Here is a 72,089-nt window from a genome sequence, read left to right as displayed (position 1 = left end):
ATTGCACCATTTGCAAAGTCTTCTAATACTGCTAAAGCAGCCATTGTTTTTAATGGTATGCATTGCACCACTTTGCGCATGCTTTTATATCTACTTGTGTAATTGCAGACACATGGGTTTGTTAATTATTTATCAGTATTAATTGTTCATGTATCTGAGGACTAATTGTTTTCACATTTATTTATCATAACAGTTTCCCAACATCACCTTAGGTGTCGCCAAAGAATCAACAGCTGTAGAAAAGTGCGTACGCCAGCCCTGAAGTTGTGCGTACGCACCCTTTGTGCATGAGGCCCCTGGTCGCTACCAGTCTCTAGCACCCCTAGTGGCAGTAATAACTGGTCTGTGCCAGAGACCATGGTTCCAGGACAGACCAGTTTCGGCTACAACCCCTGCTGCAAAATGTTGTGGCTCACCGAACAAGATATTTAGACGGTTTTTTTCCTTCTTTATTTTTATTCAGTTGCTGTTAAAAAAAAACATTTATGTCATTGATCTGAACAGCAAGTGTTTTGAGAGTTCATAAATTTCTCGTCTGGGAAAGACGGAGTTAGACAGCGTCTGGCTATCCATCAATGACTCGTTTAATGTTCAGACGTTCGAGTATTCCAAATACAAAAATTTTGATGTTTTCTTTTCATGAAAACATGTACAATTATTTATATTAATGTAATTAATGTTCACCTTCAAAAATAATTTAGAAAGAATTATATCCTATCAGTTTAAACATTGTTACATATCTAAACCTGAAATAATGTACCTGTTGTACTCTATTCTAACAATCTTTGGATTGAATGTTTTTACACTAACACTGCATTTTATTTTCCATTCGGTTGCAGTTAAATACAACATATAATTTATGTAAACAGCTAAAACTTTCATAGTTCATCAAATTTACGACAGACCGGGATGGTGAGCGTCTTACCTTCACGAAAGCGGCGAATAAAAATAGGAGGTGTTCAAAGGGCATTCGGAAAGTTCCTAGAAGTGATGACTATGTGGCGCAAATGTTTGTAAAATCTTTAAACTTAAGATGTTTCACTAGCTTTAAGTATCATGCACAATTATTTTTTATAAATACATCATTTTGATATTTCATTCAATTAAATCATGTGACCGATGTGTATTACCATGTCCCCATGCACTCTTTTGATGAAGAATTACTGGTTCATTTGAACCTTTTATGAGAAGTGTGTTACTTTGTGAGTGAAAAAAAATAGCTGAACCCAATACTGAATAAACATTTAATGATGAATAACAAACATTTATAAACATCAAATCTTGAATTTTTTTTATTTAAATTTGCAAGATGTGCACACACACACACACACACACACACACACACACACACACAAAAAAGAACTTCATTAACACGAAACAACATTTAATCAAGAGGGACCTCCACAACTTTAATTGTAACAACGTCCTTCCCAACCATTCCAAGGTTTGCAAAAAGCCTCCCTTTTGCAAGCATTTATCTTGACCTGGAAGTCGTACCCCAGGATGAGTTTGAGGATTCCCTCCTCTCGCCCTCCAGAACCCCGAGTAACTCTATGGCCAAGGCAGACTTTTCACTGGCACTCAGCATCTGTGAGGTAGAGAGCAAATTAGTCTTATCAACATGATAATATGTCATGTCATATCAACAAAATGGGAGACACAAGCCCTGTTTACATCTGTAATTTATCGTGCTTATACATGTTAGTGGTCTTTAGCTTGGTAAACATTTAGTTTTTGACTTGTTTTTCTGGGGTTGCACAGTGGTTTGGTGGTTAGAACTGTCACCTCACAGCAAGAGGGTTACATGTTCAATTTCTTTCTGTATGTTTGTATGTATTTGTGGGTTCTCTCCGGGTACTCTGGCTTCCTTCCATCATTCAAAAACATCCATGTCAGGTTAATTGGCGACTCTGAAATTGTCCCTAGGAATTAGTGTGTGTGTGTGTGTGTCTCGTTTGTCTGTGTGGCTGGGATGGACTTGCAACCTGTCCAGGGTGTAACCTACCTCTCACCCAATGATGACTGGGATGGGCGCCAATCCCCCTCATGAGCATGAGTTGGATTAAGCGGGTGTAGAAAATGGATGGATGGATAATTTTGCTGGGTTACATTTTTTTTTTTTAAAATCACAATTAAGTCAGTTTTGGGTGAATTATGAAGCTTTTTGGTGGCTGTAGTGCATTCAAAGATTGCATTTGCATCAAAGAATAAGTAATGTGTATTTGGTATTGACAGAAGTGTTAACAAAACACCTTTGACGCTTCATTAATGTATTTATTTGAAAATATATACAATTTACTGTGGTGCCTTTATTGTTATAATTGATTTATGTTGTTATTATCTGAAAATTTACCTCCAACATTGAATACGTTGTGCTCTGGAACTGGTCCTTATAGGCTGAGCTGCCCATTTTCAAATGTGTCACTTTGACACTGGCTCCAACTTCCACCTATCTACGGGCGATATCTACCTGTGTAGCACCCTGTAAATAAATTGATATGGTTATAGTCCTTATAGAGTACTTTTCTGTAATTATAATAGAAGTGGCTTAAGTAAACATAGGGGGGTTAGTGACTTTAGCACATGCCATAATTCCGTGCCAACTGTTTCAAAATATTTAACTTGTGTGCTTTAAAAAGCTGATCTGACAACATCAGTTGACTTGTCAAAACAACTCATGCGGTGTATTGATATGTTTATCAAGTTCAGCGCTTTGCTTCCACTGTAATTGGTATTGAAAGAATTGCTGAAACAATTGTTTAGAAGTCAGACAACATGTTTCTCCAACCCAATCCTCCTCTTCACAATGTCTCATCTTACCTCCTGAAGCTGCATATTTCTCATGGGGACCTGCTCTGTCCCCATTGTTATTTTTTTTAATTGCAGACAGCTAAAAAACAAAAGGGATGAAAGTGTCAATAAGACCAATCATACTTACAGTCTTCAGTCAATTAGATCATTTTATCCAGGCCTGATGAATAATTATAGAAGTGTTCTAAAAAGTTGAAAGTTACGATAAAATTACAGATTGACTGTTTAATCTTATCAAATACTCTTCTTCCTTAAATTTCAAGAGGATTAGCAAAGTTGGCTGACAGCAGGTGCTGATAATTGGTAATGTTGATTTATCTCTGTGTATTTTGATAGGATGTTTCATCTTTACATAGAACAAACTTACTTCAATGACCTGCCCCACTGAGGCCCTGTGCCTCCCTGATCTGTCTAAGTGCTGTCGTCTTGGACCGATTGGGGAGCTTCGAAAAAAATGGGTTTCCCTGGTCACCGAGATGCTACGTGGAGGGGAAACGCCTTTCAAGCTATACCCTTGCATCAAGTAGCCCTTACTGTCTTCAACTTTGGAGCTGAAGTCCTCCAAAAGGGTCAATTTATGGCCACAGTCTTGTTTAGCTTGGTAAAGCGGTGGGTTTCTGAGACTTCAGTGAAGTCCCAAGCAACAACCCTTGCTTGTACTTTACTGCACACTATGTGCACATGGATGGTGGGGGGCTTATAATATGGCCCTATGGCCTTTTTTTTTTTTTTTTTTTTAATATAGGACCTCTTTTAGTGCCATTCTGCAAAGACAAGAAGAACACGGACACGTATGAGTCAAATATTTACAGGTTCTGTTTAAAAAGAAATTACAAATACAAAAGTTCCCTTGGAATTTCCTTGTACCAAGCTTTACCATTATGTTAGTCATATGTTTCAATTGTGTTCATCAGGACAATGAACCATCACTCACTTACCTGTATACATTTTTTATTAGTGGTGGGCATAGATTAATTTTTTTAATCTAGATTAATCTCACTGAAATCTTGAAATTAATCTAGATTAAAATGGCTTATTCAGAATATGCGTGCTACCCAAGTAATGACTAAAAATCAGTCTTTGAGATAGGGTTTCTTAATACAGGGGGTGCATTAAACCAGGGGCTCATTTCCTGTTCCCAAAACCCATCACTGATTGCTTGAGAAAGCTGTTCTACTTTGATATTTGGTGAAGAAAAAAAAACATGCTCAATAAAATGTACTTGTGTTAAACGGGTTATTCAGTTAAACATGGAAATTAGTACGGTAAGCCTACAAGGTTTACATCAGTAGCTTTTTGTTAATCAGTCCAAGCGCTACTTCTCCTTCTTCCACCAGTCACTTAGGCAGACCAGCTTATTCACATGCTCCTGAACTTGCCCAAGGGAGGTTTGCTGGACTTTCAGCTCGTCTGCGTTGGCCGGACTGTGTTTGAAATGTCCCACCATTTTACGACACTTGGCAAGTGCAGCATCAAACCCCCTTCTCGCAGTGACATTACAATCGCTCTCTGCACAACATGTGCAACACACGGCAGATGCTCGAAGGGCAGTATCCTCCCTGCGGCCACCATATTAGGAGCGCTGTCTGTTCCAACAGAGCAGATTTTGTCAACTATCCCCGACCTCCATAAACTGCCTAGCACAGGCTTCTGCAAAGTGGCGTTCTTCTGTTTTCATCACACCTAACGGCAGACAAAGTACATCGGCCTACACCCAAGCTAAAATATCAAGGTAAAAGTCATCACAGTTTGCTTACCTATTTTGACCCAGTTCCCAACCCAATTTTGAGAATAGATTAACAGCGATATTTTTTTATATCGCCCGATAAGACTCTCAAATTATCGCAGCACGTTAACGCCGATAACGGCCCACCACTATTTTTTATATTTACAAAATTTCTACAATAGCATACAGATCTATTTGTAAGGAGTTCTGCATTTCCCATGAGCACATGAAAACCTCCTTAAGATTGCATGGTTGTAGTTTACAAGTTCCCGCCCCCATTTCCCATCATACATTGCTTGACTGAGCAGTTCATTTCATGTCCACTCATTTTCATAGTGCCTGAAGTTAGCTGGACAAAAATGATACCAAACTGGTTTTGTACTGAATAGGCAACTTATTTAAAATCACTTTCTTTAATTATCCAAGGCAAAAGTTTAGCCCTGACTCAGTACCATTTAAAATACATGTGTTTACATATATAAATACAGCGCCGTCATACACCTCTACTAATTTACTTTATGCAATTAGATTCAGCAAGAGCATTTACAAATATTATGGGCGGCCATTTTCTTCAAAGCGGTGAAGTGTCCAAAAACATTTGATCAGTTTCCCTCCCTGACCATGACGCCCTCTGGTGTCAAAACTCGTTCGTAGCTTGTGAAATGTCATTCTTTCTTACCCTATAGTTTATAAAACACATTGTCCAAATAAAGAAATGTTTGCCTTAATGGACAATTATTTTCAGTATAATTGGGAATCTGCTTAAGCTAGCCTGGGAAAATGTCTTTGTCTTGTGTCAAGACAGATAATAAAAAAATAACATATATCACAAAATAAAAATAAACATCACTGCCACCCCAGACAAAGTACAGCATCTCTGAAGAAATAAACTGTTGTGTGAGTAACCAATAGACCCGTTTACTGTTTGTAAAGAATGATGACGTAGAACGTTTGCGCACGCATCCTGGGGGCAGAATAATGGCGGGGATCATGGGCTTGTCAACCTATGCTATGGGATTGTCGGCAAAAGATCGTGAATATTATCTCAACAAGTTGACTTTGACTAATTGTGTCCGACTTCCAGATCCGTGTGCTATTAATGAGTGGGTTGACGACGTTAGCAATATATATACGTATTTAATTGAGAAACCAAGCGTGTACACCAGAGAGAAATTACGAGCATATAAGTGCTTATCAATACGTCGTCTGTGGTCATGTTCAGGACGTCAAATACCATGACATAGACTCAGAGTTTTGTGTGTTGAAAGCACAAGTTCTCCCTAGTCAAAGGCAAGGACACAAGACAGCGATGTATGCGGCTTGGGTTATAATCAACCAACGAGAAAACTACGTCCTCACAGCGAATTGCACCTGTATGGCGGGGTAAGTAGCCTATTATGCTAGCTGTTGTGGGTTTAAGATAATATAGTGCAGAGCTCTATGATATACGTAGTTATGCAAAGATTAATTATGCTTCTGTGTGATGGTCCAGGGGGCAACTTTTTGGCAATGTTGTGTGTATCATCACCTTTGTCCTTTCAAGTTTAACTGAGGCTATTACTCCTTCGTAAAAATCGTATTCCTAGCGTCTAACTTTCTCACAATCAGGGTTTGAAACTAAAATTTTCATGAACTACACAGAGTGGTAACAGGGTTCAAAATGTCTGCAGCCAATATAATTCAGTTAGGCTACATTCAAAACCTTAGCTTAGGTCGGATGCTCACACGTCTAGTAAGTCAGATGTTTACATACTTAATAGCTAGTGCCGAAATATGGCTGAGAGCAAATGTTACTTTCAAGCCCCGGTCATAACATTATGGATCAGCCAGTATGTTTATTATGTTTTTGTTCAATTTCAGGCTTGGGTCATGCTGCAGCCATGCAGCTGCAATATTATTCAAAGTTGAGCTCTATGTTAGGATGGGAAGGACAGAGAAAGCTGTGGTAACTTCAGGAGAGTGCATGTGGAAAGACATCAGCAGGAAAGAAGTCAAACCAGCTCCATTGAGCTCCATCAACTTCCACAAACCAAAGAGGCTAGGCAGGCAGCTTCCAGCAGCTTCAACATCTACTAGGAAGAATAGTATCACACACAGAGGCATATAATAGTTGACAGAGCCTAGAAACTTTTTTAAAGAAGTCTTTCCTAGTATCGGGCAGTCGGTTCTGGACATTATTAACAGCAGTCTGTCTTCTGGTGTTGTCCCCCAAAGTTTTAAACATGCTGTGGTGCAACCCCTGCTTAAGAAACCCAGCCTTGATCCTGGTGTGCTTGACAATTTTAGACCCATCTCCAAGCTTCCTTTTATTTAAAAAATTTTGGAAAAAGTTGTTTATACTCAACTGAAATCATTCCTGGATGAGCATGATGTCCAGGAGGTTTTCCAGTCTGGTTTTAAAACACTGCATAGCACAGAGTCAGCTTTATTAAGAGTTTTTAATGATATCCTCCTGGCTAATGACTCTGGAGACTATGTGACTCTTATCCTCCTGGACTTAACTGCGGCCTTCGATACGGTGGACCACAACATTCTGGTGCTTCGGTTGCAGCACCTAGTGGGCATCTCTGGTATCGCCCTGGACTGGTTCAAGTCCTACCTGGCAGACAGAACCATGTGCGTGAGCCTTGGTGCTTCAGAGTCCCGCTCTGCTCCGCTGTCATATGGGGTTCCGCAGGGTTCAATTTTAGGGCCCCTGCTTTTTTCCCTGTACTTGCTCCCCCTGGGTTCCATCCTGAGAAAGCATGGTATCTCTTTCCATTGCTATGCTGATGACAGCCAGATCTATGTGCCCCTAAAGAAGAAAAATGCTTTCTCTCTGAAACCACTTCTGTTATGTCTTGAAGAGATTAAAGGCCTACAGAAAGGTGATTTTTTGCACAAAACTGAAATGGCACATCGATTCCTTATATAGCATGGAATTGTTTTATGATTTTAAAATAATTTTAGGCCCCTGGATAGTCCTGATTAGACCCAATAAACTATCACCACATTTGATTCGAATTTTGGCAAACCGACGATAGGTGCGTGACGTCACGAGTGCACTAAACAATAAACATGTCTGATACCAGTAGTTCCAGTAGCGAAGCCAGCAGTTTGCCAGACCTGGACAGCTTCTTCACGGCAAATTTCGATGTGTGCCGCGGGACGTCGCTTGGAAATATAAAACGTTGGGTTCAGTGCAGTTTTTATTGCGAGTAGATATACGAAGTGCGTGTGTTGCCCTCAGCAGCTCACACCACCGGGGACAGAGGAAGCAGAGAGACCTGCGGTCTTGTGTCTGTGTCTCCCTGGCGGAGAGCGGACACACGTTGCCCTGAAATCAGCGATCGTCGGGGCTCTTGATGATCGCTCTCCCGGCTGATTTTAGGACAACCATCCCGCGGTGTGTCCGCTCTCCGCCAGGTGGATTCCCCCTGAGTGTCCACACCGCAGGGAGCTGAACACGGCGGGATGGCTCCGGCTGATTTCACCAGAGAGGAGGCAGGCAGACAGGGAGACACAGACACAAGTTCCGACCGCAGTTCTCTCTGCTTCCTCTGTCCCCGCAACAGTTGCAACTTTTCAGGTGAGAAAGTAGTCGTTTAGATCCCCAACGTGTTGAAAACCTGACAAAATACCGGCTGTTTACCATTTTGTTCCGACGAATTCGGCGCTGCTAAAGCTAGCCGCATTGAGCAACGCACTTCCGGTTATTTTGATAAAATAAAATACCCGTTGCCTTTTATCATAGGGAAAACAGGAACTGAACCTACCCTCGTTGTAGCTAGCTTGAAACTGCCGTTTTGACAGGAAATGACGGTATGCCGGGTTGCCGCCGTCCTGCAGTGCTTCTGTCTTCTGACAAAGTCGCTAAATTGGCAACACGGCAGCCAGGAAAAACAGTGCACTTGTGACGTCACACGGATTTTCTAGGAGGTTTCCTAGCGGCAAATTCAAAATCGCAAATTTCATGCGTTTATGAAATGTTTTGGTGTAGAGTCCAATGATCATTATTGTTCCTCTGTGTATGTATTATCATTATGTATTGGGTGTAGTGTCAGCTTTCTGTAGGCCTTTAAAGTCTGGATGTCCTTAAACTTTTTAAAATTTAACGAGAAGAAGACAGAAGTGATGGTGTTTGGTCCCAGTGGCTCCTGTGAATCCCCTCCTGTTGACTTGGGCCCCTTGGTGCAATACAGGAAGCCAACAGTCACAAACTTGGGTTTTAAGATGGACAGTGATTTTAAATTGGACCGGCAAATTTGTGCAGTCGTGAAGTCCAGCTTTTTTTATCTTAGGCAGCTGGCAAAGGTGAAGCCCTTCCTCGCACGCACGCACTTTGAGACAGTAATCCACGCCTTCATCACATCTCGGCTGGATTACTGCAATGCACTTTATGTTGGAGTCAGCCAGTCCTCCCTCACACGTCTCCAGTTGGTCCAAAATGCTGCTGCTCGCCTCCTGACTGGAACACCTAAGAGGGAGCACATCACTCCCATTTTAGCCTCCCTCCACTGGCTGCCTGTGCATTTTAGAGTCCATTTTAAGATTCTTTTATTTGTTTTTAAATCTTTAAATGGACTTGCCCCGCCTTACCTCTCTGAGCTGCTCCATGCTTATGCTCCTGCCCGGTGCCTCAGGTCAGCTGATCAGCTGCTCCTGGAGGTACCGAGGGCCAAACGGAAGCTCAGAGGAGACAGAGCCTTTTCTGTTGCCGGTCCGAAACTTTGGAACGACCTCCCGTTTCACATTAGACAGGCCCCTTCACTGCCCATTTTTAAAACCCGTCTTAAGACCCATTTTTATTCCCTGGCTTTTAACCCAGCATGAGACTCTGTTTCTAGTGTTGTTTTATTGTTTTTATTATTTTAATATTGTTGTTGTTTATTGTTGTTTTTACATTGTTTTTGTGTTTTAAGCCTTCTTTTATTTTGTGTTGTACAGCATTTTGTTTCAGCCACAGCTGTGTTAAAAGGCTATATAATAAAGTTGATGATGATGATGATGAGAAAAGTTTTCTATTGCCATAGTGCATTCAAGTAATACTCAAGATTTCTCCTCAGTGTTTTGACACCATAAAGCCTGATTCTTACTCGGCGCAAACGCGCAACTGTTCTGGCTCGAGAACCATTAATGACGTCATCGAAAGCACCAGCCCCTTCACAGTTCCTTCAGCTCATAAGCGCAGTTTGCGCCAAGTATGCGTCACATTTGCAGTTCTCTCCAGACCAGCGGGCGTCACTGATGAGGAAACAAGCTGAAAAGCATACGAAGAAAGCATACACAATGCCACGTGTGGTGTCACGTCAGCAGAGGCTGGCACATCTGATGCGGAATGAATTTACTCTGGGTGTAGAACTGTATATGTATCTCAGAGCTAAGCGGCTGCGGCAAAAACAGAAGAGAAGGTGGAATGTTCGTCCTTTGCAACAAGACGAACTTTGTCAAACGTTGTCCCAGTGTAACTTCATAGACGTGTCATACAGATGTTTGTAGAGGCGCACCCTCTCGGTCACCGCGGTCTCTGCAGTGTTCATTTTTTCTTTTTCTTGGTCAGCTGTTTCCGGTTGAGCGCGCGCGAAGTCAGAAAAAAAGTTGTGTGCGCGACCTTGCGACGCGCGAGGATTTTCTAGCTTGCGACGGGGGGCGTGGCGGAATTTTGGGTCACGTGACCGTTTGCGCCATTTGCGACCAGCTAGTAAGAGCGAGGTTGCGCCGAGTAAGAATCAGCCTTAATGTAGCCTGAGAAAGGTGTTACTTGGTGAAGCAGATGAAAAAAAGGCCTACAGACAGTTTAAATAATGTCAGTAATTATTATATATTAGATTGTTATCTATTGTACACTTGTGTTTAAAGCTCCGCTTAATTGGTTTAAGAATAATTCAGTCAGTATTTTTAAAATGTGAACATTATGCAGCACAATAATCAGTGTCTTTTTGTTGCTCTTTTATCAGTGTTGACAGATGATGACATCCGGGAACTGCAGGTTGTGAACCCAGTTGCTGCAGTGCTGACAAGCCTGGAAAATAGTGACACGGACACTGCATCTTCTGACACTGATTCAGAGGAACATCCAGACTTACCTGAGCCCTTGACTGCTTTATTTGACGCGACACTCAACGAACTCTCACCACAGGACATGCAGGTGAAATGTGAGGATACATTTCACAAACTTAAAACTGCACTACAACCTTGTCAATGTGAGAAACTTGAATTTGTGACACGGCAACAATCAAAGTCAAAGGAGTGGCACACCTATAGGGCTGGTCGGATCACAAGTACCAAATTTCACCATGCGACCACAACAGACAAGATCAGCCACACATACTTGCATGATATAATGCAGTACAAAACACAGTTAAATGTCCCATCTGTGCTCTGGGGTAAAAACATGGAGGAAACGGCAAGACAACACTACACTGCATTTATGTCCCAAAGCCATCCAGATTTCAACATCAACTCATGTGGCTTAGTAGTGCATCCTTCTGAGCCACACCTTGGATCATCGCCAGATGGGATAGTGAGATGTACCTGCTGTGGCAAAGGGGTGGTAGAAATAAAGTGTCCCTACAAATACCGCAATAGCCTTGAAGGATGTGCAGAGGACAAGCATTTTTGTCTGGACAAGTCATTCTCATTGAAACATTCACACACATACTGGTATCAAACTCAGCTTCACATGTTTGTGTGTGATGTTAACTACTGTGACTTTGTGTTGTGGACGAAGGAGAAGTTCATTGTGCAACGTATCATAAGAAATGAAGAGTTTCTGCAGGAGGCTTTGCCAAAAGCACAAGACTTCTTTATCATGAGTGTGTTGCCTGAACTTATTACAAGAAGACATGACCCTGTCTTGGTGCCACAGATAGCCTGCCAATACTGTGAAAGGCCAGGTTTTGGCAAAATGATAATATGTGTCAAATGCAACAACAGCTTTCACTACACCTGTGCACAGATAAAAAGGAAGCCAGCAACATGGTTGTGTAGGAAATGTCTGAGAGTTGAGCCTTGAATGTCTATAATGTATTGTATAGTGTAATATAAGTGTAATATAATGTATAGTGTAATATAATGTATTGTATAGTGATATGAGACCGGATATGATCTTAAATGTTGTATATGGTTTGGCCTTTACTGGTTGTAAATGTTGTATTATAGTTAAATGTCATGTTAACCTACCAGACTGTTCTGTTCAATTATTTACTGTTTGCAATCGCATACATTTCTTAAATGGTTGTTTTGGAATGAACCCTACTAATAACATCATTACAAATAAAAATGTTACTGACTCTGAATTGTTGAGAAAATCCAGGGGAAAATGAGCATTAGACAGGTTTATTATAAGTTATTACATTTTAAAGTAAATACTTGTTTTACAAATGTAAATCACTTACATTTACATTAAGTCATTGAGCAGACGCGTTTGTCCAAAGCGACATACAAGGAGAGAACATTCAAGCTACACGGAATAGAGACATAGTGTAACAATAAATACTATTTTACATAAGAAAAACAACGTGCAGAACTGTATGTACAATTTAAGTAATGGAAGAAGACAAGGAGGCAGAATTAGTAACTCATACATATTATTTGGGAACAACACTCTTACAGAGGTTTGTGAGGGCATCACATACTATCACAACATCATCTAGTATGTTAACCTGCGACACTGGAATAACTGTTTGCAAAATGTTAAAGTTTTTCCAACGACCAATAACTCGTTCGACATGGATCCTCACACGAGAAAGTTGCCTGGATGAATCCACTTCCTGTGCAGAAAGCTGCTTTTTTCCTTTTGTGAAATGAGGGATGCGAAGGGTTGTACCATAAGCCGCAAGCTCGTCTCTGATGAGAAATCCTCTGTCTGCTAAAACCTCATCCTGAGGCTCCAAAAGTTTGAAGAAACCTGACTCTTTAGTGATCTGCTTGTCTGACACCCGTCCCCCCCACCCAGGGGACAGAAATGAAATTGCACCAGCTGTAGTGATACCAATCAAATATTTAACAGTGTTGTTGTGTTTATAATTTGACCATGTCTGGGCCCTGGCAGTCAGATTACTAGGTCTAGCTATATAAATTTCAGTGCAATCTATTATGCACCGGCATCTTTTAAAGTTGCGTTTGAAAACTTTTGGCATATGTTTAAGAATTGCTCCCTTACTTGGCCATTTAATGAGTGGCTTGAGGACCAAGGCCATAGTAGGGACCCAGCTCCGCAAAATATTTGATATGGTGGTTTTTGATACCTTAAATCTATATGCCAAGTCAGTATTAGATAGGCCCAACCTTAATTTCATCAATACAACCAATAGGTGGTCCTCTACATTAAGTTTTTGGCTAATTCTCTCCACACTGCCCGTTATTTTTGTAAGCAGCCACTCAAAGACCATGGAGGTGAGTCCTGTAAGGAAAATCAATTGTCCAATGTTGCACTTAAAGGATAAGACCGGTTTTTTGACATTGGGCCCTTGATTTCACATTATAACATGATGTTCTACTCACCCCTGCTTGTTGTTGAACATTTGGAGCTGTTCCGAAGATATTCGCGAGGCGTCTGGCTGCTCTCTTGAGATATTCGGCCATGAAACGGTTTCCTATGGGCAAGCTTATACAGGCACAAACTATGCTGTATATAATTTATTAATTACTCTACACTAGCACTGATAACGTGGAGGTGCGTCGCTTACTTAAAAAAATCCGGGTTACTAATTTTGAATTTTAGCCGAATGAATAAATAGGCAGCAGGTCTGTGGGCTGTCTGTGGCAGTAGCACGATGAGGACGTCAGTAACACCCACTTTACGACGAAAAAAACAAAATTACAATAACCCGGATTTTTTTAAGTAAGCGACGCACCTCCACGTTATCAGTGCTAGTGTAGAGTAATTAATAAATTATAAACAGCATAGTTTGTACCTGTATAAGCTTGCCCATAGGAAACCGTTTCATGGCCGAATATCTCAAGAGAGCAGCCAGACGCCTCTCGAATATCTTCGGAACGGCTCCAAATGTTCAACAACAAGCAGGGGTGAGTAGAACATCATGTTATAATGTGAAATCAAGGGCCCAATGTCAAAAAACCGGTCTTATCCTTTAACGGTAGTGTAGGAAAGAGTAGATTTTTGCAGCTCCTCTTTCAGCCTTGCATTTTCAGCACGTAGTGTGTCACACTCCTGTTGCAGGTTGACATAGTCCCCCTGAAGTTGACGGTGTCTCAGGTTTAGATCATCATACTCTCTCTTTGGAACTGGGATATCCTCTTCAGCTTTAATATAGAAAAGGGAAAAAAATGAGCATGTGCTGCAACTAATGCAGACAGTTCACAATCCAGGGGTTCTCTCAAATTTTTACCAATGAACTTACAAAACTTTTCCATGATAGAAGAGAAGATATACTTTATTGATCCCAGGGGGAGCTTTACACGCAAACAGACATGGCACAAATGCAATTGAACCAGTGTGCCTGGCAGGAGCACACTGACTCTTTCAGTCCATGATGTTTCTATTATTCTTACCCCATTCCCAGAACTTTAAGTCATTTAATTAAGGCAGGCTAAGCCTATATTGTAGTATGATTACAAGGAGTGGAAAACTTCTAATTAAATAACTTCTCCTGGAATTTCATTACGGTGGGAACCGTGACAATCAATCAGTTACATGTAAGATGAAATATATTCATACCAGGACAATGATCCATGCTGCATTCGTCAGTTTCAGAAGGAACACATTTTTTTGCTGAAGTGTTACATCCGTCATCTCTCCTCTTTTTCCTCTGGTACCTACTGTAAAAACAGCAGAAATGTACAGATACTGTTCCATATCCCAAAACAGCAGCAGCAGGCACCAGAGCTTATGCAAGAGAGGAAACAAACTAAAAGAAAAAACGACTGAGAGGGAGGCAACTAATTATTTTTACCTGTCCATCTTTGCATCAGGGTTCTGCTTTGTTTTGTGTACACAAACACAGAAGGCACAAAATCAGGACTACGATAGTGTTAGACCCGATTCTTTATATTGGAAGCCCAAGAACAAGCTGGAGGAATCTTAAGTTAAACAAAGTATTTATTCGTGGAGAGACAGAGCCCTCGCAGGGCCTCCATCAGAGAGAGCCCCGATATCTGGACACATTTCATATTTATGTCCACCTTTATCTCACAGAGGTTGTACCTACATTTGACGACGCATCATTGAATACTTACTCATGCTGTGAGCAGGCCATCCACCGTCTTTGTCATGTTCTTTGGATGTGATAAGCGATGTGTGTGTGTGAGTGTTGTTTCAGGCGTGCATCTACTGTACCAGACCTATCTGTCCTACGAGACGCTTTATCTGAGCCCAGTTATTATATCCCGCTACGTCATCTTAAAGTGTTGGTGTATGAGCAGAGTGTACCGTACAAACTAGGAACATAGATTATCTAGAGAACTACAGAATATGAATACATAAAGTCTAAGAATAAAGCCAATTTATAACATTCTCCCTCTTGGCATGATTTCATCATGTCAACCTTAAAATGAGGTCGGAGTGTCATATTCTGTATTGTGTCACCCCTGTTAGCAGCAGCCAACCTAGCAGGGCCCCAAACTGCAAGTCCGCGGCCACCTTAAGGTGTAGCACAACCAGAGAGGAGATTTTTCCTCATCATTATGTACACGTCTATGTGTAAGCTGTTTCTTCATTGCGTTTATCAGCAGCAAGCAAGTCTTCATTGCACAGGCATGTGGAAACAATAAATATAATAAACAATTCTAATGCGTTAGCAAAAAACTTTTCTATCAGGAGTATTCCATCATTTTGCTCGGAACAGAACCTCTTTCCGAGAGGGTTAAGACCTTCATAACGCACCGATTATAACTCTGCAAATGAGCACATTTCTTAAAAACTATAAGTGTCACGCCTCTACGTGTATGCACGGACTACATGTATAAATATTTCTTGATATTATTCTGTGTGTATGTGGCCCCGAACCCATCTTCTGTATGGAAAACTATATGTGGTTTGAGCAGTGTCAAGGCCCTGCTCACCCATAAGTACCATCATAACACATAATAATAAATAACAAAGCTACAAAAATTCCTAACATCTTGAAACTCAAACAGTGCATAAGGCAATTAACATTACCAGCAGGCTCGTCCACTGTTTTCAGCGAATAGGAGCGAAAACCCGATGGCTGAACCGGGAAAAATTCTCCTATGGCCCCAGTTCCACTTGGCGACCGACCACCTCATTACCTTTCAGTGTCTAAGGTCCCGCTCCAAACAGCCGAGTCACACCACTGGCAATGGTTATACTAATGATTGGTTGATTTATACCCAAAAAATGATTAATCAGCTTAATGATTACATGCAATACAACATATGAACAAATACATTTTTTCTTTAAGTTAATGTCCACGTGACGAGTCGTGTAGTCTCTTCTGGTCCAATCCTGTCATTGCTTGGTGCTCGGTTCTCCTCATGGCTGAACATCAGTTCAGCATTCTGATCCGGACCTAATCTTGGAAGGAGAAGTCACCAGTACGTCACTTCCTGAGGTATCTTCAGCATCCCTTTTCCCTAACCAATCTTGTTTTTAGGACAATTTCAATTTCTAAGAATAAAGCCAATTTATAACAATAGTCCAATGACATCTCACCTGCAAACAAAACACATGTATGAGTTTGTTTACTAGCCTAGCCTGCTAGCTGCTAGCCAAATCACACCAGTTTATCAAATGTTAGCTGCATTTGATTATTATTCTACATTGTACAGACAATCACTAACGTAATCCGGGGAAATCAAAGAGTAGATATATAACCTTACCTGATATGAAGTGGGCGCTGCAAACGCGAGCATTTTTTATTATGTCCTCGTTCCAGTCGACACGTTTAATCGCCTGCAGCCACAGACGACGCCGGTTGCTCTGAAAGGGTCGTGATCCCGTCGGTATTCTATAAAACTTTAGTCCGCCGGTGGAATATCGATTCTGACAACCATTCACGCAACAGCTCGACATTTTGATGGTGGAAAAAGTTTTGTTTTGTGTCTTGCTACCTCGTCTGTGTCCTCTGTCTTAATCATAGACTGTATATCAGATCGGTTATGGAACAATTTGTTGGCCCCAGATTGCGTGCGCAGCTTTGTGATGACGTCAGCTGTAAAAGGGTCTATAGGATAGAGGTTACTGCCCCCTAGAGGTTAAAGAATGGGAGTAGAATGTTCACTTGTATGGAGAGCCTGACACGCTTCAGCTAAGCTCCGAGTCAACCTATTTAATCTGTAGTCTGCTTCTGTTACACTTACCACCTGTCTGAATCAGGTAACATAACATGGTGTCAGGCAGTGTTGTGCGTGAACGAGTTCAAAAGAACATGTTCATTGAACACGCTCATTTTTTCGTGAACGTTGAACTGAACGCAACACATTTTTTAATAAAGAACTTGAACGTGAATTAGTTCACATTATGTGTCATGAACGGCAGACATCACTGTAAATGAACGTTGGAATTTGTTTTCCATTGAAAACTGAGTGACATCTGTTTTCTCTTTTGAAACGCAACGAGAGAAAGTTCCTCCCTCCTGTATTCTCGCTGGTGCCGCTTAAATCATGTATCACCAGACAGAAATGGTTTTGACATTGTGTGCGCAATGCATTGCGGGCAACGTAGTGTCCGGCTGAGAATAATTGAATAACATACTGGTTTCCGCACGACGTTACCCGTGATGAATTGCAGCAGAGCGGGGTAGGCATAACAACGCCGCGTAGCAGGCAACGACGAGAGCGCGGAGGGCTGGAGGAGAGAGAGAGAGAGAGAGAGAGAGAGAGAGAGAGAGAGCTGCAATTTTAAAAAAAGGCTAGTGGAAGTGATGGCACGGAGACAGACACCGATTCTCCTTATGAACATTCAAAACAATTTTACACTCTTGCAAACCAAGACCCCGACGGCATTTCATATTATATATTTTTTTTTTATTAAATGCTGGTAGATTTCATTGCACTAAGTATAGAACTGGTCTACCTTGTCTGTACTGCTGCAAGTTTCATCACCTGGTTAGAGACCCACAATTGCAGTGTAATGAGCAAATGTCTACAATGAGCAGTTTCAAAGAACGTATAGTGATTTCTAGCTCGTAGTGTGAAAAAAAGTATTTATTTGAATATCTCACGAAAAAAGTAAAATGAACTGAACTTTGAACTAATTCAGAATTAAAATTGTGAACTTTGAACGTGAACTGTTCACTTTGAGCATGTATGAACTGAACTTGAACTAGTTCAGAAAAGCTGTGAACTGGCACAACACTGGTGTCAGGAGTGGGATAGACACGAACGGTGACAGTTCGGTCGACTCTAAAAACAAGATCATAGTTTCTGAGGAGAAAGCAGCGCGGGAGCAGTGTGCGAACTAGCCTGAGAAGAACCGACTAGCTAGCGGTGGAGGAGCGAACATGGAGCGGCTACAGATCCCCCCGCCACCGAAATTTGATGTCTCCAAGCCAGAGGAATGGCCAAAGTGGAGGAAAAGGTTAGAAAGATACAGGATAGCATCAAGGCTCGATGAACAGCCGGAGGAGAACCAGGTAAATACCTTGATTTATACTATGGGAGAGGACATCGAGGACGTCATAACGTCCCTAGCTCTAACAGCGGTAGAGCAGGAAGGATATGATGTGGTAATTAACCAACTTGAACGACACTTCGTAGTGAGAAGGAATGTGATATTCGAGCGTGCAAAGTTCAACCAAAGACACCAAGAAAGCGGAGAGACAGTACACGACGAGATGATACGGGACAGACTCGTTGTGGGGCTGCGTGACAAAAAGCTAGCAGAGCAACTCCAGATAGACGCAGAGCTAACACTAGAAAGAGCAATGACGCATGCTCGGCAAAGTGAGCAAGTCAAAAAACAGCAAGAGCTCATGAAAGTGAACTTCAAAGCTGAAAATGTGGCAAACATAGACAGTGTCCGATTCTACCAGAAATCATACCCGAAAAACCTGGATAGACCGCGCATGCAGTTTAAAAACAAAACCATTCCTTCAAAGCAACAGCTTGCAATGGGGAACAGTGCGTGCTACCGATGCGGCAGAGCACCTGCTCATAGCAAGCAACAACGCCCAGCCCATGAAGAAAACTGCAACAACTGTCACAAGAGAGGGCACTTCGCAAGAGTGTGCAAGAGCAGGGCAGTGAGTGAAATCGAAACGGTACCTGACGATGCAAATTACGAAGAGGACACAGCATATTTGGGCTTAGTTAACTCAGATAACCCAGAAAACGAATGGATTACAGAAGTAAAGATCAATGACCATAGCGCACGGCTAAAAATAGACACGGGAGCAGACGTCACAGTCATCTCAGAAGCAGAGTATACCGCACACAAAGCCTTTCCACCAGTACAGAGGGCTGACAAAGTGTTATATGGGGCAGGTATGAACCGTCTCTCAGTTAAGGGGAAACTCAGTGCCACATTGACAGGTAGCCGCCAGAACAACAGTAGCCTGCAAGATGTGTATGTTGTGTCTGGATTGAAGTCAGGATTACTGGGCCGCACTGCAAGTGTAGCACTGGGACTGGTAGCCAGAATCGACGCCACTTTCTGCCCAAAAACTGTTATTGAACAGTTCCCACAGTCGTTCAGCGGCCTGGGAAGAATGGAGGGGGAATACAAAATTGAGCTCAAACCAGACGCAAAGCCATACTCCCTCTCAACGCCGAGACGAATACCACTACCACTCATGTCCAAAGTCAAAAAAGAGTTGAAGCGCATGGAAGACCTAGGCGTCATTTCCAAAGTCGAACAGCCTACTGACTGGTGTGCAGGCATGGTTCCAGTCCCGAAAGCGAACAAAGAGGTCCGTATATGTGCAGACCTGACGAAACTGAACCAGTCCGTGCAGAGAGAAAAACACATGCTACCCTCGGTAGAACACACCTTAGGTCAGTTAGAGGGAGCCAAGATCTTTTCAAAGATGGATGCCAATTCTGGATTTTGGCAGATCCCCCTCTCCGAGGACTCCAGGCTGCTGACCACGTTCATTACACCATTCGGGCGGTACTGTTATAACCGTCTGTGTTTTGGCATTTCATCCGCACCAGAACACTTTCAGCGCAGGATGTCCCACATATTTGAGAGTTTGGAGGGTCTGGTATGTCAGATGGATGATGTTCTTGTGTATGCAGAGACACAGGAATGCCATGATGAACGGCTGTGGAAGGTGCTGAAAAGACTCGAAGAGCATTGAGTCACCTTGAAGGCAGAAAAATGTGAGTTCTCCAGAGACTCAGTTAAATTCCTAGGCCAAATCATTGACACTGAGGGGGTTCGAGCACACCCAAACAAGGTTAAAGCTGTGACTGCCATGGAGGAGCCAAAAGATGTCAGCGGGGCGAGACGTTTCCTTGGTATGATAAATCACCTTGGGAAATACATACCTCAGTTAGCAGCGAAGACACAGCCACTGTGAGATCTTCTGAGAGAGAGAAACACATGGGCATGGGGACATGCCCAGCAACGGGCTTTTGACAGCATTAAAAGTGAGTTGAGCACCACACCTGTTATGGCACCGTACAACACAAAAGTGCACACAGTCGTGTCTGCAGATTCATCCTCTTATGCACTGGGAGCAGTCTTACTACAACAGCAGGAGGATAACACACTAAAACCAGTGGCGTACGCTTCACGCGCCCTAAGCGACACAGAAAGAAGATATGCCCAGATCGAAAATGAGGCGCTAGCTACAACATGGGCCTGTGAACGCTTCTCCGACTTCCTGGTAGGCATAGACTTCCATATTGAAACTGATCACAAGCCACTTGTTCCCCTGTTAGGGTCAAAAGACTTAAACGAACTACCTCCTAGAATACAAAGACTACGCATGAGGCTGATGCGATACAGATACACAATCTCTCATGTACCTGGGAAAAACATGGCCACTGCAGATGTCCTGTCGAGAGCACCTCAGAAAGATGCAAAAGACACCAAACTGGAGACAGAGTTGAACTTGTACGTCAACATGGTGATGGACAGCTTGCCTGCCACAGAGAAAAGGCTGCAAGAAATAAAAGAACATCACGACAGAGACGAAGTACTGAGACAGGTAAAGAAATACTGTCACGAAGGTTGGCCTGACAAGTTTGCACGGGATGGGAGATGCCACCAGTATGCACCCTTCGCTGGAGAATTAACTGTGGAAAAAGGCCTGTTACTCAGAAACAAAAGACTGGTCATACCCAAAACACTGCAACACGAGATACTGGAGAAACTGCATGTCGGCCATCTCGGCATTGTGAAGTGTCGCGAGAGATCCTAGGAACAGATCTGTTCGAGTGGAACAACCATCAGTACCTCTTAGTGGTTGACTACTTTTCCCGTTATGTGGAAGTGACTAAACTGTCTAATACAACATCAGCAGCAATCATTAACCACCTCAAATCAATTTTCTCCTGTCATGGGATCCCTTCTACTGTAAGAAGTGACAACGGACCGCAGTTTTCCTCTGACCTTTTCAGCCAGTTCGCAAAAGAATGGACATTTGAACATATAACATCAAGCCCACGGTTTCCCCAAAGCAATGGCGAAGCCGAGCGTGCAGTCAGAACAGTCAAAAGACTGTTACAGAAAGAGCCAGACCCATACTTGGCCCTTATGGCCTATCGAGCGACCCCCCTCTCTAATGGGCACAGCCCAGCTGAACTACTCATGGGAAGACGTATCCGAACAACTCTCCCTACCATCCCATCCTCACTTCAACCAGAGTGGACTGACCTGGGGCGACTGAGATGGGAAGAGAAAGAAAACAGAAGAAAACAACAACTGAACTACAACAGACGACACAATACTTACCCTCTGCCTCACCTCCGTGCAGGAGATCATGTCTGGGTGTCAGACACAAAAGAGAGAGGAACAGTGTTGAAACCAGCTAAAACACCAAGATCTTAGCTGATTGAAACCCCTAGTGGGGTGCTCCGTCGAAATCGATACCATCTCACAAATACACCTCCAGATACATCAGGAAACTCAACTGAGACCCCACCTGGCCCGACTGCAGCAGAGCCAGCGACAGCAGCTCCCAGGTCCACTGGACCTATCGCTGGGCAGCCTAGCAGTCCTGAGCCAAGAAGATACCCAGCGAGAGAGAGGACAGCGCCAGAGTACCTGAGGGACTTTGTTACTAGTTAGCAGGTACTCCTTGGCTGTCTGAGTGGCACAAGGGGCAGAATACAACCCTCACTCAGCTGAAGGATTGGGCAGTCTACCCCATCTTCTTGGTTTTGGAAGGAAATGCTACGGTGGCCGACACGTGCAAACGCGCTGCAAACGGCGAAACAAATCCAACAGTAAAACGCTGCAAGAGAAAAATGCGGCAATCACAAAAACGACCGGAGCACGTGCGCTGGATATCCCAAAACACATGCAAGAGAGAAACGCTGCAAACTTCAAAACACATGCAAGAAAAAAAAAAGAAAAAAAAGAAAGACAAGAAATGTGATGTGTTTGTCAATTCATGTTAAAGTGTTCATGTCATAGTGTTAAACAACTTCTACGTGTTATTGTTACTGAGAAGCCTGACTTACCTGTTAACACAGACAGGAATGATTTTATTAGAAATAGTATGATTGTATCTCATTTTTTGAACAGTTACAGTAATTGAAATCTGCTAATGGACAGTTCATATAGACAACTTTACATTACAAAGAGAGATGTTAATTTCAGAACTTAAAAAGGGGGATGTTGTGTGAGTAACCAATAGGATAGAGGTTACTGCCCCCTAGAGGTTAAAGAATGGGAGTAGAATGTTCACTTGTATGGAGGGCCTGACACGCTTCAGTAAAGCTCCGAGTCAACCTATTTAATGTGTAGTCTGCTTCTGTTACACTTACCACCTGTCTGAATCAGGTAACATAACATAAACCGCCAACACAAAACATAGATTTCCGCCCAGCTCACACAGCCCACACAAGCATGCTAGCCACACACTCACAGCCACATCTTATCAAGACGTCAAACAGTAAAACACAACGTTAATAACAACAGTGGACTTTGGTCTGACATGTGACTGACCAATAAGCGTGAACAAATCAACAACAACAAAAAAAAGGACAGTTTCAACATAATGTCCGAATATAAAGCAGAACGCCTGACCATGCTTACCTTTCGGAGCAAAGGCAGATAAACACTAAAAAAACATGGCGTCCCACACGGGGCAAAACTAAAAAAAAAACTACCTGTGAACAGTGTCACAGTGGCGTAAACAGGTAACTGCCTGTATACTTAGATTGCTATGTTAGAAATGTTTGAATGGATGGCACCACAAGCAGAGGTGGAAAGAGTACTGAAAAATTGTAATTAAGTAAAAGTATCTTTACTTTGCCTAAATTCTACTCAGAGTAAAAGTAAAATTACCCATCTCAAAATTTACTTGAGTAAAAGTACAAAATTACTTCATTTAAAATGTAATTTGAGTAAAAGTTACTTAATTACTTTCAGTTTCTTAATGCAAAAAAGGATGAGTCATGAATCAAATTCAGTACAAGTTGTTTTAATCTATTTCAAGGTGTATTAAAGTGCACATCCACACTTGCAAAAGATCATCTGGGCTCAGGAACATACTTCCTCACAAGGACAGTCACAACTTGTACCATAATTATGGACAACCCTGAACATCCTCTCCGTGAGACTGTTATCGGAAAACAGAGTCTCTTCAGTCAAAGGCTTCTTCAGTTTGGATGCAAAACGGACCGCTACAGGAAATCTTTCCTGCCCACAGCCATCAGCATCTATAATAACTGCTTGATTTAATTGAGTTACATCAACATTTAATTTCCCTCTGGGATAAATAAAGTATTTTTGAATTGAATTGAATAAAGTGCAAACAATTTTCAGTCCTATTGTCCAATGGACAACACTATGATAAGAATAAAGAAATTTAAACTACAATCAAAGTATTAAAAAAACAAAATGCACACAAAATTAAGTGCCCACAGGATACCACAAATCAAACTAAAATGCCACAGGATCCCACTATTCACAATAAAATGCTACAGGATCCCACATCTCAAAATAAAACAAAATGCTCACAGGATCCCACTATACAAAATACAGTGCCCACAACTTTAGACCGGAAAAGCTCTTGTTCAATTTCAGCAGCAGCTGATTTTCGAAGTTTTTTGCTGTAAGTCTTGCTCTCTTTGCTGTGAAGAGCAACCCGGCTGAACTAAAAAGCCTCTCACAGGCAGCTGAGGCTGGAAGGCCTGTGTTGAGCTTCAGAGACCGCTTCTTAATGTTTGGGAAGGAATTCAGCAGGTCCATGCTCTCCGACACACAGGCAATTCCCCAGAACCCTCTGACCTGCGGGACTTCATTGTGGAATAACAATAAAAAATGTTTATGTTTTGATAAAAACAACGCGCTGGGGCAGCCTTCAAAACGAAGCCCAAACGTAGCCCGTATTACATTACTGTTGATTGGCATTTAACAACATAATACTTTACTGCACTACTACAAAACAGTTAGATTTCGCGCATACCTTTGACGAAGTGGTCACCGCAGACACGAGCATTTGCAGATTGAGCTCCTCCAGTCTGTAAACGTAGGTTAGCTATCCACTTTTTGCGGCGTTGTTCTGTGAGTTTTTTCCATTTCTCACCTCTATGGGCGATTTCCTTAGGTACTCGATAGTAACCCTTTCCCTTCTCTCGGTTAGACCGATTGCTACATCCAAAAACGGCAAAAAACTGAGGCATTTTGGGCAAAAAAGTGGCAGACAAAACACAGTGTTTACAATGGGACCCGGCTCCAGTTGCCCACCACTTAGGTTCGTGCGCTTAGAAAATACAGAAGTGACGTCAAGTGAAACCCAGCAATTGACTTTCAGTTCTGGGACAGCTGTTTAAATTTACGCCCGCATTTAATTTTTCACCATAAATATTTGTTTTACTCAGTAACGTGAGGGGTTTCAAATGTAGCGAAGTAAAAGTACTTGGGTCAAAATGTACTCGAGTAAAAGTAAAAATTACACATTTCAAAAACTACTCAGAAAATTACAAATTACTCATAAAAAGTACTCAATTACAGTAACGTGAGTAAATGTAATTTGTTGCTTTCCACCCCTGACCACAAGAGCTATCCATTTTCATCAGTTTCCCATTCTGCTTTTTCCACAGAGAGGATAGAACAGATCAACAGTACTAGGGATGCCCCGATACCACTTTTTTTCAAACCGATACGATACCGATACTTGGATCTGAGTACTTGCCGATACCGAGTACCGATGCCGATACTTCTACCACAAAAAAATTTAATGAATTGGAAGACAGGCACACCAAAGGACAAGTAAAAATCTCAAAGTACACCTATTGTGCAAAATAGTCCTTATAACACGCGTTATCATTCATATCATGTAAAATATCTGTAAATGTGCATAACTATTTACTAATGCCAAATACAATGTGACAAGACAACTATTACTCATGAAATATTTATTAATGAAATATTTCAAAAATTAATTTGAAACTTTATCAAATTAGGCTTCATCAAAGCAGCAACAGTCATTTAAACCAGACGGGTCACAAAATTAAAAATGAGGCAAAGGAAAATCAGCACGCAGAAATTTAGCACAGAGAACTGTCAATGCAAGGAAGCTGCATTGTCCATGGTCCTAAACTACAATTTATCATTGCAACATTTCAGCAATCAGTGAAACATGTGCTATTGTAAATATTTTGCCTACTTACAAATTAGTGAGATACATGTGCCTGTCGGGGCACGCAGTTTTCTTTAATCCTCGGTGACACTGAGCAGAGGGCCACTCGCAAGTCCTGTTCAACAGAGAGCCGTGACCTCCTGTTGTTCTTCATGTGAACCAGAGTAGAGAACACCAGGGACACAGGAAGTGGGGTGCTCCGGGTGCTGCAGCACCCCCCACTGGACAACAGACGCAACTACACCACTTGTGTATCAGCCTAAATTCAGGCATAGTTTTTCTCCCCCTAATTATTATTCTAAAATAAAAACACAAAATATTTCATACTTATAAGTAGTTTTAAATGTCTTTTAAAAATTTGGTTTGAAATGAATGATAAACTTTTAGACCTCAACCAGACCGGAAAGAACAGTGGCGTAGAACAGTGTGACGGGAGAGACGTTTGTTTATTTAGCTTGTGGTGAGTGGTGTCAAGCTAGCAGCAATGAGCCAAAAAAGGATATCAGATTTCTTTAAAGATGGAGGGGGGCAAAAAGCCAAAGAAAAAAAGTCATCCTATGACGAGAAGGAAGTTCAGGAAGATGAGACGCCTTCATCATCATCAGGGCAGCTTTCCCACTCCAGCACTGACCACGAGCAGCAAACGCTAACTGGCTGTAGTGAGAGCACCAGTAAGGCTACCACCTCCCCAGTCACTGTCGAGGAAACATGTGGGTATGTTGTACTCGATGAAGTTCCCTTTCAACCATCAGACCACTCGTTCCCAGCCAGACGTTTTGGCAAGGAAAATTTCTCCCGCTCCTTTCACTCTGGGTGGTTTCAGCGATGGTCATGGATACACTATGTGAAAGAGCACGACATCGCTCTGTGTTTTCACTGCTGCTCTGCGATCAAGAAGGGCCTTGTCAATCCAGATGCAGCAATAAGTGCTGGCAGTTTTGTGAAGGGGGGCTTCCGAAACTGGAGAAAGGCAACTGAAAAGTGCAATAGTCATGAGAAGTCGCGTCATATTGAAGCAGTAAATAAACTAGTGGCATTAAAGATGACACCAAATAATGCATTGCTATCAAACGCAATCGCGAAGAATCAGATGACTGCGCAAACAGTTTTGGAGCTGGCTTTCAGATCGCTGAAATTCCTAGGACGTGAGGGGCTACCTATAAGAGGACAACACCATCGTGATGGGGTGTTTTGGCAGCTGATGCTGGAGAGGACGTACTCCGAACCAGCAGCACGCGACTGGCTCCTCAGGCGAGACAACTGGATGGGGTGCGAGTGCCAAAATGAGATTCTGGAGCTTCTGGCTCATGCTGTGCAGAGGAAGATAGTGGCAGAGGCGCAAAGCTCCCCATACTATGGCTTGATTGCAGACGGAACAACGGACATCACATCGTGCGAACAGTTTTCCTGTCATTTGTTCTACACTGACCAACAGTTCAACCAGAAGGGCCAGTTTTTGGGATTCTACAACGCAGCTGACAGTACATCTGAGACTTTGTTCCGGTGTATCAAGGATTTCTTTTTGCGCTTGAACCTACCTCTAAATAAGCTGCAGGGGTATTGTTTCGATGGGGCCAGCAACATGGCCGGGAAGTTTTCAGGGGTTCAGGCGAGACTCGGGAAGGAATGTCCAGGATCATTGTTTGTGCATTGTGCCAACCACTCCCTTGACCTGGTGCTACAAGAGGTTGCACGAGAGGTACCGCTGATATCGGAAACACTCCAGTTTGTACAGAGCGTATCAACTGTCATCAGAGAATCCGCTAAGCGAAAGACCGTGTTCGAGTTGTCTTTCGGTGAGGAAGAAGAAAGATGCCGCCTCCTTGGTTTGTGTCCCACAAGATGAAGCGTCAGAGCCACTGCAATATCCAGAGTGACACGCTCGTTTGGCGCAGTTTTTTTTTGTGATCAAATTTTTATTTAACAAGAATACAAGTTACAACCAAGAAACATGACTCATTAATGACAATAGAGACAGTACAAAAATTGACTGTAACAACTAAATCAAAAAAAAAAAATAATAAAATAATAATAGTGATAGTGTAACCTTGCACTTCAATAAGGTACAAGAAAAACCAAAACAAATGTGCATAAAAATTATATTAAAAAAAAAAAAAAAAAAAAAAAAAAAAAAAAGGAAAAGGAAAATGGGCACCACCCCCCCACCCCCCACCCCAACAGCACACTCACAGTGGTACGCTCTCTAGCACCCTATGGAGTATAGATCTGACGTGACACACACGCAAACAAACCCATTCAGGAAAAACAAGGTTAGAGTCTCATTGAGCTTATCTTATAAGTTCTTTCAGTGCGTCAGCTGCTGCACGCCAGTTGTTTATGGAAGCCTCACTAGCGCCATTAATTCTAGCAGTTGACAGTTCTAGATAAATTACATCTAGGAAAGTAAGTGCCCAGTGTCTGATGGTGAGAGAATGGGGAGGTTTCCATCTTAAGGCTATCAACTTCTTGGCAGCTGTTAAGCCAGCTAGTACAGTGCGCTTTTTAAGTTTAGTAATATTAACTTGTGACAGATCAATTAGCAAAAGGACAGGTATGGTCACTGGTATGGTCACTGATACCAATTCAGAAAGCTTGGCTGCCACCTTGGACCAGAACTGTGAAACCGGAGGACAGTTCCACATCATATGCAAAAAAGTGCCAGAGGCCTTCATAGAACATAGGCCACACAAGGGATCAGGTATCAACTTCATACAATGGAGTTTGCGAGGGGTCAAATATGTTCTGTGTACATAGTTAAAGTGGAACTGCTGGTGGTCGGGGTTGCGGGAAGCCTCTCTAATATTTGCCCAGACCTGTGACCAATCAAAATCAGAGTCCAAATTAGGGCAATCATACCTCCATATTCTGTCAAGTGGTAGTTCATTATAGGAGGCCTCCAGGAAGAAATGATAAAGTGCGGATGCTAACCCTCTCTTTTTGATTCGAGTGGCAAGTACTTTGTATAGTGGGTGAATGGGTAATGGTTGTTGTACCGGAGCACCATGCGCCTGTAAAGATGATCTAAGTTGCAGATAGAGGAAGAACGAGTTTGCAGGCAAATTGTGCTTGTCTCTAATATCTTGAAAGGTGCGCAGCCCAGTTTCACTATATACCTTGTCTAAAGTGCGAATATTACTGTTACACCAGGCAGCACAAGAGATCGGTCTCCCTCCGATTAATAGGCCATTGTTGTTAAAGATCGGTGTAAGTGTATGCCACTTACAGGAGATTTTACACTGAAGCTCAGCCGCACGCCATGTCTGAATGAGTTGCGAGACTATTGGACCAAAACGTAATTGGCATTGTTTATTGGATATGTTAGCAAAAAGAACCTCCTGCAAGTTCCAGGGTCTCACACAGTTTTCTTCTAGCCTGCGCCAGGAAACTGAGGCATCAGAGTCACGCCACACAAGTAATGGTCTAAGTACGAATGACCAGAAATAAAACTTAAAGTTTGGTACAGATAAGCCACCACTGGCCACTCCTCTTTGTGTGATGGACAGTTTAAGGCGCGGGCGCTTTCTGTTCCAAATAAATTGAGACACACAAGAATGTATTTTGTTCCAATAATTGACAGGAGGAGAGAGGGGAATCATTGAGCTGATAAAATTAATCCTGGGTAAAATGTTCATTTTGACTATAGAGACACGGGCTCTAAGAGAGTTAGGGAGACTCATCCACCTATCCAAGTCTGCTTTAACTTTATTAAATGTTTTTGAGTAGTTGTGCGTTACAATACGGTTCAAGGACGGAAAAATTTGTATTCCGAGGTATTTAAAATCCTGGACAACTGGGATGCCAACTGGAAATTGCAACCCTTTAGCCGAATCATTAAGGGGGAGTAACGCAGATTTGGTCCAGTTGATCTTAAAACCTGAGAGACAGCTAAATTCTTCACAAATGGACAGTAAGTTCGGTATAGATTGCAGTGGCTTCTCCATAAAGACCAACACGTCATCAGCATACAATGATACGTGGTGATCTGAATCACGAACTGAAATAGGATGCACATTGGGGGACCGACGAATCATCTGAGCTAGTGGCTCGAGAGAAAGTGCAAAAAGTGCCGGTGACAGGGGACAGCCCTGTCGGGACGATCTGGTGACAGGGAACAGCGCAGAGGATAGTTGCCCGGTGAGTACCAGAGCTGAGGGATTTGAATACAGGACCTTTATCATATGAATAAAGTTATTTCCGAAACCCATTTTTCCTAAGACCGCCCACAAAAAGGACCACTCCAGCCTATCAAAGGCTTTCATAGCGTCAAGGGATAGCACTGCAGCTGGTGCTGTTTTATCTACTGCTGCATCTACTATATGGAGAAGTCGTCTGACATTGTCTGCAGCTAGCCTAGACTTTATAAATCCAGTCTGATCACAACTGACTAATGTCGGCATGTGATTCTGAATGCGTCTGGCTAGCACCTTTGCATATATTTTAAGATCTGCGTTTAATAAACTGAGAGGTCTATAACTACTGCAGTCTACAGGGTCCTTATCTTTCTTTAAGAGTAAGGATATTAGAGCTATATTGACATCTCGTGAAAAACTTCCTTTGTCTATAGATGTCATGATCATGTCAAGAAGTAGCGGACTCAGCATGTCCCAGAATTCCACATATACCTCTGGAGGTATTCCATCAAACCCTGGAGATTTGTTTCTTTGCATGTCGAGAGCTGCTGCCTTAAGTTCTTCCAGTGATATGGGTGCGTCCAGATGCGTAGAGTCAGCCACTGCCAATTGTGGTAGATCTAGTTGGTCAAGGAAATTCTGACACTTATCTCTATCCAACTGTATCTCTGATTGGTATAAATTAGAATAATATGTGCGAAAGGTCTCATTCACCTGCTTAGGATCAGTCAGAATTTGGCCTGTTGTTGACCTGACAGAAGGAATGTCAGCAAAGTATTCGTTGGTCCTTATTTTGGAAGCTAATAGATGGCTGGGTCTAGACCCCTGAAAATAGTAACGCTGTCTAGTCCTATGTATCAGGAATTCTGACTGTTGTTTTAAAATATTATTAATTTCCTTTTTAATGATTTCCCGTTGTAATTCAACCTGTTGGGAATAGTTATTTTGTAAAGTCAATTCTATTCTAGCCAAGTCAGCTTCCAAAGCTTGTAATTTGGCTGTTCTATCCTTACGCAGATTTGAGGCAAAACGGATGGCGTTACTTCGTATAAACCCTTTGACTGCATCCCATAAAATCCTGGGGTCATTGACTGAGCCTAAATTAAAGTCCAAAAATTCCTTTAGATGGGACAAAAACTGAGATTTATAATCATCATTTTTTAACAAAGTGGTATTAAAGCGCCACCTAGCAGCACGTTTGGATAAGCAGCCCAAGGTCGCACAGCAAAATACTCCTTTGTGGTCTGATAATGCAATAGGTAGTAAGGCAGCATCATTTATTTTTTGAAAAAGTTGTGGTGAAGTGAAAAGAAAATCTATCCGTGAAAATGATTTATGTCTGGCTGAAAAAAAGGAGTAATCTTTCATGGTTGGATTGAAGGAACGCCATACATCTATCAGGCCAAGGGTCTTGGCCCATGACTGTAAAGCTGCAGTTGCTAGCTGTTGATCTTTGGAGGCGCTCAAGCTAGATCGATCATCTGTATGCCACACCGCATTCATATCTGCCCCCACAATGAGAGAATATTCAGGTAGTTCTAACAACTTCTGCGTAAGCATGTCATAGAAAGTCTTGTCAAATTTGTTTGGAGCGTAAGCAGAAATAACAGCTACCTTCCTCCCATACAATTCCACCTTGGCTACTGCTATCCTTCCTGCGGTGTCCGCCCATACATCCAACACCTTAATATTTAGATTACGTTTACAAACAATAGCTACTCCTTTACTTTTCGTTTCAGCTGAAGAGGAAGCAATTGTGTGGTAAAATCTGTTGGCCATCCGACCAGAGTCTCTGCTTAACAAGTGCGTCTCCTGTAGGAGAGCCAGATCAATTTTCCGCCGACGCAAAAGAGTAAGGACGCTGGTCCTCTTGTGTGGTGTATTTAACCCATCACAATTCCAAACCAAAACGGATAAATCACCCATTACTGCATGCTGAACTCAAAGTTAACGACCATGTACCCAAAGATAAAATATAGAGCCAGCAGTTGTGGTAAACTGACCCATACTGACAGATAGGCGTACAAAATGTGTGTGCCTTACCCCCCATTACCCCTTGATGGTGCCCGAAAAACAACATAACATGTAAAACCCCAGGAACATTAAGGCTCAAAATAACTAAGCCAAAAAATAATAATAAAACCCTCATATGTTGATCCGTGATCTAGTATGGATATGGGCCGCAAAGGTTCAACCTTCAGCCTCAAACCCAGCAAATAATAAACAAAACCGTTGATATCAGGACAGGATGAGCTGCTACCAGCAGAGATAACTAACTTACTTTCCTTACTTAATACTGAAAAAAAAAAAAAAAAAAAAAAAAAAGAGAATGAGAAGAAAGGAAAACAACAACAACAAGATTCTAGGAGTGTCTTGTGTTAGCGTTACTGTACTTCCATGTCCGGCACTCATATACGCAGCTTAAATTGGTGAGCAAATAACAAAGGCCGGAAAGTTTAGAATTAAAGAAAAAAAAAAAAAAAAAAAAAAAAAAAGGAGGAGCAGCGACACTTGAGCAATAAGATGAACTAAGTCCATAGTAAACATAACTTAGAGATGACCAAGTGCAAAGGGTTAGCCTTAGATTGTCCTCATCATTCCTGCTGGCAGTGACCATGACTAACCAAGCAGCAAACTATGTCCAAAACAAAACACAAAAATAAAGTGGCGGTGTGCTCAGTACTGTTCTTAGAGAATGAAAACAAGAGCCTGTAGCTTAAGCATCAAAATATATAAAAAAATAATTATGGACCAAAATGATTGTAAATTAACTGCTGATGCAGGGCAGGCTAGAGATGTCACATCTCGCTGATAATAAAAAGAAAGGAAAAAGGAAAACCTGTCGCACACTCTGATTAACAAACCATACTGTGGTAGAAGCTCTGAGTGATGATCAGCACTTTAATCCAGGCACCGTGTAGAATGATTCAGTTCCGACATGGTTAGCCCGCAGCTTCGTCTGGTTGTCCAGGTACCGAGTCGTCATTCCCAGCCGCAGGTGGGACTCGCGGCGCCGGGAGGGAGCTGATGAAATCCTCGGCGTCCTCCGCGGACTGAAAAGCCTCCGTTTTGCCGGCCGCTTTGACTTTCAGTGTGGCGGGGTAGAGCAGGAAGAACTCCACTCCTTTGGCTCGGGCCATGTTCATGGCTTGAGTGAAAGTTTGTCGCCGTTTGACAGTGTAGCCGCTGTAGTCGGGTGACAAGCGAACCGGCCGTCCATTCATTGTGAGCAGGGATTTCTTTGCTGCACGAAGGATAAGTTGGCGTGTTGTGTACCGGAGCGTATTAAAGATTAGAGTGCGGGGCCCGGATCTCTTTCTGTTGTCGCTGTACACACGGTGAGCACGCATGATTTCGCCGTCTAGATTGCCCAGGGTGGGGAACCATTTCGGCAGCGATTTTGTGAGGTACTGGACCGCGTTGGACCCTTCGATCCCTTCTGGTAGCCCGATGGCGCGGACATTGCAGCGCCTGCTCCGATCCTCCATGTCCGCTAGCTTAAGTTGCATGGTCTCCAACGTGGCCTCGTAGCTGGTTAGCTTCCCACGGTTACTTTCAACATCTGACCGTATTTTGTCCAGTTCCACATTGACGGAGCCGATACTCTCGTTCAAAGAAAATAAATCAGCTTGAATGGCTCCCAATTTTGCCTCCGTGTCTTCTCCCATTTGCTGAAGTTTGTCGAAGCGTGTCTCCAGGTAGCCACGTTGTTTTTCAAGTACCGCTTCCGCAATGGCCTCCATGTCGGACATCCCTCTCGTCTTTACAGCAAGCCCTGGCTCAAATTTCTTGCTCGAATCCGTCATGGCGTATTTATAGTCATTGGTGCACTCAAAAGAGAAAAGTAAAAGTTGTCACAACGGTGGAAATCAATAAAAATAGCAATGCTGGGTTGAGCGAATTCGACCTAAGCCGCCATCTTGTCCAGCTGATCACGTGACTCCCTCTCGTTTGGCGCAGTTCTCCAAACACTCCAAACACTCCAGCAAGACCGCAGCATTCGAGGGGACACGAGATCTAAGATCGGTGGAATTCTTAAACAAGCTCAAAAGGGGAAAACCATGTTCGGACTGATCTGCTCAGAGTCGCTGTTCACTCCCTGTGAAGCTGTGGCCAAAGTGCTCCAAGCAGAACATTCTACCGTCGCTGCAGTGCTAGAGTGCGTACGGACCCTCGAGGAACGTGTGCGAGCCTTGCGCACCGAAGATGCAGTGGATGAAATGCTGAGAAAAACAACCGCATCAGCAGCTGCACATGGCCTCAAGATGCCTGAGCCAAATAGCCGCCTTGTAAAAACGCCATCAAGGTTCCGCGACACAGCCCAGGCTTAGGACATCGTCCCGTCTAAAGGAGTACCAGCTTGGAAGAGAGAGTTTTTTGAAGCGGTAGACCTTGTGAACTGTGAACTGGACCGGCGGTTTGATCAGAGTGGGATGGCAACAGCTGCTCTGACGGAGTCCGTGCTGCTCAATGCAGCCAAAGGATCGGTTGACACAGACGCCCTGAAGACCCTGAAGTTGCCAGAAAACATCAAGGTGCCTGCTCTTGAGCTGCAGTTACAGATGCTGGGAGAGCTAACCAAACAGCAACACTTTCAAAATCTCAACCACCTTGCAACGTACATGTCCAGCCTACACGTCCAAACCCGATCACTCTTCAAAGATGCGGAAGCACTCCTCCATCTCTGCCTGTCTCTCCCTGTTTCTGTGACCTCATCCGAGAGGTCATTCTCGGCACTTCGCAGGCTGAAGACCTGGCTTCGCAACACCGTCACTCAGCGGAGATTGACCCACCTAGCCCTACTCCACTTGCATCAAGATATCTTGGATACAGTGGACATCCACGCCCTTATGAGGGAGTTCATCAGTGCCACACCAGAGCGCAAGGCAACCTTTGGAGTTATTCCATCTGGTAAGCAATGCTTTTAATTAAGTTCGCTTTGGTTAAATTGTTCTCAGCTAGTTGTGTGGTTTTGCTGCTTGATTAATTATTTTTCTAGTTTCCTTTATGTTATCAGGCTATTCTATTTCTATTTCAGAATAGCAGCAGACTAATGCATGCCTAATTGGTCCTGTGTATTTCTTTTTTCATTATTACTTTGCTGTAGTTCATTGAATGAGCGCAAGTCTGAGGAGAATCAGCGCGGCTGCTTCCGCTGTGTGCCCAGGAGAGCGAGAGAGCACAAACGCGAGTGGACTGCAATCAATTTTTGTCTAAAAAAAATAAATGCACTTATTATGATTGAATACACGTGAGTGTCTCATTAAATATAAGCGTATAGCCTTGTTGATACATATGCTTAATCTTGTTAAGGTTATGGTTATCTTATTATGGTTATCTTGTTTTTGCCACCTAAAATGTACGACCTAACATAGTTTATGTTTGGTACCATGGACAGCTACGCTCTCTGGTACAGTTTCGCGCTCTGGCTGAGTGTTGGGGCAGCGCGATTTGCTCTTGAGCGCGTCCTTGTCTCCACATCAGGTGCGCATTTCCCTTCCGCAAGAAGAACTTGATCATTTCAACGTGAGATTTAAAATTAAAAAATGGTAAAATCTAGCCTCATTGCTTAGGCTACATAAAACATGGGAGAGTAAGTCAGATAGCCTAGGATTCGCCATTCCTCGCCCTAAAATTGATTAGAATGCAGGAAATTGCATCTAAAAAAATTAATCCCCCCCAGCACCCCCTGGTGAAAATGTGTTCCTGCGTCCTTGGAGAACACCAACTCACACAGGCAGGTAGCGGGGAAAGGAAGAAGTTGCTCAATCGCGTGGTGGGAGATGCTTAGGTAGTCCGATGCAGAAGAATTAGCTAACTAGCAGTAAAGTTAGCATTAGCTAACTTCTCCCGACAGGACGCACTCGGGCTGAGGATTGCTGACATCCCCGGTCCAACTGAAGCCATATGACGGGTAAAAAAAAAAACTGTCGACAGTATCATGAAAGTTATAACTTTCATGATACTGTCGACAGTTTTTTTCCCTCTTTTCTATCGGTGGTGGGTTGTCAGCAGTCTCTGCACTAGTGGTTGGTGGTTTGCTTCGCACCAGAAAGCGCTCCATTTTCCCTCTCTCTGTTTTCATGTTGTCCTTCAGCCTTTGATGTGTCACGGTCTCATAATGCCCCCCTGCGCAACTGCGTTAACAGCGAAATATGGGTTCTCTGAGGATTTTTTTTTTTTAATTCTTTTTAGGAATAGAGTTTTCCTCTGTATTATGAAACGAGTACATACAAAGTACTGATATAGTAAATAAAAAATAATTATTTTTGTGTAGTTGTATATTGCACACCAGGACTTGGACACCCTCTGATCGCGGTCTTCATGGTATCGGTTCATGGTATCGGTTAACTTTAACGAGTTCGAGTACGAGTATGTTAGAATAGTATTGTGGCGAGCGTGAGGTGGGGATAATGCCCCAATAGTGTATATTTTTAATTAAAGAAAAAGGAAACAAAGAAAAACCGACAACGCCACCCCAGGATGTAACCCAGGGAAATAAATGGAAATCTATGAATAAACTAAATCTAAACAAAGGACAACGCAAGTTCGTAACACTGAGCAGGCAAGAGATGTGTTTCCAAAAGAATATACAAAAGTTTATTTGAATCAGTATTAAGAACAGTTAAAATCTACCGCTAAAAAAGGTTACCTTATCTTCCAGGGCTGGGGCCTTCGTGCTCAAGGTGAGTGAGGGGAGGGGTGAAGGTAGCAACTCAACATGGGAGCACCACAATCCACATTTAAAACACACACACACAAGGGCAAATCAAAAGAAAAGGGAGTGAATGGGGCACTACACATGAAGGGACACCATCACCAATGAGGCCCTCAGCACCTGGAATCACAAAGAGGGACAGTTAGTGGGAGACCGAAAATCTACCTAAAACAATAAATAACGTTCCAGCACAAATATGGAAAAAAAAGGATAATAATATCAAAGTAATATTATACAGACTTAACTCAAGAAACTAATCCATTAAATGAGCTAAATAACATCAAAGATGATTAGGTAAAATCTCTCTTGCCGTCCACCTCCTGTTGCTTCAGGTAGCTAAATATAAAAATACACACAGGATGCTAAAGCCAGATGCTGCATGATGCAGTGGACACCAGGCCTCTGGGAGTAGCATCCACATCACAGATTGGATTTTTACGCACCTTGCACATTGGCCCCTTGGACATTGTTGACACCCATCGGACTGGGTGTTTAATCTTGTTTTACCTCATATTCTTACTCTGTTTTTATCATGAATTTATTCTCCTTTAAAATATAACTTGTCTTTTGTGAACTGGTGTCTGTTGTGCTGTTTTTGAGTCGGCAAACCTCCCCAGTAGAGCTTCTAATAGTACCGGTATTTAAGAGAACCTTAGCTTCTAGCCACCCTCACAGGTGTGACATAGGCATATTTTCTTTAATGTCGAAGACGCTTTTTAAATGTTTTTAATTTGTTTTAATTTTTTAATCCTTAGACATTCAAAGTTAATCTCTTTTAAAATGATAGGTATATGTATATATATAAAAGAAAAGCTTTAACAAAGAAAACCAACAGCCCATGACCTTTGGGCTATTAGTTTATATATACATAAATATATACACTGCTCAAAAAAAAAGGTAACACCTAAAAAACACAATTTAACTCCAAGTCAATCACACTTCTGTGAAATCAACCTGTCCAGTTAGGAAGAAACACTGATTGTGATTGTGAATGATGCATTAATGACCTCCCCCCCCCCCATAAACATTACCTGTTTGCTCTTGAACAGGTAATAATCTAAGCAGTAGTAGCTGTGTGACGCATAAGTTGCTTTGGGTATCACAGGGTATCTGTCCTGCTCTTTTACAGACTGTCTCTAGAGGTCTCTGTAAACCAAATATGTCTATAGCCTCTGTTTATTTTGTCTTCTTCAGAAGCAAATCTAATTTAAGCTGTTTCCTTTTCAGAAAAGCACATGATCATCTTGTGATGTCTAGCATTTTTCTCTTTTTTTGTGTCTCAGTCACTGGATATATTGCCTGTGCGTATCCAAACTAAACCTGCTGATGCAATTTGGAGCAGAATGTATCCAGTTCGTTGGTTCCTTGCAGTTTTCCTGGCAGCTGGCTTATCTGGGCTTTGTTGTGCTGGACCCCTTCATGCACAATGCAAAGTAGAATGGTACAGTTTATTTCTTTAGTAGCCTAATTGTTTTTATTGTGTTATGTTTGATTTCACTGACAAAAAGCATACATTTTACCCCTTTGCTAACTTTGATATACTTCTGTAAGCCTTAAAATATTTAAACCCTGATAAATGTTTCAAGTGTCTTGATATGCAACAGTCATTACTTGACGGCATGTGATTTTTGTTCCATCTTGCATTTTTGCCGATTATTTCAATGCATTTGGTGTACGATATTATAATATGTAATCCATAATACCTGTAGTTTATACATGTGAAATGTAGATCTTAGAGAAAATGTTGAACTTTCTTTGTGAACACTGTAGCAACTTGTCAACCTCTCCCTCTGCTTAATATTTATGTGAAAACTATCAACAGAAACATCCTTTTACTGAGCCACAGCATGCTGTTAATTAAAACTGGGGTATGACCAAATGTATGTGATAAAGATCCTTTGTTTTTATTAAGCTACTTTTAAATACAGTTTAATTGAATCAGACTTTCTATGGCATAACAGGAAACAAGACGTGTGAAGAAATGTTTTTATTGGAGTTTATTAGTTCATTTTTTATCTTGGAGAGCAATAAAATAAAATAAAATGTATACATTTAAAAGTTAGCAGTACTACTGTTCAACAAGCACTAATACAAATAACAACCTTTACAGTAAACTTTCAAGTAGCTAAAGAATGTTAATAACACCCTGTGCGCACTAGATGGGGTTGTTTGCCTTAAAATGTTCTCTTCAGTCCACAGCAGAAATCACCCTCACCTAAATGCCCATTCAGTTGCTGTGGATGTTTTATTCTATGCAGGTACTTTGGAATACCATGTCATGTGGTTTATGAATCCCTGGTTTCTCAAATTAAGAAATGGAGAACCACGTCGGGCTGCACAATGGGAGGACAGAGGTGCCTGTACAAGGTGTGTTGATGTGTTACCTGTACCAAACAAAATTTTGGATACACCACACCACCATATCATTTTGAATGGGTGGGCATGTCCACACTTTCGACTAGTACTACATTTGCGACTTCATTAGTAGTAGCTGACAATTATAAAGGGCTTGAGTCCTCAAGAGCAGCACTGCTCTGGATGGGGTCCCCTACATTCTGAATAACTGAATTTTAATAAATAGATTTGAATAATAAAGTTAAAATTTTTTCTGTAAAATGTATCTTACAGAATTACATCATAGGCAGAATATCAATATATCTTGCTAAAGAGTAAAAATTAAAGAAACAAACAAGATTGTTCATGGACTTGTGTAGATAGACCTGCTATTACAGTTCTGCTAACATGCTGTTGAGATGTGTGGCTGTTTTTCAAAGTACAATTTAAGCATAAAACAAATGTGAGCTGATGTTTGAGGGAATGTGAAACTTCCGCCATATTATGCTCATTAGATCTAACTCTAGCCGTAACCCACATCTGTTTGTTGTAGACAAATATCTACAGACCACCCCTTACTGTTAAGGCTGTTACCGTTCTGTAACATTGTTTAAAATGATTACTCAATCCTGTAAAACAATATTTTTGTGAACTTAAGATTCTTATCCTTAGTTCTATTTTAATTTTGAAACTATTTTCATTAATGCATCATTCCTTTCCCAAGTTCTGCAATTATTCATTATTTTTAACTCAGCACTTGGGGTAGCAGTGTTACCAAGGATGAAAAGACAATTCATGGGGATGGGATAAAGAGATCTGGTTGGGCTGGCATAGCATAAACTGAAAGAACATCATGTTTGTATTCCACCAAAATCTAATTTTTTTGTTTAAACCAAACAAATTGTTTTGTTTGCCTACAGTTGCAGTCTGCCTCTGTGCACTTTATAGCTGCCAAGCACACAACTCCTTTTAAGAAGTATGTCGAGGACATCAACTTCCGGCTGGTTTCCTACCACTTTTTCACTTGCTGTCGTGTTTCGGTAGGTCTTCATTTTCAAAAAATTCTTGGAATGACTAAAGTAGAAAATTGCATTTGCATCTGACAGCAAATGATGATAGTAGGGCCTGTCCAAATTAACCTTTTAACTATCCTCTCTCCTATTCCTATTCCTGGTTTGTCAAAGATTTATTTATTGATTTATTTATTTTTATTTTTTTTTAAATCGCTTTTAAATCATTCTACTTCTTTCGTGGATATAATTTTATTCTTTTATTCTTTTTCTTTTAATTGTATATTTGTAAACAGTATTAGCCCTCCTGTTTACAAAGGGAATCGGACAGAACAATGTCTCCTAACCCTCCAGTATCAGTGAGGTGCAAAGTGTGTGAGCGACTCTCTGTGAGGATAACACAGATCGAGAAGAGGATTGAAACGCTGCAAGACATTCGTAACAACGAGGAATTTATTGACTCTATTATAGCTCCTGTGCAGGCTGTGGAGCCTTCATGGTCCAATGGACTAACTCAGATCTTTCTACACGGGATCACAGCTGATGTGGAATCTCAGACTGCAGACCTGGCTGACACACTTCCCTGGATGTGTCCAAATGACACTGGAATATCTGGCGAAGCTCCCAAACCGGACGGTCCGACTGATATTACATTGCATTACATTACGGTCATTTTGAAGACGCTTTTATCCAAAGCGACTCGACCTGTGGGATAGGGGATCGACTATGGGAGATCTACCATATTAATGAAAGAGAAGAAAGTCAAAAGGTACGTTGTCATTTATGTCTTTTTTAAACACTTGGCCGTAATCTTTGACCTTATTATAGCGACATAACTCCGGTGCTCTTCTATAATAAGGTAAAAGATTACGGCCAACTGTTTAAAAAAGACATAAATGACAATGTACCTTTTGACTTTCTTCTATTAATGAAAGCATTAATATGGTAGATCTCCCATAGTCCCCTATCCCACAGATCGAGACCGCCTAGTGGCCTGGCGAACTTTCGTTGTGTTTTGATGTTTGCATCGCGTTTTTTTCTTGCATGTGTTTTGAAGTTTGCAGCGTTTCTCTCTTGCATGTGTTTTGGGGTTTGCAGCGCGTGTGCTCCGGTCGTTTTTGTGATTGCTGCATTTTTCTCTTGCAGCGTTTTACTGTTGGATTTGTTTCGCCGTTTGCAGCGCGTTTGCACGTGTCGGCCACCGACAAAACCAAACAGCTAAGAGCATAACTAGTGCTAGAGTAAGTGTGATAAGTAAGGTACCTAGACAGATGGGAAGACAATTTAGGAAACAAATAAGTGCGTATGGAACTAGGACGAAGCAGGTGATGTCCTAAGAGGGCGGATCAGGGTAGTGTTTCCTGAAGAGATGGGTTTTCAGCCTGCGGTGAAAGATGGGCAGCGACTCAGCTGTCCTGACATCAGTTGGGAGATCGTTCCACCATCGGGGTGCCAGAACAGAGAAAAGCCGTGACCGTGTCGATCGTGCACAGGGACCCCTGAGTGACGGGGCAGCCAGGCGCCTGGAGGCCGCAGAGCGAAGTGGTCGGGCGGGGGTGTAGGGCTTGACCATAGCCTGGAGGTATGAAGGAGCTGTTCCTTCCACTGCCCTGTAGGCTAGCACCAGAGTCTTAAACTGGATGCGAGCAGCTACAGGGAGCCAGTGTAGAGAGCAGAGAAGGGGAGTGGTGTGGGAGAACTTGGGGAGGTTGAACACCAGACGAGCAGCAGCTTTCTGAACCAGCTCCAGAGGTCTTATGGCAGAAGCCGGGGCACCAGCAAGGAGCGAGTTGCAGTAGTCCAGGCGGGAGATGACAAGAGCCTGGATGAGCACCTGTGCTGCCTTGTCGGTGAGGAAGGGGCGAATCCTCCGGATGTTATAAAGGAGGAATCGGCAGGAACGGGTCACTGATGCGATGTTTGGCGAGAACGACAGTTGGTCGTCCAGGGTCACACCCAGATTCCTCAACCCGGAGGTTGACGTCACCACGGAGTCATCCATGGTGATGGCCAGATCTCAGAACGGGCAGCCCTTCCCCGGGAGAAACACCAGCTCAGACTTGTCCAGGTTGAGCTTAAGGTGGGGCATCGACATCCACCCCGAGATGTCTGCCAGGCACGCAGCAATGCGTGCCTCCACTTGGGTGTCAGAAGGGGGAAAAGACAGAATCAGCTGGGTGTCGTCTGCATAGCAGTGGTAGGAAAAGTTATGGGAGTGGATGACAGAACCAAGAAATGATGTGTAGAGGGAGAAAATAAGAGGACCCAAGACCGAAACCTTGGGGAACCCCAGTGGTGAGCCTACATGGCTTCGACACAGACCCTCTCAGTGTTACCTGGTAGGAGCGAATTGTCAGGTAGGATGAGAACATGGAGAGTGCAGAGCCAGAAACACCCATTCCCTCCAGGGTAGAGAGAAGGATGTGGTGGTTCACTGTGTCAAATGCTGCAGACAGGTCCAGGAGAATCAAGACAGAGGAGAGAGAGTTAGCTCGAGCAGTTTGGAGTGACTCAGTTACTGCTAGGAGGGCCGTCTCAGTTGAGTGACCCACCTTGAACCCGGACTGGTAGGGATCCAAGAGGTTGTTCTGGTGGAGGTAAGAGGACAGTTGTTTAAAGACAGCACGTTCAAAAGTTTTGGACAGAAAAGGTAGAAGGGATCTGTAATTCTTGAGCTCTGAGGGGTCAAGAGCTGGTTTCTTTAGAACAGGAGTGACTCTGGCAGTCTTGAAAGCAAAAGGAAAAGAGCCTGTTGTCAAAGATGTGTTAATGAGGTGGGTCAGGTAAGGAAGAAGATTAGGTACAGCAGAATGAAGGAGAGGGGAAGGGACTGGGTCAAGGGAACATGTGGTGAAATATCCCACTGGAACAGTGTTGGTGCCAAACCAAAGTCATCAACCCCAGCCAGGACCTGGTCTCATGTTGTCCGTCGCAGAGGTAAACCCAGCACTAAACCTAAACCTCCAGCACTCACTCCGCCACCTGAAGTTCCATTGCATAATAAATATGATCCGTTGATTCCAAATAGAGTGTGTGATGATGAATGTAATGCAAAAATTAATGAAAACAAGAGAAATGGCCCCAAACCTCAGCCAAGGGCTAACCAGATTATCAGGAGAAGCCCAAATCCCACAACCAAGGTGAGGACTACAGAAGCGATCGACACCTCCGCACAAAATGGAATAGACTATAACACAGCATGTCAGAATTGCAAAGACGGAAAATATAACTTTTTCTCATACATCAGTCAAGGAAGTGATAGATATTTTGCCGACCATTCTGTCTACTCATCCAGATGGCACGAGGATCATTGTCCACACAGGGTCTTTTGATATTTTGGTAAGGAAGACTGGCTCTGAGATCCTGAATAAAGACTTTTCTCTGCTGTTGGAGAGATTGTGTCACTATGGAGCACACCGTGTCTCCATTTCAGGCCCCATTCCTACTGTGGGTAAAGGAATTTAACTTTTCAGCAGACTTCTTGGCCGGAACACATGGTTGTCAAATGCATGCATCGCCCATGGGATTAAGTTCATTGATCTTTTGGAACTGTAAGGAGCGTTTCAGACCTGATGGCGTGCATCCAAATCAAACTGGATGCAGATTACTTGGTGCACATTTACGTCATGCTGTTGGGACGGCAAACCCAAACATGACTGTACAAATTAGAGTGAAGGACACAGCAGCGAGGCAAACAACCCCCAGCCCTCACCAGACCCTTTACTCCACATCACCTAAGGTCTTCAAAGGATGTCTCTGTCCCAGCCAGGACTCCAGCGAACCACCATCAACCAAGAAACGCAGGGCACCCCCTCCTAGTCCTCTTACAGCATCTGTCCTGGCAGAGCAGGGCACAAGGAGATGTGCAGGATGTTCAAGGAGCAGCAGAACATCCAGAGTTCAAAACAAAGATAGCACAGTTCAATCAATCAATCAATCAATCAATCAATCAATCAATCAATCAATCTTTATTTATATAGCGCATTTCATACCACAGGCAACTCAATGTGCTTTACATAAAGACATAAAAAATACAACACAGAAATACAGAGCAGGTAATTTGAGTAAACTAACAAAAGCTAACAAACATGGATAAACTTTCCTCTAAGAGGAAGCATTTAAAAATATAGCTAATAACAGAACGGTTGGTATAATAAATGATAACAGATCTTCAATATATGAATATGACTAAGTTCGCCTCCTAGTGAAGCATTAAGCATTAATAAGATCAGAAACATGGATAAGCTTTCCTCTAAGAGGGAGCATTTAAGAAGCCGTTCAATGGTCCATAAATTACATTAAAGGGGACTTGGGTAAAAAACTTTAATCTGAGAGGAAATATTAAGGTTTATACAGTGATAATAGGTCATTTGAATATGAATAAGTTTTAATTAATAAGATAAACCATTTGAATATAACTAAGTTTTCCTCTTAGTGAAGCGTTAATGAGATAGGGGTAGAATGAGAGAGGAAATTGTTATGTATGGAGCTAAGGTTGCGCTATATAAATTGACCACTAGCTGGTACCAGCGATGTAACCTGTTGCGTTCTGTGTGTGGAATAAACGGACCTGAAGAAGTGGTTCAAAAGAAACGAGCGTGTGTCAGTGTTGCTCTTTGTAGCATAACAAATGGAAGCAGCGACATAACATAAATTGGCGACGAGTTGTGTCGTCCGGAAGACTTTTCCCATCCTTCTGCAAGTGAACTGCCAGTGTGGGTCAAGTATGGACGTAAAGATCAACCACGCGCTGCACGGCACGGATAGCTACTGAGCTAATGCTAGTGTGAGCAACAGAGAAGTGGCCCTGATAAGCAGACACATCTCAAAACGCTGGATGCAGTTTTGAGCAGACTAGAGGAGTATGGTCTGCGCCTTAAGCAGGAAAAGTGCCTGTTTTTCCAAGAGTCAGTGGAATACTTGGGACATAATTGATGCAGCTGGTCTCCACAAGTCTCCAGAAAAGGTACGTGCTATTGTGGAAGCACCAGCACCATGGGATGTGAGTCAGCTACGTTCATTCCTCGGAATGTTGAACTATTATGGACGTTTCATTCCTGACCGGGCTACTGTCCTGCAACCACTGAATGACCTGCTCAATAAAGGAAGGAAATGGCAGTGGACGTCAACTTGTGAGGCCGCTTTTCAGGAGGCTAAAACACTACTAGTATCACGAGAGGTACTAACCCACTTCAACCCTGAGCTACCCCTTCGCCTGGTGTGTGATGCTTCACCCTACGGAGTCGGGGCTGTGCTTTCACACGTTTTGCAGGATGGAACAGAAAGACCAATAGCCTATGCGTCAAGAGCTCTCAGCAAGGCGGAACAAAATTATGCCCAGATAGAGAGAGAGGCGCTGGCGATAGTCTTTGGAGTACGCAAGTTCCACCAGTACCTCTATGGTAACAAGTTTACCCTACTCACTGACCATCGACCACTGACCACCATCCTGAGCCCAATGAAAAGCACACCATCGATGGCTGCAGCTCGTATGCAGCGCTGGGCGCTTCTTCTGTCAGCACATGATTACATCATTCAGTACAGGGAGGGACCTTTACATGCAAACGCTGATGGACTTTCAAGGTTACCACTCCCTCATGCTCACAAGGAGAAGCCTGGAGCAGTAGAAGTGTTTTACACTGCACAGCTGGACGCACTGCCAGTCAGTAACTCTGAGATCAGACGTGACACCATGTCTGACCCTATTTTGTCTCGTCTGATTGAAATGGTTTCAACTGGTCATTTTCCTGCTGCAAAAGACACAGATGAGGAGCTGTCACCTTATCTGCTGCGTCGACATGATCTCACAATACAGCAGGGATGTCTCATGTGGGGTGTGCGAGTGATTGTGCACCCCAAACTTCGCCCCCGAGTGCTGAAGGAACTACACGCAGCACATCCAGGTGTGGTGAGAATGAAGAGCCTGGCCCGTAGTTATGTCTGGTGGCCCCGCATTGACTCTCAAACTGAGCACTAGGCTAAATCCTGCACGTCATGTCAGAGGGTACAAAAAGAACCAGGGCCGGCTCCTCTACACCCGTGGATGTGGCCCTCCAGTCCTTGGGAAAGGATACGTGTGGACTTTGCAGGTCCATTTGAAGGACATATGTACCTGGTCGCTGTGGACGCACATTCCAAGTGGCCTGAGGTGCATATCATGGACAGTACCACAGCCAATAAAACCATTCAAGTGTTGAGGGGTCTTTTTAGTCGCTATGGTACTCCTCACGTTCTTGTAAGTGACAATAGACCTCAGTTTTGTGCTGAAGAATTCAGTACATTTCTGAAAATGAATGGAGTCAAACACATCCGCTCTGCGCCATACCATCCTGCCACCAACGGTTTGGCTGAGCGTTTTGTACAAACGTTCAAACATGCTCTAAAATCCTTCAGAGGTACCGCACCTGTACACCAACGGCTGGATACCTTTCTGCTATCCTACCGCAACACCCCCCACGCCACTACGAAAGAAGCGCCTGCAGTATTGTTCCTCGGACGCAGGCTGCGTTCTCGTTTGGACTGCCTGAAACCTTGTGTTGCTGCAGCTGTACACAGGTCACAGGATGCACAGCAGCTACTGCGACAACAGCATGCAAAGGACAGACAGTTTGAGGTGGGAGAGTCTGTGTTGGTACGTGACTATAGGAGAGGGGAGGAGAAGTGGTCACAAGCAGTTGTTATGGAAAAGACGGGGCCGGTGTCCTACAAGGTCAACGTAGGGGAACAAGGAGTTTGGAAACGACATGTGGATCAAATGTTGACACGCCCGGATCCAGAGCCTCAGCACACTGAGGTGAACAAACCTGTGAACCCCTCAGTGTCACCCCCTCCGAGTGGTAGTTGCTCTCCACTCACCAAGACAACTCATTCTGAAAAGAGTGAGGTCCAAGGTTCTGAGACTGCAAATTCACCAAGGAGCGATCAGTTTAATGAACCATCACAAGCTGGACATACCGAGCCAACAGAGACCGTTAGACGCTATCCTAAAAGGATCACTAAGCCACCAGTTCGTTACGGTGATGAGTAAATAACACTAAATGTGAATGTGAAGTTGAGTTCTTTGAACTAGTTTCAACATACGTTTATAGATTGTATAACTTCCATTTTTTTTAAAGTAAACAAAAAAATATATATATATATCTGATGTTGTGTTAAAGAACATAGATTTCTGGGTTCATGGACAACATATCGTAGTGGGGAGGAAATGTTATGTATGGAGCTAAGGTTGCGCTATATAAATTGACCACTAGCTGGTACCAGCGATGTAACCTGTTGCCTTCTGTGTGTGGAATAAACGGACCTGAAGAAGTGGTTCAAAAGAAACGAGCGTGTGTCAGTGTTGCTCTTTGTAGCATAACAAATGGAAGCAGCGACATAACAGAAATAACACATTGGGGAGAGGAGGAGAGAGATCAGCACAAAGAAGGAATTGGGAAACAGTGAAGGAGGTGTGGTGTAGGAGTTGCGTGTGTTATTCAGTGAGCGTGTGTGTGTGTGTGTGGGTGTGTGCACGTAAGTCTGTGCTGAACTTTTATCAGGCATTTGTCCTTGACAGTGATGTGAGTATGTCAGCCAGTCCAAAGAGTTTCCACAGGAGTCTCAGGAAGGGGAGGGGGGGGGGGGCACATGTTTACATAACAAACTTGGAGAACGATTTTGTCAGGCCAGTCCAAGGCCAGTCCTGGGGCGCCAGATTGAAATAACAATTTTTGTTTTTGGTTCAGACAGACTACTGATTTTGCCGTCTATCTTTAAGTTTCTGCTGGTGCGTCTCATGGCGAAATCCGATCAGCCGAATTGTGGAATGTAGACCATTTCCGCCCGGTCCAAGGAATCAATCAACTTTACTCCCAGTTTTAATCCATTTCTCTTCTGAGTCCAGGAATCTCAGCCAGCCTGCGCGCGTGCATCCAGCTTCCGATTCAGCTCACGTAGCATCTCAGTCTGAGCGTTGATTGCTCTTGTGACCCCCTCAAATGTTTTCCACGTTCTCTTAATTTCGTGAAATACCAGGTATCCTCCAACTCCAAATAGCAGGAACCCGAGTATCACAAATCCAAATATATAGACATCTTCGACGTCCTCGGCGTACAGCATTGCTAGACACTGAATTCTCCATTTCCCCCAGGAATCCATTGAGTATCCAGTGAAGAATGTCCCGTCGGGGCATGAGGGTTCTCCTTTCCCTAACTTTGCATTAGAGAAAATTTGATCAATAGCTTTGAGAGACCAGCTGACCAGATCCATCATATTTGAATTCGTCTGATATGTAAAGAGATGCTCCAAAAAGACAAAAAGAAGCAGGGAAAAAAAGGGAGGGTTGGGAGCAGAGAGAAAAAGCGTCCTCCTTCACCGAGAGCAGGAAGTAAGTTCAAAACAAAGATAACATGCCGTGATGCGTTCAGGGTCCCTGTTATAGTAGTCCTACTACTGACAGCTGTTCTGAGAACAAGCTGGGACCCAGTAGGATTCCTGTATTAGTTAGTAAAAGAAGGAATCGAAAACAGTCAACTTGCTAGTTGAATCTATCTAATCTGTTAACGGTACCACGTACAACTCAGAATACAACAGAGACCAGTGTAAACTCCACAAAGCTAGGCTTACTTAATATTAGATCTATGTCCAATAAGTCACCGTTAGTTAATGACTTCATAATTTCACACAATTTAGATTTTCTTTTTCTGACGGAAACATGGTTAACAGAGAGCACAAGTGCTACTAGTTCTATTTTAAAGGGTGTTCCTAAAATTCTGTTCTTAATCATTTACAGATCTCCAGGATACTGTGCAAGTTTTATTTAGGTTCAGATGGCCTGCCATGAAATAATTATGATAAAAAAAACTTTAATTGTTCTTGTTTCATGGTATTCTTAAATTGAGAAGTTGTGCAAATGGCCATACTCTTAAAATAAGGCAAATAATCTTGTTGCTCCACTGAGTTTTATTGTAAAACATTTTTATACTCTGTTTCTGTTTCATTCTTGCTCAAAATTAGCTGGAATATCTTATCAAGAAAAACTTAGCCATACTTTCTTAAAATGAGATAATTTTTCAAATGCAAAACATGCTTGACAAGATTGATATTCCTTTTGGACAAAAAATAAGACTTACTTCCTTGATACAAGGCTTTTTTACTTTCTTTAAATTCCTTTTTTTGCAGTGTAGCTATGTTACCAACAATGAGCGCAGAGTCGGTTGAAGGACTGCTGGATCATTTCAACTTGAAAATTTTGAATGTAATGGAAGCTGTTGCACCGATTAGAATCAAGAGCACTTTGAGCAAACAGAAAACCCCATGGAGAAACACCACTACGGTCAAAAACCTGAAAAGAGAATGCAGGAAAGCTAAATGTAAGTGGAGGAAAACAAAGCTTCAGATTCACTATGAGCTGTACAAACAAAGCCTACGTAGTTATAACAATGAGCTGTGCAAGGCCAGACAGCTGCATTTATCTGAAATGATTAATAAGAATGTCAACAATTCTCGAACTGTTTGCTATTTTTGATAAACTCACAAATCTCCTAAACAGTAAAACCGAGACCTGGGGCCCGTTTACAAAAGTAGGATAAGGGATTAAGCCGGGATATGTTGGCTATCCTGGATCAACTTATCCGTGATCCGGTTGCACAAAAGTAGGATAAGGGAAGTGGGATATGTTCAGACGTAAGTTACCATGGAGATTTATTCTGTGAAGCTAGCCTGCTCCAGACCAGGCTAAGTTCCAGGATCTATTTAATCTCATTCCTTATCTCAGTCAGCGGTCGCCACAAATGGAAACCAATATTTATTCCACTGCCTAGAACATATTGTTAAAACATTTAACTATACCCACTATCATTATTGAAACATTTGTGATCATTAATCACAATCATTTTAGATAACTGATGATTTTAGATGAACTTGCAATCATTAGATAATTTAGTTTCCCACAGACTACACATAAAGTACATCACCATATAAATATAAATACACAGAGAGTACCATGATGTTCCTTTATTGAACAAGGATGAATCAAAGCAAGTAAACCATCAGCTCCTTTCAAAACTGAAGTCACACAGTGCTCTACAAAACAAAAAGCACAGAATCATGCAGTTTGAGACAAACTGTTTGTAAAAATGGTAATACAAATAAAATTGCCTTGCCTATACAGGACAAAAATGCCTCTGCCATTGCAGGTCCAACTTAAATAAACATGCAATATTAATTAAAATAATTTAACAAATATTGGTCTCTGACCAGCCGACCACAGTCGTCATCCGGGAAGATGGCAGGACTGTCCCAGTCTATGAGAGCTGGCACTCTGGGGGCCCTCTCCTTTCTCATTGTGGAGGACAGCACAGGCCACAATGATATCACATGCCCTGTCTGGGCTGACTCTCAGGTGGTTCAGACACTGAAAGCGTGCCTTCAGTAGGCCAAATATCATTTCGATCCGGGCCCTTGTTCTGGCATGGGCATGGTTGTATGCCAGTTGTGCCTCCAGAGGGTCTGCAAATGGAGTGAGCATAAAAGGCTGGCAGGCGTACCCTCTGTCACCCAGCAATACACCCAGGAATTCACCTGTGAAAACAAAATGTTACCATCACAACCTCATAAGTAGTGACATTCTTAACACAGCTATTAAGTTAAAAGTGGTTATCAATAGAGGTTCTGTGTCTCACCTTGTGATAGGCGCCGATAGATCTCTGAGTTCCGAAACACTCGGGAGTCGTGGACCGAGCCGGGCCACTTTGCCACAACATTACTGATCAAATAGTTAGCATTGCAGACCATCTGAAATGATAAGATGTTAAACCAATTAATGCACATCACAGGCAATGTACAGTGTTCATTAATTTACTTTATCAAAAGTCATGTTCACCTGTACATTGATGCTGTGGAAGTTTTTCCTGTTCACAAAATCCCCCTCATGGCCACCTGAGGGGGATTTTATTTTGATGTGTGTGCAGTCCACTGCACCAATGACATTGGGGAAACCTGTAATACGATGCAATGAGTATCTTACTCTGAATGTTAACATTGTAATTGTAACTGTAATTTAAAAAAAAAAATGTCTTACCTGCAATCCTATAGAACTCCTCCTTGATGTCACAGAGTCTTCTATGCCCAGGGAAGGAGATGAAGATGCTTGCAAGTCATTTAATTGCGTTTTTTTTTCACTGCTAAAACAGTACAGGCAATGTGTGGGCAGGCACATTCTTAATAAAAAGTTGCTGCCATGTCCATTTTGGTTGCTTGCTTGCGCTTGACTCAGAGCGCGGATCACACATGAGAAGCTATACAGAATCATACGCGGCGGACAGCACAGCTTTATGCCAATTACGCACACAGGCTCCACACCTCCACACGCATCGCGTCTGCAATCATAACTCATCAGGGGAAATCACATTTTGCCAATATTTTAGAGACCCCCAACATTTCCCAAATCATGTTTTTGGGGGGGGGGGTCTCGTGTCAGTTTCAGGGGGTCTCGGATCCCCCGAGTCCCCCCGTAGTTCGAAGACTGCCTAATTGTGATAGTTTCAGTGGAGTGGTGAGTGTGATTTGTGCACTACTTACGCATTCAGGCGGTCAGCAATGGTTTAACACGTTTGCTCCCTTTGTTTTTTAACTGTGGCAGTATTTCCTTTTTGTTTTATTTTCTCCGTCACCTCTTCATATGCTTCCATTAATAGTTATTGCTCTGCTGGGAAGAAACACGCCGCCCTTGTTGCCATGGTGAATCAGTGAATCTATGATCGATCGTGGGGTCTATTTAAGCAAGCCGTGTGCAGCACTTATCCAGGATCGCTTTCACCTGGCTTGATAAATCCGTGTCTGCTCATCCTGGCTTGGCCTTTGTGCAACCAACTAAGCCTGGGCACCCATGTTTTGGATTCCTTGAACCTGGCTAAGTAACTCATCCTGGATGTCTAAGTCCTACTTTTGTGCAACGGGCCCCTCCTCTCTACAGAGAAATGTAACGAATTTGTCAAGTTTTTTAGCAAAAAAATCCAAACAATTAGACAAAACATTCATGCAACACAGACAAGCAAGAAAACTAATCTGTGTCTAAAACCTACAAATAACTCTGATGTTATGTCACAATTTAATATTGTTGATTTAAAAATCCTAGAGAAAACAGTTCGGCATCTGAAATCAACAACTTGCACTCCTGACATAATACCATCCGACTTTTTTAAAAACTTTTCCCAAGTCACAAAAGACAGCTGCCATTAAGTCCCTCCAAAAGAAGAGAACTCGAGACGCCTCTATGATGAACAACTACAGACCTGTCTCTAACCTCTCTTTTATATCCAAGATTATTGAGAAAGTTGTATTTAACCAGCTCAACGACTTTCTGACTGAAAGTGGAAGTCTTGATAACTTTCAATCAGGCTTCCGACGTCATCACAGCACTGAAACAGCTCTGGTCAAAGCGTTAAACGACATCAGGTCAAATACTGATTCTGGTAATGTTTCAGTCCTGGTTCTGTTGGATCTCAGCGCTGCATTTGATACTGTAGATCCCAGAATCCTGTTGCACAGGCCGGAAAACTGGGTTGGACTTTCTGGAGCGGTCCTTAACTGGTTCAGGTCCTACTTAGAAGGCCAGAATTATTTTGTTACAATTGGCAGCTATGAATCTGAGCGAGTGGCCATGACTTGTGGAGTCCCCCAGGGGTCAATTCTTGGACCTTTTCTGTTTAACTTGTATATGCTCCCTTTGGGTCGGATATTGCAGAACTTTAACATCAATTATCACCGTTATGTAGACGATACACAACTTTATGTGTCTCTGTCACCAGACGACTGCAGCTCAGCAGACGTACAGTCAGTGTCTGGAGGAAGTAAACACCTGGATGAGAGAGAATTTTCTACAATTAAATTAAGACAAAACTGAGATCATTCTGTTTGGTAGCAAAGAGAAGAGGGTCAGCGTTGGTAAATATCTTGAGACTTGGGCCCTTACAATCACTGACGAAGTTCGTAACCTTGGAGTGTTGATAGACTCAGATCTGACTTTCAGCAGCCACATCAAAGCTGTCACCAAGGCAGCTTTTTACCATCTCAGAAACATCAACAGAATTAAAGGTTTTCTCTCCCAAAAAGACCAGGAGAAACTCATCCATGCATTCATCTCCAGTAGACTTCCATTACTGTACTGCTCTTTTAACTGGACTTCCCAAAAAGAGCATTAAACATCTGCAGCTCATCCAGAACGCTGCTGCTAGAGTTTTAACCTGGACTAAGAGATCTGAACACATCAAAGCAGTTTTAAAATCTTTATACTGGCTTCCAGTCAGTCACAGAATAGATTTTAAAAGCCTACTGATGGTTTACAAATCCCAGAACGGTTTGGCCAAAATATGTATGATATGTTCAGAGAATATAAACCTAGCAGAGCTCTTAGATCCAAGGACTCAGGTCAGCTAGTCCAGTCCAGAGTCCAGACTAAACACGGAGAAGCAGTATTTAGCTGTTATGCTGAAAACAAGTGGATCAAACTACCAGTGGAGATTAAACTTTCACCAAATGTAGACATTTTTAAATCCAGGTTAAAAAATTTCTTTTCTCATATATCTATGCATGAAATCTACATGGTATCTTTTAACTTATCTAGACTGTTGCTTGTTTTTAAATTAATTTGAATTATTAGGCCCGAGCAGCTAAGCGCTGCGAAGGCCTATTGGAACTGAAGGATTTCACTATTATTATTTAGACTCTTTTTCTTAGCCACGCGGAAACGCAAATTTGGAGGCCTAAACATATTAAAAAACTCACCAAACTTTACCCAAAATTGTCCCCCGGGTGAAATCACATGATTTTAATGTAATCAAAAGTGGGCGTCGCAAAACTGCTCTACAGAGCCACCTAACGTGAGATAGCTCGAACCGTACATCGTAGAGATCTGAAACGCGGTATGTATGTAGGGCGCCTCAAATCAAGAACAAAAGTCTTTTGGAGGTATGCTCTAAAATGTACAAGGAGGCGGCTATTTTGGGTCAAAGGGCAAATTTTGGCCATTTTTCAGATTTACACACCTCGTATTTTAACAAACTCCTCCTAGGGATTTTAAGCTACGGACTTCATCTTTGGTTGGTATGCAGTTAAGGGATGGGCCAGCAAAAGTTATCAAAATCTTGAGTTTTTGAGCATGTTTAGGGGGCGTGTGCAAGCGGCGAACTTTGCGTACTCACCAGTACAGACAAAGCGCTATAACTTTCACATTTAAAGTTCAATATGCACCAAACTTAGTATGAGTCATCCATGTTGGATGCCTGATGATCCTATGTGGTCATATGCTGACGTAATCTAAGCCCCGCCCCCTCAGAACAGGAAATCCCTTTTTTTCCTTGGAAAGCTCCATCTCTTGCCCCCTTCACCTAATCAACATGATCTTGTGTCAAAATACAGATAACAAGTTGGTCTAACTTGCAGTTTTCAGTTGAAGGCGTGGCCGTGGCAGTGTGGCAAAGTCAGACATTGCGCCGTTACCATACGTTTGGCTATAAATTCTACAGTTTTGCGCCGAGATGCACCAAACTCAGTAGGATCAATCCTAATCCACCCCCCAACAGGTGTGCAGTCCAATATTTGATGGGCGTGGCCTACTACTTTGAAATTAATTAATTGAAATTAATCACATTTTAATCGCATATATTTTATCCTTTAGAAAATTAACATTTTCAACAATATTTCAACAAACACAGAACATATCCCTATTTGAAATCTGAATGTAGCATGCATGAAAACACAGTATATAGAATCTTGGATGTTAAGCTGCGTTGGGCCCCCACGCTAGCTACTACATGTTTAGCGTTGAGGTGATATTTGAGGCTTGATATGCTGCTGTGATACGCGAATTCCTTGTTGCATAATCTGCACACAACCACGCTCTTGTCGACGCTTCCATCCGTCTGTATTTAAAAAAATAAATAAATAAAAATAAATAAATAAATAATTATAGTGTGCGATTAAAATGCGTTATTTTTTTTAACGCGCTAATATGTGTGTAGTTAATTAATCGAAATTAACGCGCTAAAGTCCCAGCCCTAAAAATAAAAAAATCAGCCCCTAGCCATGTTTTCACCGACAATCATGAAACTCAACACACCTGTTCGTCTTGCCAGGACCTACAAAAAAGTGTATTGGAGCCCTGGTCCACACCCAACAGGAAGTCCGCCATTTTGGACCAAAGTCGCCATTTTGTCTCTTAAACAGACGTTGTATTTGAGCGAACTCCTCCTACAGCTTTTAACGTGGGGACTTTATACTCACTGTGCAGAGTCTTGAGGTTTTTGGCTACATCACAGTATGTGGGCGTGACTAAGCTTCAAAGTCTGACCTTTCGCCATGAAACATCATAATGGAATAATTTCCACATGCAAGGTCGTCGGTTAATGAAACTTTCTGTGTGTTTTAATAGACCAGCTGTAATCACATTCACATCGTCTTTGTTGACGTCACCAAAGCCCGCCCCCTTTGAACAGGAAGTGAGCTGTGTTTTATATTACTCCTAAATTCATGCAGGTTTAAAGCTGTGTTTGATGACATTCAACAACATGATGCTGAATCCTCTCACCACTGGCTGCTGGCTGGAGCCTGTGGGTGTGACAGATTGGCGAATTCCAATCCCTCAACATTTGCATACGGTCGGCTCTAAATCACACATGCATCATCCGATTTGCACCAAACTAGATATGAATGACCTTTGTTAACCTCTAAAGAGCCCAATAGAATTATATTGGAGTGTGACTCCAGTGCGCCCCCTAGATCATTTAAACAGCTATATCTTCTTGAGACATCAACCGATCTGAAGTCCCCGGACAGAGCCCTCACAAGCATAGGACAGAGGCTCCCCCAGGTACCGGGACCAGAGGCGACAGCCCACCAACCCCGGCAGGACCCGCCACCCAGACATGGGCCCCGCGAGCCCGAGAGAGGCTCCCCCGGAGAGGTCAGCCAGAGATTGGCCGCAATAGTCACCCCTGTTTCCTGGGACCTACCACAGGGCAGGGGGGCCTGATGTCCAGCAGGTCCGGGGCCTGCAGCGACCGTATTCGGGGAGCTACTCGGCATTCTTTTCCATAAAAGGCAAACAATGCGGAAATTTAATGTATATCTAGTCATAAGATTTTGATAAATCTTAGACAAATCAAACAAACAAACCAACGACATCGATCACACTTTATCCTTGGCAAAAATAAAAACAGAGAAAAGAAAAATGTATTTACATTTATCTAAAACTAGTTTTTGCCTCGATATTTTTATATCTATCTCCAAAATGAGTCAGTCATAGAGTGATACCTCCTGTTCCCTCTTTTTTTGTATCAGTAATGTGAAGAGGCAGCTGGTGAGACAGAACGCCAGGCATGAAAATGGTGTGTTCTTTGCTCCTAAGCAAGATGTGTTTCATCTTCTGACTGGTTGATTGGTTGATAGAATAAGTAAAGTCCCCAAAATTTGTGGAACGTCATCTTTTTATGCTTAACTGAACCCGCACTAAACAAAAGTTATGGATACTTTCCTGTTGCCCAATAGGTGGTTGTGATTTATGACTGACTAAAACTTTCATGCAATCGTGCACACGAACACTTCACACTGTTGTGTGAAGTGGATGATGGAAATGATGGAATGGCATGATGGAAAAACACTGCCACTGCCTGAACACAACATGAACAGAAAGATTAGGGTTGTCTTTCTGGCCTGTAAAACATGTATGTGTCAGGTAACTTTATTTTCTTTTTCTTAATCTCACTTGTTGCTATGCTTCACTGCAAAGACACACCAGTTAGCATAATTATGACAGTGATGGGTGTGACGACCCCTCCGCTCCACTAGTTGTCCCTGTCTTTTCTGTTGTTTCTTCCCTTTTGCAGGGAGTAAGACGGAGTGCTCATCAGGCTGATTGAGCCACACATGGGGCTTGTGTCTTAAAAGCTCCTCTCCTGCCAATTAAGAAACCCCCCAACTTGGATTGACTTGGTTAGACCAGGTTAGGGGGCGGCTACTGTTTTGTTCTGTTTTTGATCGCTTACACATCCACACACTCATGCATGCATACACTATTGACAACTGACATCCACGTTTTCTTAGTTCAGATCATTTTTGTTAATAAAAGTTATTTTTGAAATTGCAAACTCTCGTCTGTCTCCCATCTATGTTGCAGCCTTAGAGCCGGGCTGTGACATGGGTGACAGGTGAAAGACCTAGTCATAGTACACAAACCATCATAAGTTCTGCAACTTGCTCATTTTGTCTGGTGGATAGGTTGCAGGTGAAAGGGTTTCCAAGTGGACTCCACAATAATTCCATATAAACAAGACAAAAGCCAGCAACAGGAAACAGTCATAAATACAGAGGGGGACTCTATAAACTATTACTGGAAAGCTTAACTGCATAAGTGATCTGCAAATGTGAAGTGAAATGCAGTATATACAAAGGAATGTGATGACTAACTGATATCAAGTGAGGAGTAATCAACCAAAAAAGCACAGGTGTGAAGAAAAAGAAAGTGAAATGCAGAAGGGGAAAAAAGATTTTGAATTAAAACAAAGTATACGTGTAGCTACTGAAATGTAAAGTAAACAAGTATTTTAAAAAAGTTATCAAACAATTACTTCATCAACATATGGGAGGTGACTATTTTTGATGCTTGCTACAGGAACAGTTTGATTACTGTGATGACAGATAAAAACTTTACCATAATCAAGAAAAGTTGTGAAAATTTGGCATTAAAATTAATTCAGAAAAGCAACATAGAAATAGTTACAACATCTCAAACACCTTTATCACATAGTGTAAATCATTTTAACTGGTTTATTAAAATAACAACACTGAAAAGATAAAAAAAAAAAAATCACCACACAGCAAAACTGAGCGTAGCCATGAAAAAGGTTGGGCATAGTTGTGGTTCTAACTTCTGGATGTAATTGTGATTCTCTCCAGGCCATGTCAATCTCTGAGAGCTGGTATGCCATTAAAGACCATGGCACCAACTACTGCAACCTTTACAACCTCATAGAAGGTAAGATTAGGTAACAATATGGTAATTAAACTTTTTATGTCACTTTAGTATTCAGTCATGTATTTCACTTGTTGAACTTGAAGCATAATGTACTTGACGAGGATTGCCATTGAATGCGAACAGGTGTTCAGACTAGAATTAGTTCAGAGAACAACAGACGATGTGAGTGGGCATGTCTTGCCTCAGGTACAATGCCATGTTTGGCTAAAGTTAAAGGAAAATAATGTTTTAAAATTGTCTAAATATAAGCCCAATTCTCAAAAAGCTTGGACACTGTATAATGTGTAAATAAAAAAACCCAGAATGCAGTGATTTGGAAATCACAAATCAAATTTGATTCGTTATGGATTATAGAAAATACATAGGACGTTGAAAGTGGGACATTACTATTTCATGAAAACTATAAGCTTATATTGAATGTGTTGGCACAACCTATCTTTAAAAAGTTGGCTTGGGTCAACAAAAGGGGTACTAAAAAGTAGCATGATTAGGTATGAATAGCACACATTAGAGAGGCAGTGTATCTCTCATTATAAAGCAATTTCAAAATAGAATGGTAGACTTTAATATTTCATCATCTACGGGATATGATATAAAAGATTGAGAATGTGAAGACATCTGTGTGCAATGAGATACTGTGGATGCTCTTGATCTACGGGCCATCAGCCAACACTATTAAAAACAGGTATGATTCTGTCATGGAAATCACTGAATGGGCTCAAGAACACTTCCAGAAATTGCTTTCTATATACACAGTTTGTGCCGTCTGCAAATGCAAAGCGCCATCATGAAAAGAAGAACCCATATGTGAACAGCTTAGTTTTTAGCAATCAAGTGTCCAAGGTTAGTTATCAATACTAAATAAAATCATTAATGAAACTCATTACGAGGCGCCACAATATCAGCACCAGTCTTGAAGGTCTGTTGGTCTATACAGTACATATCGGTCTGAGATGGATTAGACGTGTAAAGAGCAGATCTGAAGGCTATGAATCCAAGCACTGAACTTTGAACGACCCTTTAACTGGTAGACTCAGACTGGCTTGTTGTATTCAATTAAATTCATCTCACTTCAGTTCAATTATGTTATTAATCCTCAAAAGAAAATTGATGCAGTAGAAATTAGTAGTAAAGATCATCCAGTAATGAGCTACCAAACATTTAGAAGGTTGAAGTGTAGCAGAAATCTTCTCTGCCAGAGAGGTCTACGCTCCCTCGTCCTTGGTTGTCTGGCAATCCATAGAGGTTTCCTGCTCTTCCTCCACTATAAAACCAGAGTAAGTTCACGCTAAAGGTCACAATATGCAATATCGTGAAAAATTGCAATTAATTCCAGAGTCAAATTTGAGGCTAAAGTTAAATATACAACACTTCAAGTCTATTAAAAAAATTGGGTCATGCACAAGGACAGTGATCAAGTGCACCAGCAAATCTACCACAGAACATGAAAAATATATGCAACAATTTCAAAGCCATACTCCAACCCATGTTATTCCAAGTCTGAAATACTGTAGCAGGATCATAAGAGAGCTGTGCAAAAAAATGAATACCTAAAAACCTCAATTAACAAAGCAATGTTGAAAGAAGAGTGGGCCAAAAATTGTATAGCAACTTTGAAAAACTGATAATATAAAGGTGCTAAAGATAATAGCGGTTGAATCTTTGGGAAGGTGTCATGGCAAAAGCCGGGCTGACTCACAAATTGGACTCGAGCAGACAGACTCAGATTTGAGTAAAAACAAGGTTTATTAAAAGGTAGGTGGAGCAATGAGCGGATCCAGGAGGTTACCCTGCGAGTAGAGGGAGATGGTTAGCGTGAGTCAGAGAGGGATTTATCCAAGAGATCAGTTTTTCCTTACCGAATCAAAGAGGGTTTCCAGAGTGGATGGTAAGAGTGCTGGTTGTGGTGCAGAAAGCACTGAATCAACAGCGTGGCAAGCAGGCAGGTGGTGAGCAGACAGGTGTCTCGGAATCCACAGTGGCGAGCTAGATCCTTTAGCTTGGAAATCCAGAGTGGAATGAGCAACAGACACTAAGAGCACAAGAGAACAAGGCTAGTACATAGAGGGTTACACAAGGCAAGATGAGCGGAAGTCAGCTAGATTACCATTGTAGCCGTGAGAACACTCTGGCGAAGGCTGGTTGCTCCCGCAGATTCGTATGAAGGTGTCTTGATGAGCGCAGATGGAAAACAGGTGCGAGTGCAGGAGCTGAACCAGACTCCACCCTGGTCTTCCTGGAAAACCTGCTCAACCCCGTCCAAGGCTACGTGCCCACGACAACGCTCTGAAGCATAAACGCAGATGTCCGTTTTTTTCCTCCACAATTTATCTGCGTTCTCACGAGCGCTTGGGGGTGGATATCTGTCTATCCATGGGAACAGGGAAAACGTATAAAACTCATAGTTTGCCGATGTAGTATGCACGCCCCGGACGTAGGTGGCAGTAGCAACAATACCTTTGGTATTGTTATATGAGTTATATTGTTATATATTAATAAATATGAGAAATGCCTGTTTTGTGGCTACTTCCTCCGCGTCAGTTGGAAGAAAATGGCGAAGCGCGGCGGCAACAACAGTACGCCTTCAAACTTTGTTTGGACAGATGATGAGGTCCAGTTGCTCCTGAACACGACACTGAACTACAAAGCCAGGAAGGCAGTGGATAATGTGGATTGGGAGTGTCCAAAATAAATACAGTGAGATATGGGAGTCGTTCATGGAGAACTACCCACTTAACGTGTGCAAAAAACGCACTTCTGCGTTTTGAACTGTTCCTACGGCGACGAGAGGTTGGATCGTTTTCAAGATCTCCACTCCGGAGGGCGTTTGCCTTTTCTCCGTTTTGAACTCCTAAAAACGCCGTCGCCGTGTGCAAGATAGGCACATCTGTCGAAATGTTCTGCGTTTATCTGTCGTTACCGTTGTCGTGGGCACGTAGCCTAAGACCAAGAAAACAAACAAACACCACAACCAAGCATGATCATGACAGAATGCTCATTTTTTTTCACAAACCAATTCTCGATTTCTTCTGAAGAAATTACACAGTGATATATATCATGGGTTGCAGCTTTTCTAAAGTTGTATTTGACTAATTTAAATACCTGTTAAAGATAAAATAATTTTATATTGTGTACTAAAATGTGCAAGTTTAGAAATAAAGAGGGTGCCTAGCTGTAATTGCTGTAAACTAGGACTCTACAAAGTATTGAATTGAACACCCTGAAAAAAAAAATAGTAAGAATCCCAAACATCCTAACAATCTCAACAAGATCATGGCACTGTTAAACATTGCAATCTTGAAATATAAAGAACAGTTCTTCATATAAATCATCTCTCAACTTTTATTTACACATTATAAAAAGCCATTTATTGAACAGATGAAACAAGCAATTTATCAAATGTTACGTCAGTAAAGAGTTTCACATCAATGACTATCATGTACGCATATTGTATAATCAGTGTTCTTGAAGCATTGGGACACTTTTTTTTCCTCTGTCAACAGATGTTCATTATGCCTGTTTCTCCTGTCATTTCTTCAACAGGAAGTCATCTTACTGAATCCAGAGGTTATAAAGAGGTCACCAGTGACTTCTTTTGTACCCAGCGCTCCTCTGCAAACTGTACCATTTATTGAATTAATGTTTACAGTATCTGAGACCGACACGCATGACAAGAATAATCACTGGGCAGGTTGTTGGTTTCTTTTATTTTTGACATTATATATAGTGCTGTCAAATTTAACACGTTAATGAAAAGTTAGTTAATATTTTTTTGATGCAATATTAAAATAGGCACATTCTGTGAATGTGGCAGCTTGATTCAATTCAATTCAATTTTATTTATATAGTGCCAAATTACAACAAACGTCATCTGAAGGCACTTCAAAGATACAATCCAATTCACGCCAATTTATTGGAATTCAATTATAATCCAATCAAATCCAATTAATTAAAATTCCAAATTAGTCAAATTCTTACATACAAAGCCGATTTTAAAAGGTAGCCTAGCTAAAGAAAACAACAGATTGCACTGAAACTTCTCTTTGATTCAACCCCCGTCCTGAACGTCCATGAGGTGACTGTGGAAAGAAAAAGACTTAACAGGAAGAAACTCTGGCAGAACCAGACTCAGGAAGGCTGGCCATCTGCTTCGACCAGCTGGGGTTTTAGAGGACAACAAACACCATAACATCAGCACGGGGATACCTGTTGAGAGAGAGAAACACAAGTTAATGACAACAATAATGTTATAAGTACATAGAAAAATAAGAGAACAGAGTGTATCATGGAAGGTTCCCCAGATATCTAGGCCTATAACAGCATATCTATGGGATGTTTCAGGATCACCTCAGCCATCCTTAACGATAAGTTTTGTCAAAAAGGAAACTTTTTAAGCCGAATAACTTAAGGTAGAGAGGGTGTCTACGATACTGGCAACTGGTTCTACAAAATAGGGGCCTGATGACGGAAGCATCTGCCTCCCATTCTACTTTTAGAAACTCTAGGAACCACGAGTAGACCTGCAGTCTGAGAGCGAAGTGCTCTTTTGAGAAAATATTGCACTACGAGGTCTTTAAGGTATAATAGAGCTTGGCCATTAAAGGAGAAGTTTTTTTTTTTTAAACCTGGACCTTATTTCTGGCACTAAATACGTTCATCTACTCACAGATAACAGTTTTGTGAAAGTCGGCGTCCTTCAGAAGATATTTAGATCACTCGAGATCAGCGTATATAGACAACACAGGGCACAGACAATACAGCCTCTAAATAAGGCATTATCTTTATTTCACCAATACTTTAAGACAAATGAATGAACGAACGTGTACTATTGCACCGTTACCTCATAGCTGCCATGTTGTTGTTATCCGGGGCTACACACGCGTTTAGTGGGAAGACTTCACATGCTGCAGCACAGCTCATTCACTCCGGTAAGGAGGACATCCATCGTACTCAAATCTGATAATTTCCTGTCATGATAAAAAAATCTGATAATATCCTGCCATGTTGCACAAAACTAGCAGCAGCAAACTCTGTGTGAAGTTACACGATTGTCACAGAGCACAGAGTAAATAAAGAAGATCCCCACTTCCTCTCGCCAAGGGCTGACCACACTGAGTAGTTTACAACATAAATGGCTGGACAACTCTACTTGCGGCAAAACACTTACCATAATATTTTATTGAAGTGTGAATGTTACTTTCAGGTCAATATGCCCCTTCTGTTGTTGCTTGTTGGGCTTAGGTTTGCCATGAGGAGCTTTGCATGTTGATTTGGATTGTTGCAAAAATAAAAACGATAATCATTTGCATAAAGCAGGTATTTTTGTCTGCTCCCATGTTGATAAGAGGATTAAAAATATCCCTTAAAGGTGCATTTAGACCATATATAACAGGTGTGATTATTTTGCGATTAATCATTAGTTAACAATGGACAAATATTTTAATCAATTGACATATGATTTTATTTCAACATTTCTACTAATTTTAGTTGTAGAAAGATTTTTTTTGAAAATCAAGATTTTTCTGAATATACATAATGTGGAACTTTAATGTCTTATTTTGTTGGATATGAAGTTTCAAGTATTAATCAAGCTTTATTTTGTTATAGGGCTCACTATAGATAAGTTTTTACTTTGTCTCTACAGTAAAATATTTGATTATCTGTAATTATATGTAACTCAGAGAGTAATTTACGATAAACAAATATGCAAAATAAACTTGTATAATGCTTTAAATATAAAAGAAAAAACTAATAACTTTAAAAATTATTCAAAATATTTTTGTGTAAGTTTGCACTTGCAGAATTACAGAGGTGAGAAAATGCAGCGAATAAAGTCATATACAGTATGTTGTGTGATTACTCTTTTTTTTTACTTCGCTCTTACCCACTAATGGTTCGGGGATAGAAATTAAAAGTATACACTGAGGGTTTGAATTAATATCCATGGTTATGTTTAGATGTTGACAATATATGGTTCAGATTACAAAACCAAACATTGTTATGAACTTCTTAGTTTAATACTCTTCGTTGCAGTTCCCAGTTGTCAAATGCGCCTAAACTGACTCATTTGACAAGATGAAAAACAAGTTGCTGACATTCACAAATTATATCTATTAATGAATTGTTTCATCATGAAAAATCAAGCTACTATCCATCATGTCTTTTTCTTATCATCCATATGTCTGAACATTGATGTTGTTACATGTTGTTCTACAATGGGCAATCAACGATCCTTTTCTATCATCCCATGTCTAAAATGTCTACATACAGTATGTAAAATTACGATAAAGATTAGATGTTCTGCAGTTTTAATGTCATAAAACTCAATTGTTTCTGTTAATTTAAAATATTCACCGAATAAAATCACAGAAACCTATTACAAGGATGAATATCAATGTAAAGATAAAATATTTTCATAATTGCTTTAATAAATACTGCATTTTACCATGTCACGAATTGCTGTTTGTAAATTTGCTATATATGAATTCAGATACTGATAAATTTCAAATATAGTGGCTAATAGTCATTCGGCTAAATGACAACACACGCAAATGTCAAGTGCCACTTTATTTTCATCCTTCTGCAAGGATGGAAGCAGGTATGAACACCTCACGACCAATGCATTTCCACTTCAATTTACTTTTCAGTCACAAACATTTAGACACACTACTTAACAAATTATTTCTTTACCAATTTAGTGTATTTTCTCACCTTGTAGTGGTGTTACCTGTGATTAAGCTTCTCCCTGGTGCAGCAAAGGGCATTGCCAAGAGATTGGAAACATGCTGCAGCCAGCCTTATTGGACAGATCCATTTGCTGCATTGTCATAGGGGTGTTTGGGGTTTATTTTCTGTTTTGGCTGTTTGTTTAGAATGTAAGAGCCATTTTGTTTCCCCTTAGTGTTCTTCATGGTTTAGCTGAACCAGTATTTAAATTCTCCTGAAGGGTCTGTTAAAGTAGGTCAGATTGTTGTGTTCATTCATTTTTTTTTTTTTTTAAGTATTTTTTTGGGCTTTTTATGCCTTTAATGAGAGGACAGTTGGAGAGAGACAGGAAGCAGGGGGCAGAGAGAGGGGGAAAGACACGCAGCACAGGGCCGCTCGGTGCGGGAGTCGAACCAGGGCCGGCTGCAGCGAGGACTGTAGCCTCTATATATGGGGCGGCTGCTTAACCCACTACGCCACCGACCGCCCCAATTCATTTGTTTGTTTGAGTTTCGAGTCTGTTTTATATACCTGTTTAGTTGGATTTTTGATTTGCCAACACTTTTCACATTTTTGGGGGTAAATAAAAACCCAGTTTTGAACAAAAGCTCCTGTGTCTTTGTTGCCTTACTGCTTGGTTCCTGACAATTGGTGGCAGTGGTGGGAATATCCAGTATTGGACACAGGAATTTTTCTGGGATTTTCTTCTAGGGGATTTTTTTTCCTTTTCACCGCTTGGACACAAAAGACGAAAAAAAAAAATGAATTGTGGTGGTAAAAGTGAAAGGAAAAAAGGACCTGCTCAGTGGAGAAGAGGAGGAAAGTGGATTCTCTGGAGTGGTTAAAAGCACTGAGGCAGAGGAGAAGGAGCCAGCTTTGTCTGATCTGGAGACTATGCTGTGCGCTCATATGTGGCAACAGTTTCAGTTTTATTTATATAGTGCCAAATTACAACAAATGTCATCTCAAGGCACTTAAATAATATAATCCAATTGTCAACTTGTCGAGCGGTCCAGAGGCAAAAACCAAGGAATAATCCTTTAAGTGGCAATGAAGGTGTGTTTAATGAAACACATACAAAATACAAACTCTTAAAGGCCTACAGAAAGCTGACACTACACCCAATACATAATGATAATACATACAGAGGAACAATAATGATCATTGGACCTTACACCAAAACATTTCATAAACTCAGAAATTTGCGATTTTGAATTTGTCGCTTGGAAATCCTTCCTGGAATTCCAGACTGGTGGCGGGGCTTCCGTGTGACGTCACAAGTGCCATGGGTTTTCCTGGCTGCCACCATAGTAGTATGCTTGTTGAGTGGTGAAGGCAATAAAACGTTGGGTTCAGTGCAGTTTTTATTGCGAGTAGATGTACGAAGTCAGTTACCAGTGGTTACCAACATTATGGAGCCAGAAACCAAGAAAGGGGCCCGGAAGAAATGCGCAGGAAAGAAGAAGGAGAAGGTGGAATACGACACAGGCAAACGTTGTGTGGCTTGGGGGTGCAGCAACACCAGTGCCATGAAGGGCACAGCTACGTTTTTGTTCCCAAAAGATAAAGGTAAGTCTGGGGTGAGTGGAAATATTTATGAAAAAATGTTGACCCGACCCGCTTTCCGACCCGCTTTTAAAAAAAGTAGTCAATGGTCTTAATGAACATCCTAGCGTCATTGGCAACGCACAGCAGACCTCATATAGCCTACCTGCATTCATTTTTAAGGTGTTAAAATTGTAAGATGGCATTGCTTGTAAGTTTATGTTGACAAACTTGCCCCGCTTCAGCATTCAAAAGTTAAATTAGCGCTCAACATCTAAAAGAATACAATAGAGGTAGCCTTCCCACAACAATTGGCTATAGGCAACTTCGTCACATGGATGAATAATAAAAGCTCTCACATCACATGCACAATATATGTCTTTATTAACGTATGTCTGTGAACGCGTGTCTCATTTTAGACAACCAAAAATAGTACCTACTGTACTTCTGACCACGTACGTCATCTCTGCGGAAGTTATTCAGCCAATAAAGTGTATTTATTTAATAGAACATTGTGTCTACTGTTTGAATTACAAACGTTTACCACGTTATTTTTTTAATGTTTATCTCAAACGACAAAACGACCCGACCGATTGCAACCCGAATATCATTAAAAATATTTTTTTATGACCCGCAACTGTGGGTGACCGCGGATGCCTGCAGGCACCCGCTGGCTTCGGGTCAGCCCGCGCATCACTGGTTGTTACCTATTGAGTATTGTACCTGCTGTAATCTCATTGCAACCAGATCAAATACTATTTTTCTTTTTTCTCTTCATTTTCAAAGCCCTGTCCAAGGCCTGGTCAGATGGGGTGAAGAAAACAAGGGCTGATTGGAGGGAGCCAACCAAGTACAGTGTCCTGTGCTCAGAACACTTTAGGGACTGTTTTGAGGAAGGACCACTGATGAGAGCCGCACTAGGCATTGACACCAAGCGACCTCTGCAGCTGAAGAAGGGTGTAGCACCATCTATTTTCCCCAAACCACAGACAATAACCCAACCACATGCAGAACCATCAGGTTCCAGCTCAGCCTATGCCAAGAGGGAGAGAAAACGGGTAATAACTGACAGACTGTGTACAGCTACAATAGGAAACAATTATGTAATGTTAGACACATGCATTAGCAGGTCAAAATTATGTAGCCTACTGATGAAAAATCGAAAGGTGGAAAAAAAAAAAAAAAAAAAAAAAAAAAAAAAAATCGAGAGTACACTCTACCTAGTATAAAACAAAGGCTTAGTGAGTATACATTTGATCTAGGTAGGCCAGCTAGTATACTATACTAATAGAAAGGGCAGGCTACAGCAGTTCTGATATATTATTATTTATAAACAGCTAGATGATCCACTGGACTTTCCCTAAATGGTTAGGTGATTGTGTTGTCAATTCACAGAAAATAGACGGAATGCTGTCAGCACAACAAGAGGGAACAGAGTCAAGCAGTCTGGCTTCGTTCACAGAGGACTCCATGGACACTCAGACTGGCACCGACATAGATACTGGCACAACACAGATAGACACTCAGGTTTGTTTTTGCTGCCACTTGTGATAACTTTTCCTGGCTTTTTAAAAACAGTGCTGCCTTTTTAATTATTGTTTATAAGAACTAAATACAAAAGACAATTATTTATATTGACAACCAGGTACTCCTGTACTAGTAGTACTGCACATGCATAACTTTTCACTTTATTTACATATATTGTTTCAGGAAGGGAAACTGACAACAGACCAAGGGTGTCAAACTGAGAAAGTGGCAACTGCGATTGGCAAAACACAAACTAGAATGGGCATTGGCAAAGTGAAGGCAAGAACAAGAGGTATATGTCTTCCATCTTTTGTAATAAAAAATAATCAACAATGTGTGCTTTTTTGTTTACTGTTTTAGTAAATTACTTCTTTATGTATGTAAATGAGATTGATCTGTTCCAGGATGCCAGTACTGCAGTCTCCTTTTTGAGGCTTTTGATCAATAATTACACACTTCATTATCAGATTATAATATAAATTCAATTCTTATTTCATTGCCAGGGTGTCAAGTGACTCCAGAGATGATTGATCAACATAGATCAACAGGCAGACTGAGAAAGCTCGAAGTCCAGGGTTCTAGTATTCAGGCTGAAGTAACTGCACTACCCACTACTACTCGATCACGAGCTGTGCACAGACCAGACCTGCCACAGGACCTTGCAGATCTGCCGTCCAGCAGTCCACCTTACCCTGACCCTGACCCAGGCTCTTCAGACTGGGAGCCAAGTAGCCCATCACTGTGCTCAAGCCAACAATCTTCAGACATGTCAGAGGACAAGGCAGAGGAACCCAAGTACATTGTGTTCAGCTCCTGCTTGAAGAAGCTCCTGCAGTGGTGGTACTGTCCATCTTGTGGTAGTGTGGACATTCGCCATGTCTGGACCACATCTGGGACGCTCCTTACCATCACATTGGCCTGCGATTCTTGTAGCAAGCTCACCAAGTGGTCAAGTCAGACCAACATTGGCCGGTTTGCTGGTGGTAACATATTACTATCTGCTGGGATCCTCTTTGCTGGTGCATCTGTGACCAAGATGCTGAGAGTCCTCAACTTTATGGGCGTGGCCACATACAGTGGGAGGACTTTCTACAACCACCAGAAGGAGATATTGCATCCTGCCATAGAGACAGTGTGGAAAGACCAGCAAACAAGCCACCTCAGCCTGTTGCAAGTGGAAGACCGACCTCTCACGCTGGGCGGTGATGGGAGGGCAGACAGCCCAGGACATACTGCCAAATATGGCACTTACACTACCATGGAGCTGGAGGCTGATGTTGTGATAGACCTGCAGGTTGTACAGGTAATCTGAAGCTATGCTCTGTGCTGTTCTGTGCTGTTATTAAAATCAACAAAACAGATGTCATGAAACTAGTATTTGAGGCAGCACAACTAAAATGTTGGCAACTTGATCAGAATGCCAACTTGTCAATTGTTATTGTACCTAAAGTGGATCATTATTTTACAGAGCAACGAAGTGGGAGGCAGTTATCACATGGAGATAGAAGGCCTGAAGAGAATGGTGACATATTTGGAGGATGAGTGGCACCACCACATTGGCACGTTGGTAACTGACAGACATCTGCAGATTGCCAAGTGGGTCCGCGAGAACTATCAACACATACTTCACCTCTACGACATTTGGCATGTAGCCAAGTGTAAGTTTTTTAAATTTAAACCCCCAACCCCCACCCTCCCTCAGGCTTCGGCCCACAGAATGGAATACAGCATGTTAGTGTTTTAATATTTATCTTAACTAATAATTATTATTATCAATTTTTGTTTCAGCATTGGCAAAGAAGCTGAAGGCCATTTGCAAACTGAAGGGGTGTGAAGACTTGATTCCATGGCAGCAGAGCATAATAAACCATCTATACTGGTCCGTGGTCTCTACCACCAATGGAGATGGTGACCTGATCCTGGACAAGTGGAAGTCTGTCGAGAGGCACATCCAGAATCTTCATACTCGCCATGGGGGAAAGTTTCCCAGATGTGCTCACCCCAGGCTGCGGTGCAAAGACCGCAAAAAGAAGTGGATCAAAAAAGGTATTCCACTACTAACACTGGTTTTACTCCCTCCCCCATTTAAAGCAGCAGATGCACTGTACCACAAGTAATGAACTCTTAAGTTACTCTTGATTTATCTTATTTAGATTTAGACACATTTTCTAATAAATGCTCGCCAATACTGTATTTTGTATTTTTTGTATTTTGTATTTTTTACACTGTATTTGGTATTTTCAGTAGAAACTTCTAGTACATTATCTAGTTCTAGTACTAGTAAAGATCTCCAAGACTTCTCTGGTACAAAGATTAAAATGTAATGTTATGAACCGTTATTGATATGTTGGGTGTAGGTTCCTTAGCAGCAGCAAAACTGGAGGAGGTGGTGACAAACAAGTCTTTGTGCAAGGACATTGCTAAGCTGTCTGGAGTACACCAAACCTTCAGGATCGAGGCCTTCCACAGTCTTGTGAACCAGTTTGCCCCAAAACTGTACTGCTACACATTTACAGGCATGGTGTGCAGGTTGGTGCCATCTTTGCAGTCTGGACTGCACAGGAAGGCAGTGGGACGCGGATTTCTTTCCCTAGGAATCCCCAGCACAAACGCACCACCTGTCGATAAGCAGTGTACCGATGACGCCTGCAAGAAAGAACACAGAAAACACAGAAAACTTACTTGTAAACGAACACGAGAAAATACAGGACAATAAAACTATAATGTTGCTAGAACAGAAACACTGGTCAGAATGACCAAATAACTACTAGATAGTAATACTAATCAGTACTACTATTGCATGGTACGGATTTCTCAGCTGCATGGTGCTGTGTGTGTGCTGCATTTGTGTCTTTGCATGTTTGTCACTGAGTGTATTTCAGTCTGCAGGAAACGGCAGTGAAGAAAGATTAGAGAAAGAAAAGATGTGTTTCAAATGAGAAAAAAGTGTTTAGTTAAAAAACTAACACTTTCCTCATGCTCCCTCTGAACTTCCTTTCCTGAGCACCAGAACCAGTGGATTGGACCATGAGCTCTGGGATGAGAAAAGTGCCTGAGACAATTGAATTTGTATTTTTGAGTAGAATATTAAACTGTTAAAGATCTCAGGGATTGATTTTTTTTATTTATTGTTTGAGATCAAAGTAGGTTGACCTACTCATGGTGTATGCTTTTTGTCTTTTCAACAGGAGCGATACAGTGGAAGTCCAACTTTCTACATCACAACTCCTTCAGAGGGAGCACAAGCTCTTACACTGTCCTGACCTTTCTTAGCATCTCTGCTACAGCAGATAAATCCCCTTTAACATTTTCAATGATTTGATTATTGTTTATTGCTTTTATTTAATAAGAATAAAGAAATAAAAGTAATACAGACTCATTTCTTTCAAGTAAAAAATATGCCCATACACTGAAGTATTTTTGTTTGATCCTAAGCTGAAGATAAGTTGAAACAACTATTTGCATATATTTTTACTGAAATGGTTTTTAATCAAACAAACTCATTTCATATTGTTTATCATACTCATAAACCAGATTTGAAAAGACAAATGTGACATTTGTTTTGATACTTTACAATTTTTCACAATTATTTTCTTGAAATGAACATCTGCATTCTGTGTAAAGTGACAGGGGACATTGGTAATGACACACACCTGCATGTTAATTAGATACTTGTATTCATTTTCTTATAAATTGCCATACTACTACACTAGTCACTACTAAGACTACTGAAATGTCATAAACTCTCATATGTTCTCTTAGTACACTACTGGTTCTCATCTCCTTGCAAATCCCAATGCTGCTGCTTGTATGCTAGATAAGCTATCCGCAGCACCCAGATATCCAGACAGCCCGACCGGAACCCTGGGTGGTCACGGATACAGGAGTGCACCCCCTCAGCCTCCATTGTGTCGGCCACTTGGACGATCTCCCTGCAGCAAACACATTCATATCGCGACGGCATAGGTGTACAGTTGCCACACTGACACCTGCAACCGAGAATGAGAAAAGGTTTCAGCTCATTGAACTTTGTATCTAATAATGTGATAATAAACAGATAAAGGATTGAATTGCCATCAAGCATGAAACTTGAATGAAAAATTGGATATTGTCTGCAGATATTGTCTGTATACTGGGCCAGGGTAGGGAGAGACTGGTAAGTCTGATAAGAAGCTATTAAAATTGTGACCCAGCATCCCGGTCTGCACTCACTGACTCCGGCACTGTGTAAAAAGTGTGTTGACAGGCTGTCAGTGTCAGTTAGCTTCAGTTGTCAGTGCAGTGCTAATCCCTCTCAATAAAATTATTTATGCCTCATCAACATCGTCCAGACTCGTGGCCTAGACCAAACACAGTGTATGCTCACCAATCGGCATTCTGAAGACGACCAAAATCACCATGATCACCATCATCGTACCCACTGCTCTCGGACTCGGACTCCGACCCACTGTCACTGGCAATGGCTGGCTCGAACCTGTATGATTCTAGCCCCAATCCCTCCTCGGTTTCTTCCTCAGGCTCTTCATTGTCTTCTTCATTGTCATCAACAATATTTGGCTCGAAATTTGCCGTGAAGAAGCTGTCCAGGTCTGGCAAACTGCTGGCTTCGCTACTAGAACTACTAGTATCAGACATGGTGATTGTTGGTGGTTGTTCCAGCAGTTGGCACTCGTGACGTCACGCACCTGTCGTCTGCTACTTCCGGTTTGCCAAATGGGGGCTATTCGAGTCAAATGTGGTGATAGTTTATTGGGCCTAATCAGGTCTATCCAGGGGCCTAAAATTATTTTAAAATCATAAAATCATTCCATGGTATATGAGGAATCGATCTGCTATTTCAGTTTTGTGCAAAAAAAAAAAAAAAAAAAAATCACCTTTCTGTAGGCCTTTAACAATACTCTCCAGTCTCAATC

General features: G+C 41.9%; 2 protein-coding genes and 1 long non-coding RNA gene across 3 annotated transcripts; 2 read left to right on the top strand and 1 right to left on the bottom strand.

Annotated features, from left to right (window-relative positions):
- Nucleotides 1–37,386: 37,386 nt before the first annotated feature.
- On the top strand, nt 37,387–63,001 carry LOC142370084 (uncharacterized). The gene is made up of 5 exons (XM_075452507.1): nt 37,387–37,486; nt 38,304–38,412; nt 39,300–39,419; nt 57,321–57,399; nt 60,943–63,001. Exons 1-5 carry the CDS (start codon nt 37,389–37,391, stop codon nt 61,032–61,034), a joined length of 498 nt encoding a protein of 165 aa, XP_075308622.1. The 5' UTR covers nt 37,387–37,388; the 3' UTR covers nt 61,035–63,001.
- On the bottom strand, nt 49,900–50,768 carry LOC142370335 (uncharacterized). Its single transcript, XR_012767846.1, has 4 exons — nt 50,449–50,768; nt 50,251–50,366; nt 50,051–50,162; nt 49,900–49,949 (listed from the first exon to the last, which is right to left on the bottom strand). It is a non-coding gene; the product is annotated as an uncharacterized LOC142370335 (long non-coding RNA).
- Nucleotides 63,002–68,326: 5,325 nt separating the features above from the next.
- On the top strand, nt 68,327–70,624 carry LOC142370332 (uncharacterized). Its single transcript, XM_075452848.1, has 4 exons — nt 68,327–68,479; nt 68,645–68,834; nt 68,965–69,222; nt 70,365–70,624. Exons 1-4 carry the CDS (start codon nt 68,435–68,437, stop codon nt 70,496–70,498), a joined length of 627 nt encoding a protein of 208 aa, XP_075308963.1. The 5' UTR covers nt 68,327–68,434; the 3' UTR covers nt 70,499–70,624.
- Nucleotides 70,625–72,089: the final 1,465 nt, after the last annotated feature.

This window comes from Odontesthes bonariensis, chromosome 20 (genome assembly GCF_027942865.1).
Source record: "Odontesthes bonariensis isolate fOdoBon6 chromosome 20, fOdoBon6.hap1, whole genome shotgun sequence".
Lineage (NCBI taxonomy): Eukaryota > Metazoa > Chordata > Actinopteri > Atheriniformes > Atherinopsidae > Odontesthes > Odontesthes bonariensis.
The sequence above is the reverse complement of the archived record's forward strand: the minus strand, read 5'-3'. Positions and strand labels throughout refer to the sequence as shown.

Bases quoted from the DNA above. Each gene is read 5' to 3' on its own strand.
- LOC142370084 (XM_075452507.1), top strand. From the start codon at position 37,389: ATGTATCCAGTTCGTTGGTTCCTTGCAGTTTTCCTGGCAGCTGGCTTA. The intron at 37,487-38,303 runs GTACAGTTTATT...TATTCTATGCAG, and splicing joins GCACAATGCAAAGTAGAATG to GTACTTTGGAATACCATGTC. The intron at 57,400-60,942 runs GTAAGATTAGGT...TTTCTTCAACAG, and splicing joins CCTTTACAACCTCATAGAAG to GAAGTCATCTTACTGAATCC.
- LOC142370332 (XM_075452848.1), top strand. From the start codon at position 68,435: ATGGAGCTGGAGGCTGATGTTGTGATAGACCTGCAGGTTGTACAG. The intron at 68,480-68,644 runs GTAATCTGAAGC...ATTATTTTACAG, and splicing joins TAGACCTGCAGGTTGTACAG to AGCAACGAAGTGGGAGGCAG. The intron at 69,223-70,364 runs GTATTCCACTAC...TCTTTTCAACAG, and splicing joins AAAGAAGTGGATCAAAAAAG to GAGCGATACAGTGGAAGTCC.